Source organism: Sphaeramia orbicularis, chromosome 15 (genome assembly GCF_902148855.1).
Source record: "Sphaeramia orbicularis chromosome 15, fSphaOr1.1, whole genome shotgun sequence".
Taxonomy (NCBI): Eukaryota; Metazoa; Chordata; class Actinopteri; order Kurtiformes; family Apogonidae; genus Sphaeramia; species Sphaeramia orbicularis.
This window is the reverse complement of record NC_043971.1, coordinates 41501699-41573787: the sequence shown is the minus strand read 5'-3', so window position 1 is coordinate 41573787 and position 72089 is coordinate 41501699. Positions and strand designations below refer to the sequence as shown.

At 35.6% G+C, this 72089-nt stretch overlaps 2 protein-coding genes across 5 annotated transcripts; one reads left to right on the top strand and one right to left on the bottom strand.

Moving 5' to 3' along the window:
* Positions 1-24247: 24247 nt before the first annotated feature.
* Positions 24248-40686, bottom strand: chst3a (carbohydrate (chondroitin 6) sulfotransferase 3a). Its single transcript, XM_030155249.1, has 4 exons — positions 40299-40686; positions 37581-37742; positions 32663-33214; positions 24248-27521 (listed from the first exon to the last, which is right to left on the bottom strand). The coding sequence occupies exons 2-4, from the start codon at positions 37658-37660 to the stop codon at positions 26807-26809; spliced, it is 1347 nt and encodes a 448-aa protein (XP_030011109.1). The 5' UTR covers positions 37661-37742; positions 40299-40686; the 3' UTR covers positions 24248-26806.
* Positions 40687-50821: 10135 nt separating this feature from the next.
* On the top strand, positions 50822-71372 carry cdhr1a (cadherin-related family member 1a). Of its 4 annotated transcripts, none has more exons than XR_003937484.1 (18): positions 50822-51002; positions 51529-51624; positions 52920-53065; positions 53177-53227; positions 53311-53400; positions 53501-53587; positions 56260-56376; positions 56602-56745; positions 56941-57019; positions 57121-57221; positions 58404-58607; positions 61078-61230; positions 61353-61517; positions 62488-62555; positions 67829-68057; positions 68133-68390; positions 70203-70812; positions 70872-71372. XR_003937484.1 is itself a non-coding variant. In XM_030155901.1 (18 exons), the coding sequence occupies exons 1-17, from the start codon at positions 50942-50944 to the stop codon at positions 70758-70760; spliced, it is 2607 nt and encodes an 868-aa protein (XP_030011761.1). In that variant the 5' UTR covers positions 50822-50941; the 3' UTR covers positions 70761-70770; positions 70803-71372. The 4 variants fall into 4 exon arrangements, 3 of the variants coding, with proteins under 3 accessions (XP_030011761.1, XP_030011760.1, XP_030011762.1); XM_030155901.1 differs by having other exon boundaries at positions 70203-70770; positions 70803-71372; XM_030155900.1 differs by having other exon boundaries at positions 70203-71372.
* Positions 71373-72089: the final 717 nt, after the last annotated feature.

Below are 72089 nucleotides of genomic sequence, written 5' to 3'. Positions count from 1 at the left end.
TTTTATGAACTGGCTGTGAATAAAGTGTGCTTTGAGACGAAACAATGTTGCAAATATAAAATATAATGTTGACTGAAAAGAACAAAAGTAACACTGACCAGTGTTGATGTCCTGCCTTGTGTTTTTATCTGTTGTGTTCTCTCAATTTATCTACTCTTATGGCAACAATGTTTCTTTAGAGGAGAAGGGGATTTTTCATGGTGGCACCTCTTCTCAAAAAAAAAATCCCCTTTAATTTGCCAAAATATGTTTCTATATTTGTGAGGTAATGGCACAATGAATGTGAGAAGTACATTGTGCATTTAGTTTAATAAATTCTACATTAAAAACAGGTGCTTTTAAGCAACTCATTCCCATGTCATTTAATTATCAATAATCAGACATTAGATTAAATACTAATTAAACAAGATGTGCAAAACAAATATAACTGAGTGTGTAGGAGTAATGGAGAAAAGTCATCCATTACTGGAAAGGAGATTTAAATGAACCAAACACCGGTGCAAACAGAGTTAAGAATCAAAGAATCTGCTGGTGTTGTACGCTCGTACTCTCAGCCTGCTGGGATTAATGGATAACTCCAGTGAGAGACGCCTCTGTTCTTAGGCAAGACAAAATGACCACAGGCAGCCAAAGAATTTGGCGGTCAGTAACTGTAGCTGTTTTCCCATACATATATTATTATAGCAATAGCAGCGGTGGTGATTGAATTTCTGACCTTTTGTTGAAATGGGAAAGGGGAGGGGGGTGCATTTCAATTTTTGTTGTGTCATTCATGTCTTAAAATAACTACAGGGATGAAAGATCATGACTTGATTCAATTACAGTGCTGTGTAAAGGCTAAAGATTACTGTATTCTACATGGAACCTCGCTGGTACGTATCTGAGATAAATACAGATGCTGATTTCCTTCACTTTAAATTGATTGAAACAGGTTACAGTGAACACTCTATGCTTGCTATGTGGAGTCCATTCTGAGCTCTAGTTGATTGAACTGCAATATTTTGCAGCTGAAAAAATGAACTGACACATTCAATCCACAAATCAGCAAAAGCACAATGATAGTTACAGCCACTCCACTTTTCTTATCTATAAAATAAACACATTCTCAAGATGACAAACCTGATATTGGACTCTTCATACCACAGAATCCATCCAACACTCGAGAAACTAGAAACCACCAAACTACAGAAGTTTGGTGGCAGAACCTGGCCGGCTCTGCCAATCAATAGGAAAGTTCACATTAAAAACTGCTGACAGCTGTGGGAGAGATTTCCCACTTTCATCTAGCGCTGTCTGGCCCTCCAGCTAACCTCACCGTCACCCTCTCCCTTTGCAGACCTGCTCTCTTTATTAATCTTTGTCGCATCCCACAGCCTGATCCAGAGAACTGCCCTGCTACATTTTGCACTTATCACCAAACTTTTGGCTCATTTCTCTCTTTCTTTTCTTCTTTTATGAATTTCACTTGATAGCCTTGAACCGAGGCCCCCCCACTCCTGTGGAGGAGCCCACCCAGCAGCCCTGTCTCAACATATCAACCTGTTTGTTGAAAGAAGGAAAACAAGTGCTTCAAATGAAATGTGTGTGTATGTGTGCAGGAGAGATGTGGGATTTATTTTCATCAGAGCTTACCTTTTTTGTTCATCAAGTAAACATCAGATTTCAGAAAATTCATCAGCAAAATAAAGGATTTCAACCATATTCCTAAAATTAAATATCTCTGTATGAGAGTACAACATGTACTGTTTGATGATTTTTAGTTGGTGTATCTGTTGAACTTTGGTTCTTTGTTCCTCACTGTTGTATTCATGATCCTGAAAGCGACAGAGTCCCAGTCGAAGATGAGCTGCTGCCGCTGGTTAATGCAGGCCTCTGCTGCCCCTTAGGGGCAACAGAAAATAAAGGACGAGAAGAATCTTCTCAGCTCCACATGAAGGACGTGTCAAATGGGTGCAGTGCAATGAATGAATATCATGAATATTGTGACTAAATAAAAGTTGATATTCTTTTTATTGTTTTGAGTTGTTAGAAAGTTGACTCTTCTTCACTGAAAGTAGAAGCTGATGTGTAGATGTTGAGCTTTTCTGTTGGCTCGGATGTGTGATGTTTGGTGTGTGTGGTGTGGCAGGTCTAATCCCATTAGTGCTGCTGATCCTGGGCCTCAGGATGTGTTGTGTCTCTATCAAACCCCCTTTATGCTCTGTCTGTTCAACTCCAATCTGTTTTGTGGTGGTAAACAATCTTGTTTTCAGGTTGTACAAAAAAAAAAAAAAAACACTTCAGCAAATTCTGCTCCGGCTTGTTAACACAACAGTTTCCAATGCTTTTCAGTGGGAAAAAACTTTTTCTTGTAAGCCTTTATAAGGTTCCTTGAAGAGGGGATTTTATTAGTGTAGTGTATCTGTACAACTTCTCAAACAGCTTTCAGATAAGGTTAATATTTCTACTCTAAATTTTGCACAGCCAATACTGCCCCCTGGGCATTAAAAAGAGCTGGGTTTATATGTATATTTTTTCTCATCTTCTAAGTATTTTTCTCAAGTATTGCCTACCAGGAAAATGTAATGTCAATACAGCTGTAAAAGTGAGAACCTCATCAAATTTTATGAATTATATAATTTTTGTAATAACAAAGTAATAAAATTACAGAAATACTAATGTTTAATGCAATGGAATTTTAATTAGAATGAGTAAATGCAATGCTTTTTCCTGTTAATGTCTTAAAGTTTATATTAACCAGTTTCGTTTTCAAGTTTAAAACACACAAAATGAGTTGCAGCATGGTGCCACATTTAACCTGAAGAATGGAACGGATATGTTGCAGTGAAAGCAAAAAATAAAATGAGAGGATGATTAAAAGTTGCAAAAGAGCATATCAGATTTAGGTTTAAGTCTCTCACATGGATTGTCACAGCATGAACAAACACACCTTATTTACACTTAAGGTTGTGGGAGACAAGAAAAGTAGCAAATATAATATTTTTAAGTTGCCTGAGGTGAGAGTCACAATGTGGAAACTGAAAACCATTATCACTGCCTGATACTTGTAGTGAGAGCCGTGAGTAGCATCTGCAAACTATACTCAAATTATAGTCTGTATTCAGATTTCTGTAGGAAAGAGAGTATTATTAGTGATGGTTCTAACATCATCACTACAATATGTTATCCCACTTCAATGTCTGACTCCAAACTATCTGAAAAATATATTAACTTCAATCAAATACTTTTAATTTTGTGCCTAGTGGAGGCATTCTAATTAGACCTGATTTTATTCAAGCCCACACATGGCATGAAATGTTATTAAAACAACAAATTAAGGAGAAAAAAGAAAAAAAGAAAAATATAACAAATAAGAAAAAGGGGAAAAAAAGCTAGTAAAAGATCCATCTCCTCACGAACATGCAGTAGCAGTGGAGTAACCATAGTGACCATAGTGTTTTTGAGAGAACATTCTTTGTATCCAGGACCAATGTTGGACAAGACGTGAGACACTGGATGTTTATAGAAAACCAGGGACCTTTAGGGTCAGTGTTACACATTCAATGATAACATTTTTCACTGTGTATTTTGGACATGATCTGAGATCTTAGGTGTGTCCTGAATCAACATCCAACCAGGTGAGACGCAGTCCAAAAGAAAAGGTCTTTGTTTCAAAGTCTGAGGCCACAATAGAGTTATCTCCAGTGGAAAAAAGGATGTCTTGTCCAATTAAGATGAGGGATTAGGAAGTGGCGAAGCAGGAGTTCAGGTATCTCAAGGTGTAATTCATGAAGGAGGTTAAAACACATTAACCCCCAATTAGACGCTGTGACGACAGGGGAATGAATAAATGCACAGAGTCAAAGTGCATTTTTTTCTACTTCTTATCTGTTATATTAACATTTGTTGGTGAATGTTTCTGAAACACGTTGACATTGTCAATGTTTACATTTTCAGTGGTAATAGATTATGATACTAAAGGTACTGGACTGATGTTTACAGATGTTTACAGTTGCATTTGTGGTTGCATTTCCACTTCAGTTTCTTTAAAAGTAAATGTGACTAAATGCCTGGTCAAACGGAAGCGTACATAATGCCATTAGATCCCAAAGGTGTTAAGTTCCTTTTTGTGAATATTAGTAAATGCACTTAACCTTCAATCCACAGCTACAGACCCTTTGGGCTTGTTACCCAAGAAATATGTCTCCACTTTTCTCTCCCCCCTGAGGCTCCCCGAAAAGTTGTCAAAGAGACAATGTCGAAGGAAGTGAGAGATAAAGTTGCCTGGCTCTCTTTCTCTGCAGTGTTTATTTGCTGTGTCAAGGATTGAGAGATTACACTGTTTCTACGCAGTAAGAGAGGAATCTGGTCAAGCATTTCCTCAGGCTAAAAACATCACTTGAAAAGGCAAAGGAGGATTACTGACACCTGCATTAAGAAAGAAAATCCTGACTTGGGCCCATTTGCTGTGAGTAGGGAGTCATCATTAATCATTTATTTTAAGTGTGGAGACTGTAGGGGTTTATTTTTGGGACACTCTGGGAAGCTTAGTCCTTACTGTATTAGACTACCTGTCTTTTTCTCTGCGTTTACTTGTTGTATGTTGCTGCTGTTAACTGTGAAATTTCCCCACGGTGGAAAAAATAGTCATATCTAACTCCTTTTGTTTTTTGTTTTGTTTTGTTTTATTTACTGAATTTTCAAGATCTGTTATCCAAACAAGGTATTTTTATGTCTCTGCGGGATAGCCTTTGTTTTTTCCTGAATTTTATGATACCTTGAGTCAGAACAAACAATCAAAAAACATCTACATAACAAGTCAAAGTTTGTAATAAACCCAGCTCTATTAAGCTGATCTTCTCACATGAATTGTTAAAGGAGTGTCAGTCATGTGGGATATTTTCAGACATGTTATACGATTAGGAAAATAGAGACTTAATACATGTATGTCACCTTTAATCCGTTATTACCTGTCTTTTGTGTTCAGTCTACAGAAGCCCACTCACAGGCACTGGGGCTGGTAACACTAACCCGCATGCTGTCGACACTGTGATTGATCACCACCAGATAAACATCAGATCGGCAAGAGAACAGGACAGACATTGATCCCCAGAGGAAGAGAGGACTTGTCACACCAGCATACACAAACCTCTGTGAAACATCTGTCAAAATACCACAACGACAGAGAACTGTACCTCTGTGACTAACATGGGAACCCACAGACAGCTGTCAGCTGTTGTGGATGTCGGTTGATGACCAGAGAGTACAAATCTTTTCCATTAGTTAACACAAAAATCTCAACAGTGAAAACTTTACATTCCAAATAAAGCAACATATTCATCTGATTTACTTTAACCCACAGAGAATTACACAAACCATGGACCGTTATGATTTATATCCCATGTGATAGTGGAGATGAACATGCCCCGAGGCACACCAAACAACAGAAAAAGCTGGAACATTCCCAATCGTTCTTCTGGCCACCAAAAAGAATCCACAAACAGAGGGAAGAAATGTGTTTTTAAAAAATGTCAGTCCCAACCAGTCACATGAAGCTCTCACCTGGCTGGGCCTTGAATATGTTTTTCCTGTCATTAGCTACAGACCTCAAGCAACAGCTTAAGAACATGAAAAAAAAAAAAAAGAAAAGAAAATGAATGAGAAATGAATGGTCAGTCTGACAAAAGGGGGCCAGCCTTGCGTCGACAGGAAGAAAAGCATTAGCGGCCTTTAGGTGCACAGCGGCGGATTTCCGTGTGCTTCACTGTCAGTGTATTTTCCCCTTAATTAAAACAGTCACAAGTTTCATTGAGCGGTGAATCAAAGGGTGGCTACACCATAAAGCAGGCTCAACTCTGTAACCCTTAGTGTGTACGTGTGTGTGCGTATGTATGTCTGAATGTGTGTGTCGGAGTTAGACTCAAACACACACACACACAGGGACGGGGATGAAGGGGATTTAAGCTGTGCCCATTCCCATGGTCAGTCACTCAGAGCTGGTCATTACTGTCCTGCCCGGAGATGAAAACACAGTGATTAAGAGTTAGTCAAGAGGCAAACATGACCATTTCTAAGCTACCACCTTATAATCCTGTCCTCTCAAACACAGAAAAAAATTAAATCTTTAATATCAGCATTTCATTTTATTATCATCATAAACTGAAACACTGACTTTTAAATATTACTGGCAGGAGAATTGAGGTTTTAATATTAGGAACAGGAAGAAAAAAAAAAATTACATGGGTGGCAGAAGCACCACCCCTCGTCTAATGTCGTGACAACATTTACTGAAATTGTTTTGAAGTATGTTTAGTTATCTTCTGTGTGAATATATTAAATTTCGGGTCATGGGGTGACAGTTAAATGAGTGTGACTGAAACTGGGGAGAACATGGTGAAATATGGCCATGCTCTCATTGGAGGAATATAGATTCACGTAGGGCAGGGGTGTCAAACATAAGGCCCGCGGGCCAAAACTGGCCCCCCAAAGGCAAGGCAAGGCAGGTTTATTTATATAGACAATTCAAAGTGCTTTACATAAAACATTAAAAGCATTACAGCAGGAGCAATAAAATGTATAGGCATGAGAAAAACAAACAAAAAAATCAGATAAACAGATAAAACAGATCAACAGATAAAACAGACAAGCAGATAAACCAGATAAAAACTTTTAGTTTAAAAGGAACAGTGCAGCTCTGAACTGATGAATAAAAACTCTGTTCAAATGCAGCTGAGAACAAGTGGGTCTTTAACCTGGATTTAAATAAACTGAATAAACTGAATTATTTTAATGATAAAGGTACATTGTCAGTTTCTGATGCCTGTTATTAAATGTTTTGTGCCTTTGTAGATCCACTGTGATCTGTAAGTTATAATGCATGTGTAAATGATAAGATGTGGCATAATAATGTTAAAATCACACTTATTTTTCTTCAGAAATTTCAGGTAATTCATGGTTATTCACATTTTTTGTTTAAGGATAATTTGTAAATATAACTTTTTCATCCTGTAGTTTGCCTTTTTTGTACTAAAGCAAATAGAACAATTTGTAGTTGTCATTATTTATTCATTATTATTTCTAGTATTTTACTAGTGCCCCCCACTTGGGATCCGTTCAGGTTGTATGTGGCCCCTGAACTAAAGGGAGTTTGATGGCCTCGACCTAGGACATAATTTTTGCACTTTGTCATCAGTCAGAATTGTTGTTATTTTCTTGTCCTTACATAATTGTATTTGCTGGGTTGCAAAGTAGCCTTCAGTACAATACAGAGGCTTTCAGGACTCCACAGTGAGCATAAACCTGCTCCTGATGCCACAGGTAACAAAGTTTATTTGTGTTCAGCTCTGTTTCGTTGTCTCCATCTCTGGTTTTACACAGGGTCAGAGGTCAAACATCATTTGGTTATATTTGGCTGTTTAGTAGTGACTAGTTCAGTGTTTATAGGCTTTGCCATGTGGGATGTAAGAGTTGAAACCTGAAAGTTACAAGGTTTTATCTATAAACATCATAGCTCTACATAATTTTTTTCTTAACTCTTGTTCTCTACATTTTACAACACGCATCTGTACTTTCTACTACTTACATTTCCAAAACAGGTTTGTAATTTAATTTAACCTTTAAAGACCAAAAATTATTCTCGTTTCAACTTCAATTTTTTTCTGTGCATTTATCATTTTATATTACAATTAATAGTACCCTCTGCATTTTGCATTTATCAACAAAAATAAAGTATTTTCCTACATTTAATTCACCGATCATGTAAATGTTCATAAAAGTTCAGAGTAAATTCAAAGGTTATTACAACCTAAAACAGAGAAAACTGAAGAAAAAGTGACTTTACCAGCAAAATATCATTAAATGAACATAAAAATAAGCTTCTACAACCAGCGTCATTTGTCAAATTACATAGATTTTTCTGGTGAATTAACGTTGCAGAAGATGACAGTGTTTCCACATTCATTGTGGAGCCTCTAAACATCCAAAGGGGTCATATCTGATGACCATGAGAAGATGAGAAACTGCATTTTGCTTGTATTATTTATACATATTGATAAGATTAATTGTGCAGAAGTTGTTAAATGTTTTAGATCTGTACATGCCTTTGGTCGACAGTGGCTGTTTAGGTCTTTCAGAAGGTTTGAGACCAATATCAACCGACAATACTGATTCAAAACAATCCTATGGTATATAGAGTAGAACATATTATACTGTAAATGAAAAACATTCATTCATTCAGTCATTATCTGAACCCGCTTTATCCTTACAAGGGTCACGGGGGCTGCTTGGAGCCTATCCCAGCTACTTACGGGTGAAGATGAAAAACATTTCATCTTCAATATGATAATTAAAAGTTCATTCAATATGTTGCTGTTTCTTTGGGTTTTTTTTCTTTTACCACTTGTTTTTACAGTATCTGTACCTCTACTTGGGCCACTTCTGCTTGTAGCGTTTCTCTCAGTCCGATCTTACTTTAGTTTCACCCAAACAAAGCCTAACACTCTCAAACAAAGTGAACCAGAGCAGGCTTCTCCAGTGTCAAACCTCACCATCACTCAGAGGGAAAATACAGAGGGACAATAGCTGACCGAACCAAAGAAGGGAAACTACTTGCTCCACTTTGGCCTCTGTATGAGATCTCCTCTCTGAAGCTTTGTCATACTTTGACTCTGCATCAGGAGGATGACCCGATCCCTAACAACCTAATGACCCAACACTTTCCACACCATTTCATTCCCTTGACTGAAGAAGGCCAAACCTGCACCTACTATCGTCCACTCATCAATTATAAATCATCCAATGGTTGGACAATTAAAAATGCAACGTTATTTTTTGAGACAAACCCTTTGGGGTTTTGTTAGAGCAGGGTGGGATTCCCCTCTCGTGTTCTCCTCAGGGGGACAGTCAAAAAGAACCAAGGACATGAATTATGCACGGAGGACACATAATAGTAGATATTGCTAATCATAGCTCACGCAACTTGAGAAGCTAGTAGCAGCGGACTGATTGACAGAGGGGTGCAGAAAGGACAACTGAAGATAAGGTGACACTGATGCTAATAGAGTCTTCTACTGGGGTACACCCATCACCCAGGACAGCGGCAAACAGGAGAGCACTAGCATTACAGAGGAAAGACCGAGATCATATCACAATTTCTTTTGTTTGATTAGTCATCAATAATGTAATTATTTACCGAAGGCGGGCACAGTAGTTGGGTAAAAGCCAGTGTTTTGAAGGTACCGTCATAAAACTTGTATGAGGGTTGTGGTGGCGGCGGTGATGGGATTGTATTGTCTGACAAAGCTGACATTCCCAGAGTGAGTCCTCTCCTTAATCCTCAACTCTGGCACTTCAGATAGACCTTTCCTATGGGGCCTGGCATCTGGAAGACATTCAGCTGCACAATGTTACCTTTTGTTTTACGTCAGTCTAACATAACCTGGCTGCCTCTGTGAAGTTCACTGAGAGATTAAGGAGTGAATAGAAGGGCTTAGTATTACTTAGTGGATGGCACAATAATCATATGATATCAATTTCTGTTGAAGATATCAGTTCTGCAATATCGCTTACATGTTGTCTGCACTCTTTTCTCATGGTGCTTTACAGCGCTGATAAAAACATAATGCAAGGGATAACATTAAGTTTTAGATCTGACAAAACTCCAAATCTGGTCCAAAGTTATTGTAAGGTCTAGAGCAGGGGTGTCAAACCCATTTTCTTTCAGGTACACATTCAGTCCAATGTGATCTCAAGTGAAATAATAACATACAGAGTGGGGAAGCAAAATTTACAATATTTTGAGGCAGGGATTGAAAGACAGTGTATGACCAATTAGTTTATTGAAAGCCATGAGAATTTATTTGCCACAAGAAAATTGACATAATACAAAATATTTTTATTCTATGTGTCCTCCTTCTTTCTCAATAACTGCCTTCACACACTTCCTGAAACTTGCACAAGTGTTCCTCAAATATTCGGGTGACAACTTCTCCCATTCTTCTTTAATAGTATCTTCCAGACTTTCTGGTAATAGTTTTGCTCATAGTCATTCTCTTCTTTCCATTATAAACAGTCTTATGGACACTCCAACTATTTTTGAAATCTCCTTTGGTGTGACGAGTGCATTCAGCAAATCACACACTCTTTGACGTTTGCTTTCCTGATTACTCACATGGGCAAAAGTTTCTGAAAAGGTATGGTTAATAGTGTTAGGTATGATTATGACATCAATATATGTTTGGTTTCAAAACAATTGACGTAGTGCCTGCTGAGAAAAAACAACTAAATGTTCAGTGTAAATTTTGCTTCCCCACCGTGTAATAACCTATAAATAATGACAACTCAAATTTTTTTCTCCTTGTTTTAGTGCAAAAATAACATTAAATGATGAAAATATTTACATTAAGGCACTATCCTTTAAAAATAAAATGTGAATAACCTGGACAAATATGAACAACCTGAAATGTCTGAAGATAAAACTCCAAATCTGGTCCAAAGTTATTGTCAGGTCCAGACTAGGGGTACACATTCAGTCCACTGTGATGTCCAGTGGGCCGGACCAGCGAAAAAATAACATAATAACTTATATATAATGACAACTCCAAATGTTTCTCTTTATTTTAGTGCAATGATGTAACATTGTATTATGAAAATATTTACATTTACAAACTAACCAAACATAAAATATCTGAATATCCTGAAAAAACTGACATTTCTTAAGGAAAAATAAGTGCAATTTTAACAATATCATGTCTCAACTTATCATTTTTACATATGCATTTCAAATTGGATCTACAAAGGGAGAAAAAAATAGTAACAGGAATTATATTGTTGAACCTCAGCTTTTTTTTTAAAGAAATGTCAGTTTTTTCAGGAGATTCAGATATTTTTTGTTTGGTTAGTTTGTAAATGTAAGTATTTTCATAATTCAGTGTTACATTTTTGCACTAAAATAAGGAGAAACATTTGGAGTTGTCATTATGTATGGTCGGCTCACTGGAGATCACACTGGACTGAATGTGTACCTCAAAGAAAATAAGTTTGACACCCCTAGTCTAGACCTGACAATAACTTTGGACCAGATGTGGAGTTTTGTCTTCAGACATTTCAGGTTGTTCATATTTGTCCAGGTTATTCACATTTTATTGTTAAAGGATAGTGTCTTAATGTCAATATTTTCATAATTTAATGTTATTCTTTGCACTTAAACAAAGAGAAAAAATTGGAGTTGTCATCATTTATAGGTTATTATGTTATTATTTTACTTGAGATCACATTGGGCAAAATGTGGCCCAAGAACTAAAATGAGTTAAACACCCTTGGCTGATATCTTCAGTGTAATTTTTGCTCAGATTCATCCAGCGGGCCAGATTGGAACCTTTAATGGACCAGTTTTGGTCCACGGGCTGCATGTTTGACACCCCTAGTCTAGAGATTTATTTATTGAGTAGCTTTTATATTGAGAGAGCCAAATTTTGCAAACATTCCATATTATTCTTTATTAACTTTTTTGGGCATTCATAAGTAAACCTTAAATATCAAACAGAAATAACAAAATAGAATATTTCTTATATTTCTACTGGTGGTTTTAGTGGAAATAAAGTTCTATACGGACATAATCTACAACACATTTCTTTCTTCAGAATGAATTATCATTAATCCTCTTCTAAATGGCTATGGTACCTGCCGATCATTTTGTCATTCCAGTTTTTCCTAATGAATTTATACTAGGGTTGCGGGTTGCCAGATGAGCCCAGACAAAAGCACCCAAATCCATCTGCCTCATTTTAACAGATACAAATATTCAGTGAATTCACATTTTCCTGGAGAAGTCAGGGCACTCTGTCATTTCTGAAGGAGACAGACTCAGATTTCCTCTTGTACTGTGTCTCCTCCTTAGGTAAGATGATGTTCAGCCATTAATATAATACATAAGTCCAAACTAAAATTTATTATAACTATAAAAGTAGATGCCTGTGTTCTACTATATAACATAAAATGTTAAAATAGTGTGTTGAATACGATGAAAGCTGGATTGGAATATGGCATGAGTGTGAGAAAATGAGTTAGGATTTATTGTAGCTGTTTATTTTATTATTATTTTTTTTTCACAAATAAAAACACAATTTACAGTTTTTTACTGAAAACTAACTGGCGGCAAATAACCCTTTAAGCCCTAATAAGGCTTGCATGTGTGATAAAAGCAACAATTTGTACAAAAAGCATAAAGCTGGTGTTGTCTTTTTTGCATTAACTGTAACAGTTTTCTTTTCAGATGTCATTAATTCCATAACTAAGGGATATATTTTGCTATGATCATTGTTTCTTACTATAGTTTGTTCTTGGTCCTTGTGTGTTGACTGTAAGTAGGATGAGGGTTAATATACAAATGGATAAACTTATGAAGAATAACGTCTCTGAAAAAACATTCTGTTCATGTGAAGGGTTGGGTTGGGGACACAGAATATTTATTTTATTTCAAAACAATACTGTACAAATGAATATTGAATGTTTAATATATACACCAAAGCTCAATAATGATATTAAAAAAAAAAAAAGAACACGCACACAATATCTGCTTCTTGATAGTGCCATTATGAAAGCAGTACATAAACACAAACATGGATGAGGTGAGTTGTGCTATTTATCGTCAACCCTGTCTCTGTCACAATGATTGAGTGTGTGTCTGACAGGTGCTGTGATTTCCCTGACCCCATTGTATTCAAACAACACCGGCTCCTCACACAGGAAGAGCACAGGAAACAATGGTACAGGTGAGTCGGGAAGAATTTCCCCTCGAGGGGCTGCTACCCACCTGACAATGTAGTGTGTGTGTGACAGAAGTGAGGGCACGCTTGTATGCAAACATCAAAAAATATTTATTACAAAAACAAATTGATTTTGAAGTGTATGTTTTTTAAATGGCTGAGTTGTGTTGGTTTTATTATCAGTGCAAACAAATGCATTTTTTCCCCCACTATAGATGGTCCGCTTGTTCTACAGTGATGTAAAGAGGACAGTTCTTATCCATTCTTCAAACAATAAAAATGTTGTGTACATGTAAATCTAAGATAAAAACATTATGAATTTAGTAGTTTTAGTGTTTTTTTATTTAATGTGAACAAGTTGGTTGATTTACTGTGAATTGGCCTTAAAATCAGTCATAAAATGTCACATGAGTTTGATCAATATGTGACTTACCATCTGTTCACTCGACTTCTTTGGCACACTTAACCTTGATGTAGTAATAGAAACTGTTGACAAATACATCTTCTGTTTTCCTTTTGATTTTTTTATTAATATGATTTTATATTATATAAAATGTATAACCTTATAAGATCACACTCACTTTCTTATACATAGTTAGAAAGTTAGATTTAGTTTTACTGTAAATCAAATAAAATGGATCAAAATTATTAAAAAAAAAAAAAAAAAAAAACAATCGTAGCATGTGGTAAAATAATCTGACAGGATTTACAGTGAGGCCACATGGTTGCACCACATGATACTTCGAGTCTTTAACGAATTGTTTAATTTCAACAAACAGATTACATGTTGTTTCAGAAAATTCATAATTGGTACATGTATATGAATAAATCTTGAGTCTGTTTATGCATTTTCACTTTTTATTTAAGTAAAAAATATATATACATACAGTTGAACAGAATATTTAGGGATCATATCAGTCCTTCAAAGACGTGAGTGCACTCAAAGCACCACCTTCTTAACTTGAACTGTACATATTCTTCAGCCTCTTACTCAAACATAGCTTATTATATATGAAGATGTTCATATACTATTGTTGCTCTTGTGGACATTGTAACTTCTTACCCATCTTTGTTCAGGATTTAGACTGTACAATGATCCTCATGGGGGTTTGCTCTCTGTGTACCATCCTGGATTAACAATTTTGGGGACATGTGTGTTAAATTTGGTCTGTCTGTCTGTCATTATTTGCGGATTAGTGCTGGGCAGCACTCCCTTTGATGTGGACATCTTTCACACTTCCGGCCCATTGAGCTCCAGGGAGCAGTGAAGGGAGCAGAGAGGCCAACAATGGATCGAAAAGGAAAAGGCACACAGGCAGGAGCCATCTTCGGCTTTGTTTTGAGCTGCAGGAAAACTTCCTGTAATGAGGAAGATAAAACCAAGCAACAATTATCGCTGCACATATGAGCAATCACCTGCAAGACACAGTGCACATGCAAATGCACATGTGCCCGCATGTATACATATGCATTTTCCAATACATGCACACACAGACACACAAAAGAGGCAGTCTGTTTCTGATTATTTTGTGGGGTCTACTGCCCTCTTCAGGACACATGGAGTAAATGCAGCTCTCCCTAACCTGCTCTTCACCTGAGCTCCCTCCATGGATGACACAGGAAGATTAGCTCTAACCTGTTTCTGGTACAAGACTGTGTATGTATTGTGCACTGCCCATGATTAAAAAAAATACAAATAAATAAATACTTCACAGAGCCTGTATGTGTGTGCACAGTGGTAGCAAAAGCATACATATTTTTACTCTGATAGAAGTCCAGATATCTGTTTAAAAATAGTACAGGGTGGGGAAGCAAAATTTACAATGAACATTTAATTGTTTTTTCTCAGCAGGCACTACGTCAATTGTTTTGAAACCAAACATATATTGATGTCATAATCCTACCTAACACTATTATCCATACCTTTCAGAAACTTTTGCCCATATGAGTAATCAGGAAAGCAAACGTCAAAGAGTGTGTGATTTGCTGAATGCACTCGTCACACCAAAGTAGATTTCAAAAATAGTTGGAGTGTCCATAAAGACTGTTTATAATGTAAAGAAGAGAATGACTATGAGCAAAACTATTACCAGAAAGTCTGGAAGATACTATTAAAGAAGAATGGGAGAAGTTGTCACCCGAATATTTGAGGAACACTTGCGCAAGTTTCAGGAAGCGTGTGAAGACAGTTATTGAGAAAGAAGGAGGACACATAGAATAAAACATTTTCTATTATGTCAATTTTCTTGTGGCAAATAAATTCTCATGACTTTCAATAAACTAATTGGTCATACACTGTCTTTCAATCCCTGCCTCAAAATATTGTAAATTTTGCTTCCCCACCCTGTACTAGAAGGCATATTTATTCAGGTAAAAGTAAAAAAAAGTACAGACTGAAATATTCACAAAAAGCCAAAGTAAAATATAGCAGAAGGACATTTCTATGAGCTGTTTCTGTGCACTTTGTATTATATTTATGTGATGTGAAAACTATGCAACCAATTTTACCTCAAATAAAATGAGAAAACCACAGATACGATAATTAACCTAATAAGCATTAACATTGCTTTAGCATGCAAAATAAAGTGTTCAGTGTTAGTGACAGAACTCAAAACATATTTTTATTATTTTCTCCTTGTGTTGGTTTCCCTTTCTTATCCATTTTGTCTTGTTGCATGTGTGATATGGATGATGGAGTCCCCCTTTGTGCTGTACGGCCCATCTGCTGTCTCTTTGGGTTGATATTAGATGGTTGTAAGATGTGCAGTTACACAAACTGAAAACTCCCTTCAAATGCAATAAAACTACAATAATGGACCTGTTCCAAAAAGAAGCAGAAGAAAATACAGATTTTTTTTTAAAATAGTGAGTTAAAGCAAAAAGTTTTCAGAAAAATGAATAGTCAACTAAAGTCAGAAGTATTTGTACTTTGTTAATGCTCACCTCTGATTGGATGTTTCAGTCTCCTCATCAGTCCACACATACACACACATACTCAGTCAACGTATACTCACTCACCTTTACATCTCTCCCACGGATAAAAAAAAAAAAAAAAATCTCTGGGTTTTTTCATGCACATACTGAAAATCATCTGGATGGAAATATATCGTACCACACAAAACCGTAAAAACCCAAAACACTGGTCTCCTTTGACACCATGGGAGTCAGGAATGCTACATTCAAGCCAAATATAGGTTATTCTGTCACACATCTGTGGCCTAGCCTGTAACTGTCTGCAGTTTGTCTTCATTTCTATATCATTTGATCTTTGTTCTTGTAGTGTTTTCACCTTTTAACTTTGGTCAGATCATTTCAAACTGCTGCACTTATGTTATTTGTCAAATTTTAAGGTTTTATTTTATTAAGGAGTTTCTTATCGGAGGGATCCTGACATGCAGTTTCTCTCCTCTGTATGTGTTTTTTTTTTTTTTTTTTTTTCAATACTATTGCTCATGAAGTTGGAATAAAATATTTTTACTTCGCATGAAATGATTGCGACAATATGATTTATTTTTGATAGCTAATGTGGAACTGGGAATGTGGAAAAGAACAATGTTTCTGAAACCAAAATTATACCAACTTTATGTGCAACTGTGTATATAGGTGGAATAACAATCAATAAATGTGAAACTTGAAATAGCATGTGTTTATTTTGAAGTTATCCAGACAATGGTATCAATATTTAACACCAGTTCTACATTTGTGGCAGTTCCCAAATTAATTTTCCTCAACATTTTACTTCATCATCATTTATTACAATATTATCCTCTGTATTTTTCATTTTTTCAGTGACTATCATGTATTTTCTTGTATTTAATTTACTGATCATGTAGATGTTCATGGAAGCTCAGATTGAAGTTGAAGGTTATTATGCTAAAAGACAAAAAAAAGTGGAAAAAAGTGACTTTTTAAGCAAAGATATCAATAACTGAACACAAAAATAAGAATCTACAACCACTGTCATTTGTCAGACTCCATGGGTTTTACTATTGAATCAACGTTGTAGAACAGGGGTGTCAAACGGATTTTAGTTCAGGGGCCACTTTCAGCCCATTTCAATCTCAAACTATTAAAATCATAGCATAATAATCTAGAAATCATGACAACTCCAAGTTTTTCTCTTTGATTTAGTGCAATAAAAAATATTAAACTATGAAAATATTTACATTCACAAACTATCCTTTCACAAAAAAGCTGTGAATAACCCAAAAAAAATTAAATTTCTTCGGAAAAATAAGAGCAATTTTAATATTATGCCTCAATTTACCATTTGTACATAAGCATTACACACAATGTTACACAAACATTTGGTAACAGACAGAATATTATTAAAATTTGTAAATTTGGAATTTGGAACTAAAATAAGAATAATTTCTACAATAGGCTATTATGTGTAGCTTAACTTACAGATCGGACCTACAAATGCACAAAATATTTAGTAACAGCCAGAATATTATTGAAATGGCACTTAATTTTCAGGTTGCTCACATTTTAGTATTAAAGGGTTGTTATATTATTATTTTACTTCAGATCACATTTGGCTGAATGTGGCCCCTGAACTAAAATGACTTCAACACCCTTGACTGTTAATTTCTTTAGTATTATTTTTGCACTTTGTGAAATCATGCTGTGGGCCGGACTGGAACCTTTGGAGGGCAAACCCATGGGCCACATGCTTGACACCTGTGTTGTAGAGAATTTCGGTGTTTCCAAGTTCACTACGGTGCCTCTGAATGTCCAAATGGGTCATATCTGATATCCATGAATATATGACAAACTGTATTTTACACCAATTATTTACATGGGTTGACAGGATTAGTGGATCAGAAGTTATTACACATTTTAGATCAGTAGATGATTTTGGTTGTCAGTGGCTGTTTGGTTCTTTATGGGTTAAGACAGAAGAAAATACGAAGACTAAAGAAAATAATAGACAAGTCCTTAAAAATGCTATAAAGCTAAATAAAAAGTCTGTTTTGAGGATGTCAGATTTAAAGTGTAGATGTTTGTGTTAAACTGATGGGTAAAAGTAAAAGATTTTCAGAAAAAATACGTATTCAAATGAAGCACATACACCTGAAAACTCCAGGTACAGTACCAAAGTATTTGTACCTGGTTCCTTCCCACCTCTGCTGGTGCATGTCTGAGTGGAACCACCTTACAGAGAAAAACACAAGGCCCCTTTCAGGCCCAGAGACTCCAGAGGCATATGAGGGCACTCAGTGTTCCACCCCCAACCACAGGATTTATTTACCTTCCAGTAAGGGGCAGCCAGTAAGAGGAGATGAAGTGTGCATGGAGAAAGGTAGGGGAGCAGAGCATGTGTGTTTGCATGTATGAGTTTACTTGAGGGGTGGAGGGCTAAAACAGGGTGTAGCACGGTGACTGTGTGACACTGGATAGCCTAAGATAGAAAGTCAGGATCAGTAAGAGGAAGCCACACAGAAACAAAACCAAGCGAATCAGCATCAAGTGGACATGCACCTGAAAAACACACGTAATTTTCCTATTTCAGACACACTCATCAAGAAACCACACGTGTTTATGTTTCCAAAAGCAACCATCGACGATCAGAATCATCTACTGTAAGTCACTGAGGTGTGATAGAGGACGTTTGAGACGAGGAACATAGATGAGGGGCCAAAAGGGGGCTGTGTTTCCTGTTTCCTTAGCCCTCTCCCTTTCCTAACAGCACAAGCAGTGTCATTGAAACTGCACATGCATTCAAACCATCCCATGTGTGTCTGTTGGTACAGTAGTTTATGGCATGATCGTCTTTAATCCTGTGTCACCCTTAAAGCATGCAGCCCCAGACTGAAACTTTAAACTCTGTCTGTGTTACAAGTTGAGCACATGCAACTAGAGGACTGTGAGTGCGTAGGTGGGTTTGTGTGGATACTTTCAGTGGCAGATTGAAAAATAGTTGGGTTGTCGTAGCCTTTATAACAGCTTCAGTGCTCTTTAGCATCATCTATAAGTCTATGTAGGCTCTTTATCATCTAAGAAACAAATGATACCGACGTGGCTACTGCCAAATGATATTGAGGGAAAAAACAATCCTCCAGATGCTACTTTGGCAAAAGACGAAGTGATTTTCAGGAGACATTTACTGGTCACGGCTTAGAAATCCCAGAACTTATCCCCTCTGGTAGAGCTACAGTCCAGCTGTTTATCATCAGCACCATGTGAGTTCTTTAACAGTTAATCTGCAGTGACAAATCATGACACTTCTAACAAACAGAGACACTACAGCAGGGGTGTCAAACTCATTTTAGTTCAGGGGCCACATTCAGCTGAATTTGATCTGAAGTGGGCCGAACCAGTAAAATAATAACATGATGACATATAAATAATGTCAACTCCAAACTTTTTTCTATGTTTTAGAGCGGGAAAAAAAGTAAATTTACATGATGAAAAGGTTTATATGTACAAACTATCCTTTCAAAAGATGTGAATAACATGAACAAACTGAAAAAAATAAGTGTAATTTTAACAATATTATTCCTCAGTTTATCATTTACACATGTACATCATAACTTACAGATCACAGTGGATCTGCAAATACCCACAAAATATTTAGTAACAGGCAGAATATTGTTAAAATTGTACTTATTTCTCTTAAGAAATTTCAGGTTGTTTATTTTTGTTCAGGTTATTCACATTTTTTTGTGAAATTATGCTTTGTTTTAGTGCAAATACATGAAAATATTTACATTTACAAAGAGAAAAATTTGGAGTTGTCTTTATTTTATATGTTATTATGATAGTATTTTACTGGTCCTGCCCACTTGAGATTGAATTGGTCTGAATGTGGAACCTGAACTAAAAAGATTGTTATTATCAGTGTAATTTTTGCATCCCACAAATTCATCCCAAGGGCCAGACTGGACCCTCTGGTGGGCCAGATTTGGCCCCCGGGCCACATGTTTGACACCTGTGCACTACAGTATGTTACCACTAAAACCACTAGTGTTTGTAGTCTCTCTCTCTTTCTCTCTCTCTCTCTCTCATCACATACATAGAACAAGTCTGGGACAAAATCTCAGAAGAACGATGCCCTGTCCTGCTGGCATGAGCTTTTTCCAAAACAGCAAAGAACAAAGACAATTGCTAATAAATGATTAAAGGAGAGGGTTTTTTTAGCATGAAAGTTTAATTATCATTATTATTTGTCCATAAAAGAAACCAAACAAGTGTGAACGGAGGAAAAATGGAGGTTCACATAGAAGAAACCAACATCTCTAGGATGAATAATCCACTGTTAAACGACTTCAATTTCTTTATTTATGATAAAAATGAATTTGTCCGTTTTGCTGGAAGCTCCATCTTTTGGTTTGGATTTTCTCCAGAACTCTGTCACTCTTGCTTACATTTGTCTTTTTTCTTGTCTTTCTTAATGTTCATTACTCTATTCCCACCTTTTTGTTTGGATGTTTTTTTTTCCTGTCCTTCCTTTGGTTGCTAGGGCTGTTATTATTATGTAATGACAGTATCATTCAATAAGTTCATCATTTTGATGCAGAATTTGCTGTGAGAAGACATTTATCTGGATTGTGACTGTAAAAGGAATGTATGATGTTTTTGTTGAGGGGCCTTTTAGGAGCTCCTGAGCCTCTTAAAGCTTCATCCAAATACGGTATAAGGTGGTGGTCTTCACTCTCAAGAAGAAAACACAAGCTTTCTCTTATGGTTTGTACAGGCTGTGATCCATCTGAGATAATCTAAATGTTTCTACATTCTCAACAAATCAGTGGTTGTTTCTTTGTCTTTTCAAATCCTATAAGTAGAGACAGTAGGAAGAATTTACTTATTTCTTTATGTATGAATTATATATCCTTTACTCTTCAGATCAATCAGTGTCTTTGCTTTTATTTATGTGTGTGGGTTTCAGTGGTGCATATGGCCAACATTATTATTATTATTATTATTATTATTATTATTATTATTATTATTATTATTATTATTATTATTATCTCATAAAAGTAATGTAAATGTTTTGAAGGAGAGTGGAGAATTTGCTTGAATTTAATACTATAAAAATCTAAAAAAAAAAAAAAAAAAAAAAGAAAGAAAGAAAGAAAGAAAGAAAAGAAAAAAAAAGGCATTAAAAAATCTGATAATTTTTTATTTATCCATTCATTCATTAATTTAACATCCTTAAAAATGCAGTTGGAATGAAACTTACAATCATAGAAAGACCTTTTTGCCAAAGTAACATCAGTGTGTTATGTGTTTAAATGTTGTGGAAACATCTGTTCAAGTGAAGTTTTATGAAAATACATTTAATACTGTTCAACTGAGAAAAAGATAGATAGAATATTTTCTCTCCTTACTCTATACCTTTAATTTTTTTCTACTTTTTAAACTCCAAGGATAGTTGAAGACAACAGAAATGATGTGTTGAACATGAGAGAAATGACAAATTGAATGGTTATTTCAGGCATTTTTTAGGTAAAGAGTTCACTGGTTGTCTGAGGCTTTGTCAAAGGACAAAATGACAAGTCAGCTAACCTGCCTCACTTATTTTGATGAAAATTTGATATTCAATGTAATATAATAATGTGCAATTCTGTATATGAGGGAGAGTGAAAAAGTTCTCAGACAAGCGCTTTGTCACTGAGATGAAACTTTGATCTACCAGTTTAACCCAGGGAGCAAAACTCCATCAAAAAAAAAAAAAAAAGTGTCATCAATGAGGAGCAGCTGAGCCTGTGAAATTCAAGGCAGCGAGGTCTGTAAAATACACAAATAAATAAAATAAAGTTTTTATTTCATTTGTCTGAGAACTTTTTTACTCTCCCTCACATATTATAAGCTGGTCAGTTGGTTATAACCGTCTCAAGTCATTTGTTCACTTTTGTTTACATTTAACCTGTAATCAAAGCTTGTGAAAAACTCCAAATTAACCCTTAGAAGCAAAAGTGGATCAAAATGACCTGGTGAGGTTCCTTTATTTCAACATCTTTGTAATGAAAAGTTGTTATTTCATATTCCAGGTATTCCTCAAAAACATATTTTTGATATCATGCCATTTAAATTTGTAACCTACTTTTTATAGATTTTTAGGAAATTGTACTTTTTGTATTACTACCCCAAGCTTCAATAAGTGGGTCAAAAATTCATTTTCAATGGGATTTCATCTGAACCTTATACACTCACTCACTCACTCACTCACTCACACTGTAAGCCTGGACTTTGTATTTACTACAATGTACTTAAATGATTTATGTTTTATTCCATTACTATAAAATGTTAAGTATATTCTACTAATTTGTAGACATAGTCGAAAGTACGAAAAAGTTTGAGTTGAATGGATTTAAATCACCAAGTTGTAGTCATGACCACACCTTTTTATCTCTGCATTGCATTATGGGTATTGGGCATGTTGTTGAAAATGTGTTCTTTTTCTGTGCAGGGGTTCAGCGGGACTGTGGTGTTAGTGTTAATTTGGACTTAATGTGTGTATGGCAATGTTTATTGGCCTTTATTGTATTTTTGTAGAGCTGCACCATGAGTCAGAGCCATGGGACGAACAATGACTTTACTGTTCATCTTTTATTGTTGTTAAACAATATCGATTTTAATATCTTGCTAAATTAGAAATAAATCTTACACTGACAAAGTGCCATAAGCTAACAATCTGCTCAGCTCCCTACTTTGCTATATCATATTGGCTCTGATGATTTTACAAAACCGTTTATAATGCAAAAGATTTTAATTTAAATAAACTTGGGATCGCATCCAATGTACTGATGATGTTAATTCTAATGATTATACAAAGCATTTAACATTACAACAAATTTGAAGTTAAATTAACTTGGCATTTAGTGTGTTGTACTTAAAATAGCAATTCCATTCTAATCAAGCATTTAAGTTTAATACACTCAAGTTTTCATTACTCATTACTCACATTTTTTAAGACGAGTTGCCTCAGATTTTTTAAGTAAACTTAACTTATCCGGTCTTACAGTGCACTCACTCACAATGTTTTAAATAAAAAATGAAAATAAAAAATAATTCAAACAAGAAATTATTCTTTTGTGGACCAAAATATTATACATGATTACTATTAACATGACAAAATGACAGAAATGCCTTTAAAATAGTTCGATTTTAACACTGGTCATTACTGACCCACTTTTGGAAGCGTGTAGGGTCTAGTCACTTGTGCATCTAAGGGTTAAAAAAGGCTAATTTGTAAGTGTTGATGTGTCTACCAGCAGAAAATAAACTTTTAACACGAGTTTCTTTAACATTTCCTTTGTATTTACTAATGTTGTTCCATGCAAAACTCTTCAGTCTTGCTGCTGTGCGTAGTCAGCAGATCCACACATTACTGTAGTGTGTGTTAAACTGCACACACTTGTAAAAGACTCCATAAAACAACAGGAACTGCTCATCAAGACTAAACCCAACAGCACCATAGGTGGTCAAAGTGGACAGAGGATAACCTACTGTGAGCGGTCGGGACTGGGTTTTTCACTGGTTTATCATTATGACTTTTCCTATTTCATAGTTTGGAAACATCTGTTATGGTGCTGTGGGAATATTCAGCATCAGGGAAATTATCTGGGTGAAAATAAGCTTTGCCAACAGCTGTGAACTCTAAAGTGCTTTCTTTCAGCTGGGGCGTGAAACAGACTGAGGACTTGAATGGGCTCCCTGTTTCTGCCTGCATTCTCTCCAAGTATTTTCCCACTCAGTCTTTTGGGGATCCCTAGCAACAGTATGCATTAGAACATGTAGTTAGACTGAGAGAATGCACCAGTGTAAACAAGCTCCACTTTTATCCACATTTTATCCATGTTATCCTTAGTCATCAAACTAAAAAACAACACACAGATAAGCAAAGCATTTTTTTTTTTTTTTTTTGCTGTGTAATGCAATGGAGGGATGAAAAGGAAAAGATACTTACCTTTCTTTTCATTTGCTATTGAGCTACATGTGCACATATTCCGGTTTGTAACTTCATCACCTCACATAAAGCAAATGGTTCACAGTAGAATTATATTTCATGAATAACCGATATCCCAAAAGATGAACTGAACACACAATATCAGGCCTATCTCATAACATAATGAGAAAAACAGAAACACATCTACTTTGCTCTTCTATTTCCTGCAGCATGTCAGGGTTACTTAATGGGATTTTCATGTTTACCACTGAAAAAGCAAATAGTACAAGTGAATATGGTTGTTATACTGTAGCTTCATGTTACAACCACTCTCACTAAACAAGAATCCATAAAGAAATCCATAAATACACTTTATTTCAGAACTACATCATTTAAACTCTATGAAGAAGAGTCATGGTTTATACATAATATGTGGATGTCTTCATCTGCACGGCTGGCAAAATAACAGAAAGAGAAGAGGTTTTACTAGTGAAAACAAAAGTTGCTTTTGTGACTTCCAACACCCTGTAAAACCCTCACCACTGTTGTATGTGGACCACTTTTATGAGTTGTTACTCCACTTAAATTACTCACACTGTCTTTTAAGATGGCTGGTAAATCGTCAGCTTTAATGAATCTCAGAAACAAGTTTTCACAACAGAAAACAACATGGAAACAACTACAGAAATTCCTAACACCATGTCTTTAACATAAGCTACAATATTTTTCAGTCATCCATCTGTATGCTTAGTGTGTTGCGTTCCCTTACAATTTATACTTTGCAATGAGCTGAACTTCTGACCTCAAAATCATGTTGCAAAAAACTGCAGAAAATAGACGTTATAGCCAGGCTGTGCAGGTTCTCATGGAGCAAAAGATACTCATTCTATACACAAACACCAGTTCAATATGTTTAATGTGAAAGATTTGCGTATTGTTAGCCTCATAGCATAGCAGTTTTCAGATCATAGCCAATGTTACAAAATGAAGCAGCAGTGTTAAGAGAGTAAAATTACGAAGATCTCACAAAAATATAACTATTATGCTATGAAGCTAACGATATGCTTATGCGCTCGCGTGAAGTTTGTGTTGACATCTGTATTACATTGAGAGTTTGTTATTTGTTTAACATTAGATGCCTGCATTTCTAAGCTAATGGTGACTAATGTTGCTCAGTCTCGCAGCTGTAAAAGCTGAAGAAAGGCAGTAAAGACCCTGGGAGTGAGTGCTAGTTTTTTTTTTTTTTTTTTTCAGAATAAAACAAGTCATCGACATAGAGATTAGCAGACAGGCTGTTATCGACAGATTCCAACACAAACTAACCACAATCACAAAAACAAGCATACGCAAACCTTCCTCACTAAACTGTTCATATACAATATCATATAAAGACATTCTGACTTTAGGTTTCTGTATTGAGTTGAAATGTACCTATATACTAAGCATAGTATTTGACTGTATGATTTCTGCTTACTTATGTAACTAAGTCTCGATGACCCAAGGCATGTCCGTTGTAATGTATTCATATTTATGTTCTCAACAGTAAGGCAGTGAAAGACCACTACTATGTACCTCTAACACATATCCCTTCCATAGCGGCATACCAGCCTTGGCAGCCCCTCCGCCAAGCTGCACACAATGCTGCTATTGAACTAGATTCACAGTGCCTACCTTCATATACCATCAAGATGAGTACAGGGTTTCACTTAAAGTTATGTCAACACTGTAGGCTTTATGTTAGAATATACAGCTTATACTATATATGTATAAACTGTATAAGCTGTATGAGGTGTGTGCACAGTGATCCCAATGGTAGAAAACATCCTGGGATTTGTTAATATTTCTCTATCTGTATAAATATATTTGTATATTGTTTCTATTTGGTTTGACATTATCTAAGAAGACACTTGTTCTGAAAGAAAAATGTTCAATTATGACTTCACCTGCTAATTTAAGGCAGTCTGTCAACAGGTTTAAGCAGTTTAGTGCCTGAGAAGCTGTTTACGTAGAAAAACTAATGGTGTACTTTACATTAGGAAAGCAACACTGGGATGGCACTGCTACTGGATTTTTATTGGAAAAAAATCAACACTTTAACACATGTGCATTGTAAACACGTTAAATATTTCAGGAATGTAACTAACTCTCCATCTTGGTCCATGCCTCAGTACATATAGACATAAATATATCTTAAATATATCCTCTGTTAACCTCTTCTCTGTGATATACTGTATATTGCGTTTCATTTGAATTACATAAAAATAAAATGGTTTTATATTGCATATAGGTGAAGCTCATATTAAGTTATGATAAGGTTGTGAAGATACGATTAAGATGACACAAGTTACATTTTTTACATTCACTTCTTCACCTGAGGCAAATATGGCTAATGTGTAAAACCCATTAAAGCAATTCACTTCTAATATCATGGGAATCTATTAAGTGCATAGCTACTGATATGTAACAGGTTGAACTACACAGACATTAAAGGGTAATTCCTGCTTTTTCTTTTTAAAGTCAGATAATGTAGAAGGCAAACCACACAAGATACACACCACTAGACCGCTACTATTATCTTGATTTTCTCCAAATATGTTTTAACTCTCAAATACCAATGCTGCAATGATCCAGAATTATTAACATGCTGCGTACAGTCCATGTTATTACGGATGAATATGAAATTAAAATCCAAATTGTAAGAATTCAGAGTTAAAACATCTAAGACCATATTCATATCAAGAGATACACCGTCATTTCACACACAACAAAACATATACACGTTCCTTTCAATGGTACTCCGAGCGTAGTTTCTCCCTGAAAATCTAAATATAAGCAGCTACCCTCAGACTGTCTTCATATTCCTTTATAATAAGCTCTTATGTGGCAGGGTTGACATCTATGCTTATTTCAATTACATGAAAACACAGCATGATATAAAGCTTCAGTACCAGACTTTTTGTTAATATAGTTTCCAAATAAATACGTTTCTATATCAAGTGTCTTGTTACAATGAGGCACATTGTTGGTGAATATGAGTACTGTATGGCCTTTTATCAGTGAGAAATACTTCCCTTGTAGTATTGTGGCACAATTAGCTACTTTTTTCCTTTTAATCTGTGCAGTCACAACTTCTCCTGTTTCGATCCATCATGTGCAGTGTGTTGCAGATTCACAGTGAGTTTCTTTGTAAATGAAACAGTTTCTCCTCAAGCAAACTGATGGACTTATTGATCAGTGTTTTTTCATCATTGACAAATCTGTAGCCAAACAGCTTCATGGTGGGTCCACACACCCTCTGTACTACCTGAGCCAGTGTAAAGGGAATGCTAAATCTCCATTTCTCTGCCTGTTCTGATGAGTTCTTCTGCGTGGAGTAAATCCCGCTTGCGCCCTGTGTGGTCTGGGTGTTCCTCAGAATCCATTCTCTCGCTTGTGGACTGAATGGTATACCTGTGAACCTGTACATCTCCTCTGCCTTCTGCATGGGGTAACGTGCAATATCCTCGTAACGCACCAACATGTAACGACGCCTCAGCCAGTGAGGTCGGCTCAGTCCCACCTCCGCGGACATCCTGATGTGGTCGCAGTTTCCTTTTAGCCTTTTCACCTCCTCGTCGTCCTCGGGCACCTGGCCGTCCTGCGCCCAGGTCTTCCACGTCTGGTACTTGGATGAGAAAGCTACCATTCGGGATGCTAAGATGGCCCGCGGATCTCGAACAAGCTGGATAATTCTCACATCCAAACGAGGATCCTCGACCAGGGGCTGCAACGTGTCCAGCTGGCGCACACGGACAGTCTTAATGGCATGGTGTTGCTTAGAAAGACAAGATTGTGATGCAAGGGTCAAGTTGAGCGGTCCGCAGCGTCGTGTCTTACAGTGATACCTGAGCAGAGAGGGGCACAGATTTTGCAGTTAATACACCATATGCCAGTGGTTCCCAACCTTTTTTGGCTTGTGACAACATTTTAATATCACAAATTTCTGCCGACCCCAGACATTTTTTGCTAAAATTAATTTGCTTTTGATCATGTAATAGTTTGCTATACTATGTTGCAAATAAACATTAATTTTAGATGACTTTTAGTCTATATAATGTATATTAATATGGACGGAGGCAGAAAAGCCAGGTGGAGATTACTGCACAAAGTGGGAATTTTATTTTCCTTGGTCAGAATATGTAAAGTCAGTCCAGCTTGTATTTACAAGGTTTACAATTAATACTGAACAAACAATAACTCAAACTATGAATTATGAAAGAGCTGCAGCATCTGAAACCGACCACAATGAGCATTTGAAAGATAAACAGTACCACAGTGCTTCAGTTTCAGCTTCACAGTTTGTCATGTCTTTTATGGATTGTGATTGTCTCTCTCAACTCACTACATATTTTTTATTGCTAAGTTTTTACTATTTTTATCAATTACTAGAAATTTTAGGCGACCCCATTTGAATTTCAGGTGACCCCACATGGGGTCCCGACCCCAAGGCTGAAAAACACTGCACTACGATGTTATTTTTTATTGATCAGTCTATGTATTATTTGCTGTTTTAAAGCTGTTAAGTTACTGTAGTGAAGCTGATAGTAGTCTAAAAAACTGTTTATTTTTGCCTTTTCAAAATTGAAATTACGCATTATTTTTATCAATTACTAGAAATTTCAGGCGACCCCATTTGAATTCCAGGCGACCCCACGTGGGGTCCCGACCCCAAGGTTTAAAAACACTGCCAAATGCAATTAACAGAAGTGGAACATGAGAATTGTTATTTTGGTACCTTATGGCCATTAAAGGTGCCCTGCCACACAAAACTCGTTTTTACTTTTATTTTTTTTTAAATATGTCAGGTCCATGCGTGTTTGTGTTATGTAGTGAATGTGAAAATGAACCACTACCTCCTCTGTCTGCTATTGCCACTGAAAAGAAATAAGCGGAGAAATCAGGCAAATTACAGGGTGTCCCATAAGTCTCCATACATAGGAGACATAATACATATGGTTCTAACATGTATTTCTTTATATTTCTTCTTTATAGATCTTCAGCAGTGGAGGACACGCGTTGAAATGTGTTCCCGACAAAATGGCAGTCATATAAAGCATATTATATAAATAAAAATGGTTTATGTCAAGAAACGTTTATTTTTCCTATGTATGGAGACTTATGGGACACCCTGTAGAAAAGCTGGTCAGTGTGACGTGTTGCCTGAGCTCATTAGTATTCATGAGCTCTTCCAGGTGACAGAATCCACAGAATTTGTCTGTCTTAGTCACAGTTTTCGTATACAGCAAGGATGGCTGAAGGTCAACGTTCTTGTGCGCTATGCTCGAACAGAACTTCAACAATGCACATGTTTCCCAAGAACCCAGAGTTGAAGATCAAATGGCTTCAGTTTATTTTTGGAACAATGCCACAACACAATAATTCAAAATTAACTCTCTGTTTCTCACATTTTGAAGAGGATGATTTCATCAACTTTGGTGAGTTCAGCAGAGGCTTCGCAGTAAAGTTGCTGTTGAAGCCTGGAGTAGTACCATTGCAGCAGTCTACTGAAAAGCCAGGCTTTCATTGGCTAGCTCTTAGTCAATCAGAGTTAAGCAGATTAGCCTGTTGAATATTCATGAGTACTGGCGCAAATCAAGGTGAGTCTTCCATAGGGCTGTGCAATTAATCGAAATTCAATTACGATTTCGATTATTACACGCAACGATAACAAAAATTATGTAATCGAGAAAAAACAATTATTAATTTTGAGTCGTTTTAATTCATGAGCACGCAAGCTCCCATGAGCTGCTCTGCCCCGCCCCCCTCTAAGCTACTGCTGCCAGCTAGCCGGCAGGTCCACCCTAAGAGGAAAGTTGTACCTAGCGGTCTGGAAAAATAGCAGGAGAATCACAGCATAAGTGCTTGGTAAACAAAAAGGCAAGTCAAATTCAATTGTATGGAATCACTTTGGGTTTGATGAAGAGCAAAAACCCATCACGTGCAAAAAGTGTTTCGTAGTTGTGTCCGCACCGACCAGTAACACAGCAAACCTTTTGAACCATCTAAAGTTTAACCACCGCGACCTTTATCATAATCTTATGAAAAACTAAAACTCATAAAAAAAAACTCCGTCTACAACTTCGTCTGCAATGCAATCTTCAGTCTCCGAATCTCTTTACGCTGCAACTCCCGTATTAACCTAACTGAAACCTCACGGCACGCCACTGAATTTACTATGTTTCATACTACATTGAACATACTTGAATTTATAATTTGCACTTTACGTGAGTTTTTTTATTATTGCTACAGTTCTATGGCAGGTCTATAGCAGTTTAATTACAGTGCACTATTTGTTTACAAAAGGAAACATACTTGAATTTACAGTACACTTATTTGCATTCAAAGATTTTTTTGTTTCGTACAAAAGTGAACATACTTTGTTTTAATGGTTAAAAGCTTTATTTATATTTAAAGAGTATATCTTATATTGTTTTGCAAGAAAAAAAAAAACAACTTTAAGGTTAACAAATAATCTTTTTTAATAATCGTGATTTCAATTATTACTAAAATAATCGTGATTTTTTTTTTTTTTCTATAATCGAGCAGCCCTAGTCTTCCAGCAGATTTTATATACCACATTAGAATGGCTTGAAACTTGGTAACAAAGGCATTTTTTACCACAAAAAATGTTACAAAGTCCATGGTAGAACTTCAGATATTACCACAAAAGTAATGAAATACGTGTGGCAGGGCACCTTTAAAGCTTCAGTAGGAAAAATCTTTCAGCATCATTGGGTAAAAAAATTCAATAATAACATTTCAGCATTTTGCAGTTGAAATGGTCTGAGAGCAAACTAGACTGCTGCGTCTCCTTGAGTCTGTTTTCTGGCTTTCAATAATCTAGACCAGAGGTGTCAAAATCATTGTAGTTTAGGGGCCACATACAGCCAACTTTGATTTCAAGTGGGCCAGAGCCAGTAAAATAATAGCATAATAACCTATAAATAGTGAGAATTTCCTCTGTGTTTAAGTGTAAAAAAAAAAGGAAAAATAAATTATGATATTGTTTACATTTACAAACTATTCTTTACCTAAATGTGAAAAACCTGAAATTTCTTAAGAAAAAATAAGTGCAATATTCTGCCTCAACTTGTCATTTCTAAGTGTGCATTTTATGTAGATCACAGTGGATCTACAAAGGCACAAAGCACTTAGTAACGGGCACAATATTGTTGGAATTTTGGAGTTTGGAACTAAAATGGGTTTGACACACTTGACTATTAATATCCTCAGTGTTATCCTGCAGGCCAGATTGGAACCTTTGGTGGGCAGGTTTTGGCTCACAGGCCATATGTTTGGCAGCCATGTTTGGCAGCCATGATCTGGACCATGACAGAAGGCCTTTTCAGTAGGACTGGAAAAAAAAACAGGTGACTGGCAGCTGTAATGACCAATCGCTTTCAGTCGTATCTATCACAAAAGCACCACAGAAGCTCTCATATATCCATGATATTTTGACTTGACCTTTCTTTTGTGACATGAAATTGCCTTGTCTCAACTACCAAGAGCTGCAGGTGGAATGAGTGATCTGGTATTTTCTTTTGCTGATCTCAAACTACTAGAGATTTAAAGCAGCTATATGGAGTATTTCAACTCCAAAAGCTCAAAGATGACTTAAAGAATCAACAGACTATTTAGAATAAAGAGCTCTACTATCATGTCAAAGCTGTAAATGCATTTTATCGCAGATGTGAACTGAACTGTGACATCATTAGGAATGTACATGACCACTACAGGGAGTAGAGAGTCAATCTGCTCATCTGCCATGCTGATGACCACTAACACGAAGGCCAAAATAAGGATGAAATCTGGTAAGGAAATAACTATAAGAATCAAAGAAAGTGATAAAAAAAAATTAAATAAAAATAGGTGCATTCCAATTGTTTTCACCAGTGGACAAGGCTCTAAATTAAGAGTCTGATGCTGAAATAACTGTTTCTTCTGCGTGGGTGAGTTTAGTTTATGAGGCGTATGAAGGTATAAAGGTATTAAGTGATGTTATAATTTTTTTTACCATATTTTGATCCACAGTTCAGACTAAACTGTGACAGTTCTGACCTTCCAAACCGAACCTTAGTGCAGCTACTGACAACACAAACTGTACAGAAAACCAAGGTGATTTGTAGTTTTACTGTGGCTGTTTAGCTGTGGCTGGGAATTATAAGACAGTTATTTTGTTTTAAGGTGAAAACTTGATGATTCCATAATGCAGATATTTGTGAACAATGAGCTTCACACTTTATTCAGAGTGTGATATAGCATTCTGGTTCACGACTTCCCCCTGCTGTTGATGATTATTTTTGAGCTGTAAACTAAATGATACGACAGTGAAATGATTAAGTACAATGAAATACATTGGTATTAATACTAACATTCTTATCAAACTTCATGGGTTGGAACACACATATTATCCTGAAACTCACAAAGCCAATTCTGACATAGTCAACCATTTGAAACGCTACATAATGAAATTTAGATTAAAACTGAATGTTAACGCCCTCTAATGACTGTGAGTCTGTGAAACCATGTTTATTTTCTATAAATAACTGAAGCCAATACATCCGTCTCTTCAAAGTCACCAGACTCCTTTGACAAAACCAGTACTTTACATCACAGAACACAGTTGACACTGGTCTAAGTCATTTGCTTGTTGGCGTTACTTCGGATTCAACAAACAAACAGTCAAACAGTGACAAAAACAGGTAATATTACTGTTGAGTGTTTGAGAGTCAAACACTTCAGTGCTTCAGTTCCTCAACAGAAAATATAATTAATATTCTGGTACAGATTTTTGTATAGGGGGTCTTTTTCATTAGGTTAAAATAATCCTTTCAAACTAATCCTTTCAGACTTTCAGGCTCCTCAAGATTCTGAGTCGCTCTCAATTTCTCTCTGGCCTGAACCCTTCGCCCACTTTTTAGCACTTTTCCAAATCATGGGTGGAGTTGGACCCGGAGCTGGGGGTGCAGTTGCATTTTAAACATACCTCTCAAAAACATCTTTGATCACAGGAGTGCAGACAGGTTCTTCACACAGTGAAAGGCTTGACTCTCTGCGGAAAAGGGCCGGGGTGACGTGGTCCCGAGGTGAGGGAGAGATGAACTTCTCAAGAGGAGAGAAATCGCAGAGAAACAGGCCCTGGAGTACATCCCGATAAATTCCTGCCAACACTGTCCCATTGTTGGACTCGGTGGCCGTGGTCAGCATGCGCTCCACATGCCACAGAGGCTCAAACAGGTAGAACATGTTTCCACCGTGCTGGTTGAAAAATTCCCCCACAAAAGAGGAGCCTGTTCTTGTGGTGGCCAACAGTAATATATGCTTACGGCCGCCGCTGAAGCTGTACGTGCCCAAATCGTCGAGTTCATCCTCCTCCTGCTCCTCAGAGAAACTTGAGTAATTCCCTTTTGTGTCAGTGAGTTTGGAAAGCAGCATTTTTAACACGTTCAGGGAGCCATTTTCTGTGGAGTTGCTGTAATCCAGCGGAGTTTGTGGAGTCTGCTGTGGATTCTGCCTCTGGATCAGCTTATCAGAGACCCTAAGGAGATACAGAAGCAAGATTAACTAAAATATATAACATTTCATAACAGCAGCAGCAGCATAAACAACATTAATAGACAATAGAATAGAATAGAATAGAATAGAATCTGACTGATTTGCACTACAACAATATATATTTAAACATATATTTTTAATAGCCCAGATCCCTGTACATATCCACTCACTGTATAAAAACTCCAATTTGCACTTTCTGAGCAAATTACAATATAAAACCCACTGTAAATAATATATACATACACATATATTCTAATAGACCGGATCCCTGTACACATCCACTCACTGTATAAAACTCCACTTTGCACTCTGTATGTATTACAATATAAATCCCATCCCATTGTTGTCCTTGTCTCTAGTCGAATGTTTGTCTATATTAGGTCTATGTTCAAGTGTGATTGGGTTCATGTTGTTTTGGGTTCATGTTGAAACATGTGAGCAAAGAAAAAACTGAAGCCAAATTCCTTGTATGTGTTCACGTACTTGGCCAATAAAGCTGATTCTGATTCTGAGAATAGAATAGAATAGAATAGAATAGAATAGAATAGAATAGAATAGAATAGAATAGATCTTTATTGTCACTGTCACAGAAACAATGAAAATCAGTGTAGTATCTCTGTTCTGTTACGCATCAAAAACACTGAGTGCAAAAAGACTGTATAAAAATATCACAAAAAATACTGTAAATGTAGGAATGTGCAAAAAGCAACAGGATAAAACATTAGATGTACATATGCTACTAAAGTACTACAAAAAGTACTGAAATATACAAAAGCTAACTCTATACTACAGATAAGAAATGTGTACAACAGATAAGGAAATATACAAGCAATACAAAATACACAAAATACAACCATCAGTTTGATAGACAGCATGAAGACTGGACTATGCAAGGATTCATCAGGTTTGTGAAAAAGTGGTCCAGAAGTATTTGACGACATTTTCACACATGGTTGGCTTCCACAGAGTCCAGACCTCACTCTGACTGCATTTGACTGATGCTGTCACAAAGATGTCAAATACCCTTAAAAAAAAATCATTACAAAGCACTTAAAAATATAAGTTTGATGACATTACTAGAAAATATTAAGTATAGTCAACTCATTGGTAGATATAGTCAAATGTGTGAATAAATTTAAGTTAAATGGATTTCAATTAATAAGTTTTAGTTATGACCACACCTCTTTTTCTTTTGATTACATAAATTGTCACCTGCCCATGCATGTTCTGGACATGCCAGTGTCAGTGGTTTCGGTCAAAGAGTAGCTGCTATAGGAGTTTCGGTGTTTATCGTACAAGATACAACCCAAAAAGTTGTAAGCTGCTGTCAGCTATTGACAACTGTTTGTTTTAAGTGTGAGAGGACTGTTTTGTTTTATTGTCCAAAATCTTGTTTTCTTTCATTGTCCACCAGTTCCATTGACCTGTTCCACAGACATTTCTCTTATCTAGGTGTCCACTAGCTGATTTGGTACTTTTCTCAGTGGGGGAGACTGTAAGCCTGGATAAGTTGAGTTTACTTAAAAAACTTGAGAGAAGTGGTTGTCTTAACCCATAAAGACCCAGTGCTACTTTTGTGGCTGTTCTCAAATGAATTTTTCTGTAACCTTTTAACCTTTTTTTAAGTGATTTTAACCTTTTTTAAGTGATTTAGCACCATTTATTATAGTATTATCTTCTGTATTTTGCATTCTTTTCAGTGAAAATCAGGTGTTTTTCTATATTTGATTTACTGACCATGTAGAGGTTCATTAAAACTCACAGTAAGTTTAGAGGTTATTAAATCAGAAACCGAAAAACTGAAGACAAAGGGATTTTTTTGAGCAAAGGTACCAATAACTGAATGTAAAAACAGGTGTGTCATTGTGTGTCATTGATCCAACTCCATGGGTTTTACTGGTGAATCAATACTGTAGAAGATGATAGTGCTTCCACATTCACTACAGAGCCTCTGAACGTCCACATGGGTCAGCTCTGATTACCATGAAAAGATGAACAACTGTATTTTATACCACTTATTTACATGGATTGATAGGATTAATGGATCAACAGGTATTAAAAAAGTTTAGATGAGTAGATGATTTTGGTTGCCAGTGGCTGTTTGGGTCTTTATGAGTTAAAAAAAAAAAAAGTAATGATTAATGAACTTTTCTAGTGCATTTAACTTAAAATCTTAGTTAAATGTAAGTTAAATGTACTTTAAAAAAAAGTTCATTAATCATTACTTAATTTTTTTTAACTCATAAAGACCCAAACAACCAACCAGGCAACCACTTTTCTCAATTTTTTAAGTAAACTCAACTTATCTGGGCTTACAGGTGACTCTCCTGCTTCCCTTTGTGTCAGTCTTATGTTATTTTTTAACCCTCATTTAACCAGGAAAAAACTCATTGAGATTAAAAATCTCTTTTGCAAGAGTATCCTGGCCAAGACAGCAACAGCAGCAGCAGAAGTTACAGACAATAGAGATTTCATCCATACATCCATACTAAAAATGTACATTAAACACATAAAAAAACTCAGTTCTAAGACCATACATATAAAACACCATCAATAATTTAGAAGGTACTAAAAGTATACAACAATGTTCTTTAAAAGCATATCAAAGTAGAACCCAATTCAGTCAATTATAAAAACATCTATATCTATATGTCCTTTTCCCATTATTCAAAATGACTTTGAATGTATTTACACAGACCAGCTCCTTTGTTTTTATCTCCTTCTGTAAGTTGTTCCAGGCAAAGGGAGCAGAACATTTAAAAGCTTTCTTTCCCAGTTCTATGACTTTTGGAACATGTAGAGATAACAGATCCTGGGACTGTATACAGATGACTAAAGATGAAGTGAATGTGTATGGCCGGTGTCGTTATTATGTTTATTAATTATCTGTTAAATTAATTAATAAAAGTTCATGTGAACACATACAAGAGATATTACACAGGTTTGACAAGTAATCTGAGTCTACTGAGTCTACATCCACATTTATGTACTGTTAGTTTTTTATTTATAGCTGCAATGTTTACTTAAGTTTTTGCCTTGTTTGATATGATGTCTTCAAGCAGAAGTTTATCATAATGTCTGAATAATTTTGTTTATGATTTGTAATGCAGTACACTTTAGACCACTGTTAAATATTTCTATGATTCTTCTGATTCTATTATATGAACTAACATGGATTAGAGTTAATACCATGCATGAAAAGGGATTTTAAGATTGTGACCATTTTGTTAAAAGTTCAATATGGAAGATTCACATGTGCTCATGTGTGTATGTGATGTATGGTGATGCAAATGGGTTGTACTGGGAGGTAATTGGTTTGTGACACCAGCTGACTGCATTTCTGAGCAAACAGTAGCTGTAGATGAACAGAAGAAAACCAATGACAAAATGAGCATAAGGATTTTTGTGTAAAATCCAACACTAGTCCTCTATAAACAAATCAGGGTATTATGGTTGATATCATGGACGTAGGCAACAGAAATAGAAACAGCTGTTAGCTTGAAATGGAGACAGCTAACATGAAAATGATATGCTCCCACTACAAAACAGACTCCAACACAAGCCAAACCTGACAAATTTGAGCTTTAAGGTAACTATTCCTTTCACAAAATTACACAATTCCATGCAATGTTGCAGCCAAATATACAGGACTGTCTGACGACACAGTTGGAAATATAATGAAAACTGATTATTAAATTATTTAATTAAATTAAATGTTCCATTGTTATGATGAAAAGGTTCCATATACACTAAGTGGAGATCTTGCTCTTAACACCCACTCCTACCACTTGTTTTTAATGTAATCTCAACAGGTTCAATCATGGACAGTGTTACTGCACACATCTATTTCTAGATCTATGCTACTTGTCTATTTTTACATTTCAAAAGCAGGAAGAAAGTCAGTTCATTTAATAGATAGATAGATAAATAGACCGACTGACCGACCGACCGACCGACCGACAGACAGACAGACAGACAGACAGACAGACAGACAGACAGATAGATAGATAGATAGATAGATAGATAGATAGATAGATAGACAGACAGACAGACAGACAGACAGACAGACAGACAGACAGACAGACAGACAGACAGACAGACAGACAGATAGATAGATAGATAGATAGATAGATAGATAGATAGATAGATAGATAGATAGATAGATAGATAGGCTTTATTACAGACTCATGGTCCATATTAAAAAGCAAACAGATAAATACAAACACAATAACAAAAAAGGAAATAGTAAATAAGAGTAATAAATAATAAATAATAAGTCTAAGAGAAAGACAAAACATTAGACACTGAGGTCTGCCATGAAGTCATGTTCAACAGGTTTATTCTCTTACCTTGACAGGATGTTGCTTTCCTTTTCAATGATGACCAGGGCCACAATACAAATGAAGACGATTGCATATTTGGTCCTCATTCTTAAGTCCTGGCTTGGTTCTGGATGTCTATACAGTTTTTATAATCGTCATAGCTTGTTATGCAGTGGATGGAGCTTCATTCTGCAATAACAGACAGAAATCATTTTAATTGCTTTTCACCATTAGATCCACACATCTTTGGTATAGAGGGAAATATCTTCACAGATATCAGACTGACCATTTGTACATGTATGTCTGAGAATGTAGCATTTTGTGACTTATCCTGATTTTTAATCAAGAATAACTGTGGAACTGCCATATGCCTGATATTACATATAAAGTATTTACTACTTGGATTCAGTTTTGTAAAGACATGAAAACATTTTCATTTGACTCATTCAATCTATCTTTGGTAATAGATATTGTTTTAGTACTGTGTTTTTCAGAACTGATTACATTTCATTTGATCAGTATTATTGTTTATGAGTACAAAGCTAATGACAATTAATTTGTTCCAGTGCAACACACTTCACCTGAACATTCCCCTCATACTATAAACATGTTGGAACGATGTTAACACTATTCTAAGAAGGTTGGTTCTTAGTGATTTTCAGTTTAACTACTTTGATTGATCTTCATTAATTCTAAAAAAAAAAACCCAAAAAACTATAATTATCAGCAGAACTTGACTCTGATTGTGACCAGAAGATACAGTTGGGTTTCTCAGAGGCTATTACTGACTTCTAGAAAAAGTAATGCCTCAAAAAATAAAAACAAATGCACCCCCTATAGTTGCTTTGATATTCACTTGCAAATTTCTTTAATAATTGCTTTGAGCTTGATGTTCTGTGGTTAATGTTAACAATTTTATTCAATGGTTAACATTGTGCACAAAACTCACATCTTTAAAAATGCAGTATCTGATACCAATTTTGATGTCAAAGCCACATGATGTTAAATCCTCAGGTATTTGGGATTTCACATAGGCTACTGTAGCTTGCGAAAAGACAGAATAAACGGAAGGAAAAAAAGAAAAGTCAATGACAACAGGAGTGTTTTTGTTTCTCTCCCACATGACTTCATCTCAGCTCTTAATCAGGATGGTGGTTCGCTCTTGTCATTTACCACGAGGCCTGTGACGATGTAGTACAGCCTCATACAGTAAATTTATATGTGAATTTTCATGATACATGAATGGCAATGACGCAGTATGAAGTATCAACTATTAAGACACAAGTCTCAACGTGTGGACTGTCAACTGATATTTTTGTTGTTTTTTTTTGTTTTTTTCTTCAGTGATGCTTATCATTATTTGGCAGGGCATGTCAGAGCTTGGTGATACTGAAACAAAAAACTTGCATCACTGATCCGAGTATCAGAACAAAAAGTATTTTGTGTCGTGTTTCAATGTAATCACAAATTTTGAGCCATGCCAGCTACCCATTAAAATGTCTTGGTGAAATTTTCATTTTAAATTAGATGCAATTTAATTTTGATAATGTCTGTTATTTTAACTGGAAAAATAAATGTAGATTACCCCACACACACACACACACACACACACACACACACACACACACACACACACACACACACAAACAACATTTGGATCTGTCAAGAGATTGAATAATTCCTACAAAGCATATCATTAAAGGAAAAGACACAGTTTTCAAGCCGTCGAGGAGTGATTGTGTGCTCTGTAAGTAAATATCACCCAATTATCTAAGCTTAATACGCCATAGCCGTCAAACTGTCAGACTGAAGCACTTGAGCTGAGCACTTTTACATATTCAAGAGTCACTGAAGCGTTTGGCAAATCTGACTATCTGCTCAAGCAGAAACACACATCACTCTGTTTATCATCTCACTACAAATTACATTAATGGCTGCCTTCAAAGCCTTGATGCAATATCTCAGGGAGAGATGCTGAAAGCTAAATTCCCACTGAAAGCTTTGCTGTTCATTCAGGGGTGTGAGTGTAAACAATTAACCGTTATGAGCGAATACTGAAAACCATAAAAAATGTAAAGGTGTCATCTATCATTTCCATGTGATTGACTGATTTGAGTTCTCATGTTTTATTATTGCAATTTAGAGATAAGGAGAAAGTAACCCAGGTTGTGTATGTGTGGTGTGTGGCTACATGTCTAAGTGTGTCTAAGTGTGTGTAAGTGTGTGTGTGCGTGTGGTTCCCATTTATAGCAGTGATTTAGGGGGATGGGGGTGTTCAATAGGAGCATTTCAGACATCTCCTCCATTCATCCAGTATGAACACACACTAATGAGCAGTTCTGCATTATTCATCTTAGATGGGAGCATGATGCCTTCATATGTTCAAGATGTGATGTGTTAAAAAAAATAAAAAATAAATAAATAAATAAAAATGGTTATATGATCAACTCAGATCTTTAACAGCTTATTGATTCTTGTGCAATGTTGACACGGTTACATAGCCTCCATATTTCCCCCATTTCTACCTGCATCATCAGGGGGAAACACACACATCCGGACGCAAATGTCTCACACTGCTAATAGTGTTACACTTTAGGTTTTACATCCTGATCATTTTAATGTGTGTATCTGCAGGAGGTTTTCATGCTCTTACCGCGCGTCGGTGTCACTGACGGTATTTTTTTTTTTTTTTTAACCATTTAAGTCACATCCTGCCCGACAAATATGATGGAGCTTCACAGGTACCTTTAGCTGGTCTCTCTCGGCAATCGAGTAAAAAGGACCCGTCCTCGGTGCTGTGAGAAACCGTAATGTCCCTCGTAGCATCTTGCTGCATTGTGTCGGACAAGGACACACTGGTTCATTGTATGGTCGGACGCGGGTTCCTTTCCTCTGAAACATGAATGAGAGGCAGCGCCGAGGCACGAGCGTCCTGGACAAACATCGACTTTACACAGCAACGCGCGCGGCACACGTAAAAAAAATAACCTTGGCTATTTTTTTTTTTTTTTTTTAATTTGGTGCAGATTTGACTCCGGTTGAACTCGGTTTCACATGAGGGGGTTGGTGATGCAGCTGGACATCCGAATGATTTCTTGGAAATAAGTGAAGTCCTAAACCGACATCTTTTAAAAAGTTTTTCTCCAAGTTTTTTTTTTTTTTTTTTTTTTTTTTTTTCTAAGGACTACAACCCAGCGCAAAGACTTTCAGCGGACTGTGGCCACGCTTCACTTCTCCCCACATACACACTCTCTCTCTCCCCCTCTCTCTCTCTTTCTCCTTGCTTGGGACATCCTGTGTAGGCGAGGTCACGTGATCCCAAAACGCCCTGCAATTTTGTGCACAGACCCCCCAGTTAGAGGAAGTACCTCTAGAACGAAGCATGACACAAAAATACACTTTAACCCTTTCATGCATGAATTATGAGAACCTTAGTCGATATATTTTTCTTCAGTGATTTTATTCCTCTGTAGGCATAAAAAAAAAAAAAAAATGCAATTGAGCTTCTTTTTATGAACTTACTTTTTTATTTATATATATTTTTTAATTTAAATATTTTTTATTGAAAATAATGGCACAACAAAGACAAACTCAACAATTCAAGTAGTACAAATCTGACAGAAAAATATAATAGTCACTGTCCTGTCACAAAAACAAACAAACAAACAAAAAAAAAACCTGAATTCAGAGTTACACTTAGCATTTTCTCTTTTTTTTTTTTTTTTTTTTTTTTGAACAAGGTGTACAAGAACCAAACCCACAATCAAAATAAGACAAAGAATAGATTAAAAAAAAAACAAAACAAAACCCTGAAAACCAAAAGTAAAATCACATATGTACACGAAAGAAAATTCTGTAGTAAAACGGATATGTGTTCATTTATTTATTCATTTTCTGAACCTGCAGTTGGGATAGGCTCCATGCAAAGAATATATATATATATATATATATATATATATATATATATATATATATATATATATATATATATATATATATATATGTATATATATATATATATACATATAAATACCAAAAAACAAAAACCAAACAAAACAAAACTCACTTTTCATGGAGTTCCAAAAATGTCCATTAAGCTGGACACCATGCGTTTAATTTTTGAAGCAAAAAAACACATATTTAAAACCATCATCAGAAAGTGTGAAAACTAGGAAATAAAAACATTTTTAATGCTGCTAATGCTCACATTTTAACATACTCTAATTCTAGTTATTACTCACTTCATGGAGATATGAAAAAAAAAAAAACTTTTGTTTCAGAAACTGTTAATTACAGTCTAATAACAGTTAGCAATTGATCTAAAATAAAACATGTTACTGCAGATCAGGTTTGTCAAGAACAGTAAAGTTACAGTAATGGTATGAATTGCAGTGTTTGGGATGATGCATAAGTGTCCACTGTGTTGGCTGATGTGAAATTAAAACAACAAAACCCATGAAAATACAAGAGAAAAGCTGGAGAATAGCTGTCCACTGTAGTGACCACTATGCATGAAAAGGTTAAAAAAAAACAACTTACTTTTCCAGCTTTTTCAGAATTTTAATACATGAAGAAATATGTTTGTCAATTTACACCACATTTTATAACTTCATATAAATTAAGACAGTTACATGGTCTTGGGAAAAGGTTTTGGGAATGACACAAATTGATTCTTTAATTAAATGTGATTTATTTGTTAAGAGAAGTCTTTGAAACCTATATAATGCTTCTGATTGCTTTTCAGTGTACCCCAGAAACACATAGAAATAAATTATTTTTAAAAAAAAAAAGCTTAAATTGAAATTTGACTGATCTGCCATTTAGTGCAATTTGGTTATCTAGCTGAGAACAAAAAAAATGGCAGTTTCACAAGTTGACTCTTAGCATAGATGTGATGTATTTACATTTATAGACCGCCAAGGGGAAATTCTCTTTTTTTCATCAGCTCAGTAAACAGAAAGAAAGAAAGAAAGAAAGAAAGAAAGAAAGAAAGAAAGAAAGAAAGAAAGAAAGAAAGAAAGAAAGAAAATGGGCATTCCATCCATGAACCATCAGACTGAGGGGTTGTGGACTATGGGGGGCATGGAGGATCTTCTATACATCTGACTTCTGTATCTTAATGAGGTTCATCGCCATCGACTTCAGCTGTTCTTCTGGTTTGTCAGATTAAGACAGAAAATAGAGAAAAGAAGATACTTTATTCATCACTTTGGGGGAAATTCAAGGGGTCAGCAGCTCACATAAAATCCACAATCACAACAATACAGCACGTTTGTACATACATATATATATATATATAAGTTATAGTATAGTAAAATAAAATCAAATAAAACATCTGTATATGAAGAGATGATATTTTCCAAGATGCTCTTCATTTTACTTCATAATCATCTCACCACCACAGGCCCAGATAATAGCAATAAGTGTACCTCAGAAACATGTGGGAAAAATCTAAAATAACTAAAGCAGCAAAGCTTCTGAAAGCAAGATTTGGAACAGAAAAATAGACTTCAGTGGTGATCATGTGACATGGTTGATAGATTCTTAAAATCTATCAAATTTCCTTTAGGTAAGATTGTTTACTACTACTACTACTACTACTACTACTACTACTACTACTACGCTACTTCTAGTGTACAGTACAGGTTAGAAATAAATTAACCTTCTACCTCATTTCCTGTACATTCTCCCCTTCCCTTAGATTTACAGGGTGAAGGGTGATTGATACTGAGAAGAAAGAAAAACTTGAAAAAAAAACCTTCAGAAAGACCCAGATGGACTGACCTCCCATAACATGTTTTCATTATTTAATATATTGTACATTTGCTTTATGTGGGCTGAACAGTGACCTGCATCTGTCTGTCCTCTAAAAAACTCAACATGTTGTATTTGAATTAGTGCTGTCAAACGATTAAACATTTTAATCAGATTAATCACAGGGTTGCTGTAGATTAATTTCAATGAATCACAATTAAATATAATTCATTTTTAATATACAGGGTGGGGAAGCAAAATTTACAATATTTTGAGGCAGGGATTGAAAGACAGTGTATGACCAATTAGTTTATTGAAAGTCATGAGAATTTATTTGCCACAAGAAAAGTTACATAATAGAAAATGTTTTTATTCTATGTGTCCTCCTTCTTTCTCAATAACTGCCTTCACACGCTTCCTGAAACTTGTGCAAGTGTTCCTCAAATATTGGGGTGACAACTTCTCCCATTCTTCTTTAATAGTATCTTCCAGACTTTCTCGTAATAGTTTTGCTCATAGTCATTCTCTTCTTTACATTATAAACAGTCTTTATGGACACTCCAACTATTTTTGAAATCTCCTTTGGTGTGACGAGTGCATTCAGCAAATCACACACTCTTTGTCGTTTGCTTTCCTGATTACTAATATGGGCAAAAGTTTCTGAAAAGGTATGGATAATAGTGTTAGGTATGATTATGACATCAATATATGTTTGGTTTCAAAACAATTGATGTAGTGCCTGCTGAGAAAAAACAACTAAATGTTCATTGTAAATTTTGCTTCCCCACCCTGTATATTAATCAATATTTGGCCTCTTGCAAAATGAAACACAATAGACTCAAGAAAGAAGGGAATATATATGCACTTAACATGCTTATTAAACACCTTCAACAGTTTCAACAAAACAACTTGAAACAACTAATCTGTCTTGGGTTTTTTTTTGTCCTCATATTTCCATCCAGAGGGCCATTGTGCTGTTTAGTGTCTTCCATCTTTATGGGTTGGTTCTGCTGCCTGTCACTACCAGATCAACTGCCCTTTTGCACATGTGCGACGGTAACTCTACTTGGACAAACTGCTCGAAATGTGTTGCCAGAGACATTCAGAGTCATTCTGTGCTGCAGATGGGTTAATTGTGTTAAAATTTTTAATCAGGTTAATCATGATAATGGATTAATCCGCATTAATGCGTTAATTTTGACAGCCATAATTTTGATAAGTATGTAGGTTTCAGTTGGGTTCTATAGATCCTCCAATGAAGCATTTTGAGCAAAAACACTATGTGGTGATTTTTTTTGCATCAACTTGTGACATACCAATAGGAATGTATTTATTTATGAAAAGGAAAATATAAAATTAGGGTACCAGTCATGAAGTACAATCAAGTACTTATTTTCAGATCTGCTTTGTCCTTCAGCCTAATACAACCTAATCAAATGAGTCCAAACTCCAATAGGGATCATAAGTCTTCTTCAAGTTTTGTGTCTTTTATTTGCAGGAGAAACATTTAAATTATGCATGTGGTACCAGTGATTTATATTAATTAGTGTGTATACTGATACATACGCTGAGCACATTTGAGACATTTTCCACACATTCAACGCGTATTGACACATCATTAACACACATTTAGAAGATTCAGAAATGCTCACACCATGACACTAGCATGACATTAGCTTTTGCTGAGATACAGATTAACTTTATTAACTCCTCGAGTGAAAATCAATGTCCATCAGCAAAAGAAAAAAAAAAAAAAAAAAAAAAAGCAAAACAGAATATTCAATCATTCTTCAGTTTAGTTTCAGTGTGATGCGATGGGGATGAAGGATCTTCTGTACTGCACTTCAGCTGCTTCTCCGATTGTTTCAAGGGTTAGGTGAAGATCATCCTCTCCACCACATGACCACTAAAAGATAAGGGGCCCACTTTTATATATGGTTAATATATCCATTATATTTTATGTGTCCTAAGGAATGTGTTCTATTTCTTATGTGCGGCAAATTGTTGTACTGATGCATGTTTCACGATAAATTTCAGTTTTCATTGTAAATGTTTATTAAGCAGCAATTACAGCTGCAGAAAAAAAAAAAAAATTAGACCATTAAAAGTCATCAAAAACAGCGGTTATGCCAATGGTTCCCAACCTTTTTTGGCTCATGACCCCAGTTCAACATCACAAATTTCTGGCAATCCCAGACATTCAAAATGTAGACTTTTTTTTTTGCTAAAATTAATTGTTTTTGATCATGCAAATTAATTTTAGACGACATTTAGTCTATATAATGTATATTATTATGGATGGAGGCAGAAAAGCCAGGTGTAGATTACTGCACAAAGTGAGAATTTTATTTTCCTTGGTCCCAATATGTACAGTCAGTCCAGTTTGTATTTACAAGGCTGACAATTAATACTGAACAAACAAGAACTCAAACCATGAATTATGAAAGAGCTGCAGCATCTGAAACCGACCACAATGAACATTTGAAAGATAAACAGAACCACAGTGCTTCAGTTTCAGCTTCACAGTTTGTCATATCTTTTATGGATTGTGATTGTCTCTGTCAACTCACCATATGTTTTTATCAGTAAGTTGTTGTTGTTGTTTTTTGTATCAATTACTAGAAATTACAGGCGACCCCATTTGAATTCCAGGTGACCCCACGTGTTTTTGTCAGTACAATGCCATGGATACCGATGTAAGAACTGAAGTGATTTTGGTTATTATCAAGAAAACATGGAAAATGTCTAGATATCAGCTCTGAAATTAAACTCTTGTGAGCCATTTTTGTTGTTATCAATATATTTTTCCAAACAAATGTACCTTTAGTTGTACCAGGCATTAAAATGAACAAGAAATTGAAGAAAACAAGGGGTGAACTAATGTTTTTTTTCCATGACTGTATATGTGCAATAACTGAGTACCATTTAATTTAGCATCATACTTCACCTCCTGTCTTTTACCATTTGGTGGCAGCAGAGCAACAGAATTAGAGACCAGAAAGCTGCTGACAAACAGAGAACAGGTTTTGTGAGTAGCATGTTCATGACTTCACAGTAATCCATAAAGACACACACTTTAATCCCAAAATGCATTTATTATAACTTCTACTGAATGTGAAAGATACCTTAGATTCAGTGATTCCCATGTTAAAGCCTGTGCTGATTTACATCTTTTATTTGGAAGGTTATTTAACATTTTGTTGCACTAAACTGGAAACAGTATATTTTTATTGTTCTACAGATAGGTGGTTGATTTAAGTAGAGTCAGGCTGTATCATGAAGTTTCTCGGATTGTAGTTAAAATCTAATCAATAAAACTTGAATAAGCTTCCTCATGAAAACACTTCAACAACAGTCATCAGTGATCAGTCATTTAAGTCCATGGTTCCTGCAGGACTTCTTTTAATTTCTCAGTTTATTGCATCATTTATGTGTGTTTTTTACAATTTGCTCTGGTAGCACTCTGAGGTTTATGAAATGAAAAGGCTGTTAACCTACAGTATACTCTACATGGAGAGATTAAAAAGACTGACCTAGTTTTAGAGTGGACCAGGACTAAAAGCGAACCTCTGCCCCTGGCAAACTGCACTAGAGATTATCAATAATAATCCAAAATGGTAAAGCTGAATTGAGTATCTTGAGACCAGGTGCTCTGACAGACATGATCCTGCAGCGACACAAGTATCTTAGGCCACATATTATTGAATGTTTCCCTTTCTATTTTTGGCCCAGAGAAGCTTGTTTTTCCGAGTATATGCTGGAATAGCTTTTTTCATAGTATTTCATAAAGCAGGTAAAAAAAAATAAATAAAAAAAAAATCTAATTCTATAACAAGGTTTTATTTATCTTAGTAAAAACATCTGCAATAATACAGAATTTTATATACAGGATATGAATAAGATGATATAAACAACACACTCCAGGGTATACGTGTGCTTTTCTGTAATCCAAAATGTTCTTCGGGTCTTAGGACTTAACTGTTTTTGGCAGTCTTTGAATTTACATGACTTTTTCATGGACTCTCACGTTCCAGGAGCTTGAGCCAAACTAATTCAGCTTTCTGTGAGAGTGTCACTTCTTGATAAATAGTCAAAAACGTGCTGTAAACGTCAGCCACATAATGTCTGACAAACAGAGATGGTGCAAGGGAAAACATGTTCTCCTTATCATCACATGCAATTTGATTTAAGAGATTTTTTTGTTGATGCAATTTTGCAATTATTAGTATTAAGTGGCCAGAAAGTGTTTCTGCTTTATTTAGTTTATGTTTTGTATGTTTAGCTTTCCTTATGCCACAAAAAAGGCAGTGTTCATTTTTCTTCATCATAAAATATGTGATCTATATTACAAATAAATGACTAGGATAGAATAGAATAGAATAGAATAGAATAGGTCTTTACTGTCACTGTTACAAGAACAGTGAAAGTCAGTGTAGTAGCTCTGTTTCTGTTTACCAGTAGATTCTCAAAGTTCAAAAAGAAAGTCTGTACATAAAATGATATAATAATTATACTGAAAATACTGACAATTTACACGATTACGAAGAAATACTGAAATATACGAAAGGCCAACTCTGTACCCCAGATAGAAGAAATATAGAACATTTAAACGATGTATACCAGGTGAAATTTAAAAAGGGGCCTGAGTTACGAGTGTTGCACTGAGAAAAGTTTAAGAATTTTAAATAAAAGCAATATGAACCTGTACCCTCTTACAACAAATGTGAAGAAAATTTGTGCAAATCACATGTGAACACATTATAGTTTACATGTTCTGAGTCAGCATTGAATAAATTGTACTGGCATGGTTTCAGGTTGTTGTTGTTTTTTTGACACAGTGTGTGTAGTTAAAGATAGAACATAATGTGTTAATGTTACATATGTTCACACATTTTGTGTTAACTGTCTTTACATAGTTAACACCACACTTGCCCCAAATCTGACCCACTGACAGGTAAGAAAAAATAGCACATTTTACATCCGTTTTAACACATTGTCTCCAAGTGTGAACAGTTCAGCTGTTGAGGAGCAAAAGACAGAGGTGATGTGTCAGTGTGTTAGACCTCATGTGTGCTACATTAAAAGCAGATTCATCATATAAAATATTATTCTTTATGTTTTATCCACTGAACCTTGTTTGTGTACATGTTGGCTCTAAATCCCTTAAATTCAATCTCTTTCATAAATGACTCTGCTGTCCATCTGATCAAGACCAGACATGATATTCTGCAGTGATGTCAGGGTCTGAATTACACTGAGTTCAGGGTATACAGAGCCTATTGTGTATTAATGAAGATAATCCAAATCAAACAGTGCACATGCAGCTGGAGTGATGAGCTTGTCCTTGAAATTTCCCCGTGGGCATCCTCGCAGCTCTGTGTCCGACACGAACAGAAAAGTCAGCATGTGCCGGGGTGATTGAAGGCACACGATTAGAACCAAGAAGCTGACTACAGATGAGCAGTGAGCTTTATCCATATGATTTTTTTTCTGCAGCTGTAGACACAAAGACTCTTGTGCACATAAGCTTCGGTTGCATGTTTTTATGGCGTATGATACAAATCCGCACATTCTGTAAAGTCCAGTAACTCCATTCACTTTGACACATGATTACAATGAAGGTCAGTTTTGTGAACCTGACATTGCATGTCATCTATAACATGGATGTTGATGTGACAACATTGTGTGCACTAATTGTGCTTTATATTTCTGTCTGATGGACCCTATGTGACCACAGACAGTCACTGTGCATTACAAGATGAGAAGGGATTAGAGCACAGTGGGTTAATCTTTCAGCCTGCCATCTGCCAATGCCATGAGAATTAAACCTGAAGCCACTGCCGTGACACAAAAAGTCACTCGACAGGTGATCTTTAACACTGAACACTGTCTATATTTAATGACACCTGTGCTAAACGTTCTCATATTCTGCATATAAGGCATTACACGCTTGTTCTCTTTTGTGTCCGTGCGTATTCCCTATAAAGACAGTTTCACTATGGTTAAAGTTAAATAAATGAAATGACACTGTTCTCTTTTTGATGTTCTTGGCCCTTTTTCCTGCTTGTGACTGACAAAAGTGCATACATCAACCTCTGCCTCACAGATTAAAAAGTACATTTCATTTTAACGTTAGAGAATGGGCTTTAAAAGGTTTATTCATATGTGTAAATCCTCTTGCATGAAACATGCCTTAATAGTGCTACAGCTCTAAGACTGTTCTATTGTTTGAAAATAGTACTTAGTGTGTCAATGTGAGAGAATGACATTTATATACAGTATTTTTTAAATTATAAGTGTACCCTTTCTCTGTGAAGCACTAAAAAGTGCTATGTTTAGAAATGCTACACATGCATTGAGGTAAAAGCCTTAAATGTCATAATTTTAGTTTGAATGCTATGTAAAAAGTAACATAAAAATCAAAAATGAAGATATAACAGACAGATGAGACAGGGGTGAGGGTTTCAGAGGATGCTGAGTTAATATCATCCAACAATTGTTTACACCCCGGTTGTAAATAAGATTATTATACAAGAAGATTAGCCAGCTTTGGTGCCCAAAATACTATTGAAAAGTGTAATATAATTAAAGAGGCTTTTAATTACAGTGATTTCAGACACACATGATGTAGCTGACAAGAAAAACAATGCAAATTAAATCTCTTTTTCATCAGAAGTCATGCTTGTCATCAGTAATCGTGACCTAACTGTGCAGTAATGGAAGAAACTGACCCCATGTACGTCACTACAGTCAGTACTTTCACTTTTTTCGCATAGACCTCATCAGATCATTCACTGCTTACATCCACATCATCATTTGTACTGGCAGATTTGTTTAATTGAGTAAATAGGAGAGTTTTATGTTTTTTTTTTCCTCCTAATGCAACAGATGTTTGTTGAGTGCATAGCAGATGGCATTATAGGCAATGTGGGTGAAACACTGACCACTGGACTCTTTGTCTTTTTAATCCCTCTATTTGTCCACAATAGTTAGAAATGGCATTTAACATACATATTTTTTATTTACTTATTTATTATGACAGCACGACACAGCAGAGACACATGACATGATACAATTTATATTTGTTACAGTCCATCATGAAAACAATAGTAAAATGTTGCAAATTGCTTGAATTAAATTATATTTTTAGGCTCCTACACTATCAGTCCTAAATCCTTTAAGACATTTTAATAAAAAAATAATGTGTTACGTGGAAGTTAACATTATAATATGTTACAATCAGGCTGTGAAATTACTTAAAACACCTATAATATGACAGCTGTGAACTCAAAAGGACTACTTTGTAACTATCAGATCAACGAATCCAGTCCATGAATAAATATTATTATTAGCAAGTTGCTCTTATTCTCTGCGAAAGCATCTAAATTAAATATATTTGGATATACCTGTAAGGTTGCAGAGGAGCCTAGTAGCATCACCCCCTGTGGATTGGTTACAGAGTCGGTGCAGGGGCCCAGGAGTGTCTCTTAAGATGTGTCATTGGATTAGCATGTAAGCATCTGCTTCGACCTTCTTCATCTCCCATAAACACTTTGGAAAGCTGTCTCTCATGTACGGGACTCTCTCTCACGGAGCCCTCTTCATGGTGCGATTTCACGACTTCATTCTTTAGGATGAAGAATGTAAAGATCTTACAATTGTCACTGCTTTTTGTTTGTGTGCACGCCTGCTTGGGTAAGTTTTCACTTGTTGATTCTCTGTTTTGGTTGTTGCTGTGACAGAGACCTAAATGGTAGTCAGATGTATTTATGATCCTCGTTGTGGATGATTTAAAATCTGTCACGTTGTTTTTGACAGTTACTCTGTTTTTACTGCATTCATACCTATTCTAACTTGTCTGTTTCCTCATATGCAGTATAGTCAGTTTTACATTTAATCCCCTCTGCTACTGATCATGCCATTTGTTTACAAAAGTTATTTCCACCAATGTAAAAAAGAAGAGCTATATTAAAATAAAAGTCAATATTTTAATTTAGATGAGTGAGACATTACACACAACCTGTAAAAGAGCTAATATCTATGTATAGAAATGTATTTTTGGACACTGACGCAACTCACCTTTAATCCCATTCAAAGAAACTGACAAACAAGCAGGGGGGCGTTACACACAGTCCAGGCAGTCAAGGGGAATTACATAAAACCCATGACCACATTGAGAACCTTAGTTATGTATTAATTTTGGCCTGATGTTTCTCCTCAGCACGTGCAGACTTTGCTCCCTATTTCTACGACAATGGGCCCTACAGCCAAAATGGGAACCTGGCTCTGTTTAGCCTCTCTGAGGACACACCTGTTGGTGAGCTGCACCACTGACACACACACCATCTAGTTCAGACGTCTAATAGTTTGGCACAACAAATGATGACAACAAAACAGCATGTTGTAGTCGCCAACATCTGCAAGACCAAGATGTCAAATAGTCTTAGATAGATGACCAGATGTTGTGTGGCAGGTACATACTTATGCTAACGTGCTCATCTGCTGGTGCCACCTGTTGATGTGAGGGACATTTAGCTGGCTGTGGTTGTGGTGCAGATGTCCCACTATACCTTCCAACAGTCCGGGTGCAAATATGCTGCTTTGTGTGTCTCAATCTGGTCTGTTTCAAATCACAGATCTGCATGTTTGCCTGACACTGAACGTCAAACTCCTATATTTTATATGGACACACATACACCGTGAGCCTGGAATTTGTATTTACTAAAATTCTTTAATTACAATGTACTTAAATTATGTAAGTTTTATGACATTACAATAAAATGTTCAGTATATTCTACTAATTTGTAGACATAGTTGAAAGTACAAAAAAGTTTAAGTTGAATGGCTTTAGATCACTAAGTTTTAGTCATGACCACACCTTTTTATCTCTGCATTGCATTGTGGGTATTGGGCATGTTGTTGAAAATGTGTTATTTTTTTATGTGCAGGGGTTCAGCGGGATTGTGGTGTTAGTGTTAATTTGGATTTAATGTGTGTATGGCAGTGTTTATTGGCCTTTTTGTGTTTGTCTTTGTATTTTTTTGGAGCTGCACCATGAATGAGAGCCATAGGCCGAACAATCGATTTACTGTTCATCTGTAATTGTTCAAGCGTAATGGAAATTGATATGCTTTGACAAGTTAAAAGCATTTTCTGTACTGGCAAATTAAATTAAACTATCTTCCTGCCCAACTTTCATCTATGCTACAATATATTAAGTTGAAAAATTAGACAAATTCATTTATATTGCAAAAGATTTTAATTTAAATCAAATTGAAATCTAATAAAATGAACTGATGATATTAAGTCTAATGATTATACAAAGCAACTGACATTTCAACAGATTTTAAGTTAAATGAACTTGGCATTCAGTGTGTTGTACTTAAAATAGCAATTCCATTCAAATCAAGCATTTAAGTTTAATACACTCAAGTTTTCATTACTCATTACTTGCATTTTTTAGGCAACGAGTTACCTCAGATTTTTTAAGTAAACTCAATTTATCCGGTCTTACAATATACATTGAATCTTGCTCTAACAGCCTAAATCCATTCTTCTTTTCAAATATCTGAATTGAACCTGATGTGATTTCATTGTAACGTCTCTGTTCAGGTACACAGATCTATCAGCTCAATGGTACAGACCCCGAGGGCCACGAGGTGAGGTACGGCCTCTCCTTTGACCCAGGGTCCAAGGAATATTTCAGAGTCGACCCGATATCTGGAAACATCACATTGATTGAAAAGCTTGACCGAGAGGTATACTTCAGATTTGATCAATATAACAAATTAATGTTCCAAACGTACAGCAATAATTCTATTTTTATTTCTAACTACCTACATGTTGCATTTTTATTTCCACCTCAACAGAAACAAGACTCTATTGATGTTCTCGTCAGTATCACAGATGGAATAAGCAAGGTATCTACTGTGAAATTAACCTACCCTTCAGATGAATCAAAGTTTTCTGTGGAGATTTAAGGTGTGTTTATTTTTCTTTTCAGGTTGTGGAAAGAGTCACAATATTTGTTATGGATGCAAATGATGAGAAACCTGAATTTCAGAACATGCCTGCAATCATAGATGTGCTGGAGGTAAGGCAAAATGAAGAACACAGTGAAAAGTACATTCTGATTTTTGTGATATCTCATTTTAATTCTTTTGTTTTTTGTTTTTTGTTTATATATATGTTAGACAACACCTCCTGGAAGCAGCATTTATAAAGTTGAGGCAGTGGACAGAGACACAGGTTCTGGCGGCTCCATCACCTACTACCTTCAGGTAACACAAGATGGACTTATGGATTCCGACATCCACTTATGACATCTGTAACATGTGTTGTGTAACTTACATATATTCATAGAAACATTATAACAACAACATGAAACATTTAGAACTGCCTTAGGGTTGGGATGCAAAATGGGTTCCACAGCTGTTTTTACTGGGTCACCAGTTTGCTGAATAAACTACATGACAGTAAAAGGACACGCTTGATCCTTTTCCTGATTGAAATACAAGAGTATTTGGTGGAAGATTTCATAAACAAGAAAAAAAATTGCTTCACAAGATGAAGAGAATGTAAAAAAAAAAAAAAGAAAAAGACAAAAACAACTTAAGAGCCAAAAATGATGTGAAGTATAGAACTAAAAAAAAAAAAACTGTACAAGATGTAATGAGTGGACAATATTGTAAAAAAAAAAAAAAAAAAATGTAGCAAGATGAAAACAACCTAAGAGATGTAACAGACAAAAACAAAGGAAAAAACATAGGATGAACATAATGTAAAAGATGCAAAAAGACAAAAAAAAAAATGCTTTACAAAACACAACACAAAAATGACATGAAAGACAAAAGAAAGTGCAACAAAATTAAAATGACTGAATGAATGAAACAATGCAAAAGCCACAATATGGCATGACCTAAAAGACATAACAAGATGAAAACAATGCAAAAAAGAGACTTTGTGGAAGTTAACATGTGAATTATTTGTTTTATCTGTATCGGACTATTAGTTAACCCTTTCGTGCATAGTGGTCACTACAGTGGACAGTTACTCTACAGCTGTTCTCTTGTATATTCATGGATTTTGTTGTTTTAGTTTAATATCAGCTGACACAATACACTGCAATTGATAATATCACTGTAACTTGGCTGTTCTTGATAAACCAAATCAACATGTTTGAGTGTAAATCAATTCCTTGTTATTGTTATTGTTATTAGACTGTAATTAACAACAAATTTTATTTATTTATTTTTTTGGCATATTATCTCCATGAAGTGACTAGTATTGGAGTTCATAACAAACAAAAAGTTAAGGATATTTCTTTTTTTTTTTTTTTTTTTGTCTTTTTTTTGGTCATTTTTGCCATTTGTAAATAAAACTATGTCTGGTCATTAAAAAATGTGTTTCAATTCAATTCACACACAAAAAAGTAAAAAGCGTTTTGCAAAAATCCCAACTGAAAAAAATAGCCCCCAGAATTTTAAATATCCATAACTTTTTGTTTGTAGTGTATATTAGAATGTGAGAAAACATCAAATTAGCAACATTTAATGTCTTCATTTCATACTTTTCACACAGTATATCAGTAAATACACATTTCGTTACATTAAAAATTAAACACACATTTTTGCAACTCCATGAAAAATAGCTACATAAAAAAAATAATAATCTCATTGTTTTTAACCCATAAAGACCCAAACAGCCACCGATGACCAAAAAAACTACTGATGTAAAATGTTTAATAACTTCTGATCCACTAATCCTACCAATCCATGTAAATAATTGTTGTAAAATACAGTTCATCATCTTTTCATGGTCATCAGATATGACCCATTTGGACGTTCAGAGGCTTCGTAGTGAACACAGAAACACCATCATCTTCTACAACACTGATTCACCGATAAAACCCATGGATTTGGATCAATGACAGTGGATGGAGACACTTATTTTATTTTCCGTTAATGTTATATTTTTCTGACAAAGTCACTTTTTCTTCAGTTTTCTTTGTTTTTGATATAATAACCCTCAACTTTAATCTGAGCTTTTATGAACATCGACATAATTAGTAAATTAAATATCGGAAAATACTTGATGTACACTGAAAAAAAGGGACAATACAGAGGACAATGTCATAATAAATGGCAATAAATCACTTAAGAAAAGTTACCTATAGAGAAAAAAATATTTTGGATCTGCCACCAAAGTAGCACTGGGTCTTTATGGGTTAAATGCCTAAAAAGGAATAAAAAAAAATCTTGATTAATATTCTTATAATTCGTGCATGAAAGGGTTAATGATGGTGTGTTGCCGCTTATAGTTAATGTTATTTGTGAGTGTTATTGTTGATATTATTTTGCTCTGTGTTTATCAAAATGGATTTGATTCAATAGTGTTTGGATGTTGGAATAGTCAGTAAATATGTAAACAATATGGCTGTTCATGACATTTTTCTAATATGATATATTCATGGTCATTTGATAGTATGCTGGTGCGTTTGTCTGCGTATGCTGAGGAGGATGGGGATTTAATAACAATTACATTTGTGTCAGGTACCGGAGGCTTAGAGGGCTGCTTTGGCAGGGGTTGGCAGGAAATGTTAGTTTGCACTTTGGGCTATTAGGACCATAGAACAGCTGGCCTGGAGCGACTGTGACGACTCACATCTGGACTCAACAGCTTTCACCTGCCTGTCCTGTCCTTGACCATATGGGTTCTTTGCATCCAGATGGACAAAAGGGATGTATGTTATGCGGGATGTGGCCTAATTCAAATGCTTGTTGAGTGTCTTTTTCTGCAGCCATCTGACCATTTTTCATGAGATCTCACGTGAGTGGTGGTTGTAAGTGTGGTTCAGGGGCTTTAGTGGCAGGCTTTTACTTATGCGACCTCATTTGTGTGTTTGTTTGTGTTTATTAAACCCACGGTTTTCATCTCTGTTCTCTCGTTACAGAATCCACCGTTCAGTTTGTTCACCATTGACAGACATAGTGGCATCCTTCGTATCAGATCTGGGGAAATGTTGGATTATGAGAAAACCAAGACACATTTTGTTACTGTAATAGCCAAGGTAAAAACAAAACAAAAATGAAGTTAATGAACAAATATGATCAGATAAATAATTAGTCAGTGAACACTCTCCTAATAAATAGACATTGAATGCGTATTTAACTTATGTTCAGCTAGTAAAGTGAGTAAAACATTGCTTTTCTTTATATTAGTGGCTATTTTATTAGCAGATTAGGAGATTTGCTAGTTTGTGTATTTAAAATAGACATGACTTTTGTTTTTAAAGGATAGTGGTGGTAATTTTAATGGAAAGGAGCAGTTTCTGTCATCTTCTGCCACAATGACAATCAATGTGATCGACGCTCAAGACACTCCACCAGTTTTCGTTGGGACACCATACTTTGGATATGTTTATGAAGTGTCAATGCCTGTGAGTATGAACTAAACATGTATCTGCTGAACTTTTACATCTTATGTCATTCTATTAATCAGCAAATATGCAATTAGTCATTTCTTTGTCCTTTATCAGGTATTTTTTCTCATTTTTATTTTTATACCTCCAGTTAAGCGTGTCTGACATTACAAGTGATTTACCAACAAAAACTCTGTTCTAATCTTTGCCCAGGGATCTGAAATATTTGCTGTTGTTGCCAAAGATGGTGATGCTGGTAATCCAAATCCGATCACTTACTCATTTGATGAAGGTAAGCATTTTTATTGGAAAGAAAATAGAAGAAGAATATATGAGAGTGTGAATCCTGGAAGTTCTGGAGTTCTCCTAAATGTGTGACGTTTGCATCTGCAGATGAAGACGGTGTGTTCAGCATTAATAAAACCAGCGGTTGTATCAGGCTTGTGAAACATCCAGTTTTCCTGAAGAGAGAGATCTACAACCTTAAAGTCAGGGTAAGATGCACAACATAAAGTTACTGTGTTTTTAATCAACTTTATTCACCTGATTTTATTTACAAGTAATAGTAATTAATGATCTCTAAACTTTAAAATAATAAGTCAATCTGATGACATTTGACCTAACATATGAAGAAAAACATGTCAAGGAGTGAGAACCACATTATAAGTGAAATTAAATATATAGAAAATGAAAACTCTTTATGAGCTCCTTCCTCTGCGAAAATGACACAAATTAGTTCATCTTAGAGGCATTCTTCATCAAAACACAATTGACTTAATATTGAATAGACTGAACCATTTGGCAGCAAAAGAACATAAACTCTATTATAAACAAAATTAATATACTTATAGTTATATTTTTAGTATCATGAAGGCATCTATAACATTTTTCAGTCATCCGTCTGGCCAAAATGTTAAATGCATGAGCAAGATAATATTCAGAACACCAATCTGGTTTAAAGATTTTTTATGGGATATTATATTCTATTGAATGGATTGCAGTTTCCAGTTTTTCATGTTAAAATTGGAGTGAAATATCTGAACCAGAAAGGCATGTCTGTCTTATAAGTGGTCATATATTGTTTATTTTGTATGTTGTCATATAGGTGTGTACATAGGCTAAGTGTAAAAAGTCTAATTAAACTAAGATGATTCAACCCAAAAGTTTGTCTTTAAGGCTTATTTTGGGTCTGTGCCAGTGCTTTTCAACCTTGAGGTCGGGACCCCATGTAGGGTCGCCTGGAATTCAAATGAGGGTCGCCTGAAATTTCTAGTTATTGATAAAAATAAAAAACTTTAAAAAATTACTAATAAAAAAACATATGGTGACTTGAGAGAGACAATACATAAAACGCATGATGAACTGAAGGTGAAACTGAAGCACTGTGGTATTGTTTATCTTTCAAATCCATAATAATATACATTATATAGCCTAAATGTGTCTAAAATTGATGTTTATTTGCAACATAGTATAGAAAACTATTACATGATCAAAAAAAAAAAAAAATTTTAGTGAAAAAAATTCTCAAATTAGAATGTCTGGGGTCACCAGAAATTTGCGATGCTATAATGGGGTCACAAGCCAAAAAAGTTTGGGAACCGCTGGCCTATGCATTTGATACTATAATTATGGAAATATAAAAAGTTGCTTGTAAAGTCTTTTATCTTTTTTCTCAGGCATCAGAAGTCAGCCCTGAAGGCACACTCATGGACTACACGGTGACCAGTGTGGTCATCCGGGTGGTGGATCTGAACAATAATCCTCCCACCTTTTACGGCGAGAACGGCCCTCAGAACATATTCGAGCTCACCATGTACGAACACCCACCAGAGGGAGAGATCCTCAGGGGGCTGAAAATCACAGTCAACGACTCTGACCAAGTGAGATAACACTCAAAACATTTCCACTGATATTTACCGAACTGCTGTCACCTTTTACCTCAAACATTACTGCCTTTAAACGCAGCCATCCTGGAGACAAGAACACTAGTTTACTATTATGCAACAACACTCATTTTCAGGCATAATGTGAAACTGATTCAATCAACATTCCCAGTGCTGTAACATTTTGTTCAAGCTTCTGTGTGCCTTTCCCTCTGTGAAATGACATTAAGCCTGCCATTATCACCCGCAATCCTTTTGAAATTGCATAAATAGGCTGTGACAGTAAGCCTGCACAAATTAAAAGGTGCTCCTTATTTGCCATTTGCCAGCTTATGCAAGTCTCTGTTCTTCCAGCTCCTTGTATGAACACATTAAATGACTGATTTTAACCTAATGTGTTCTTTAATACTGTTACAACATCAGGTCATGGTATCGTGTTTTTCTGCTGCAACTGATACCCTATTGATTTCCCTCTTGACCTTTGTTACATATATATTAATAAAAAGCTTTGTAGTTGATTGAATGGAATAGGGATTAAACTGTATGTACTCAGCAATTTTAACAAAGGTAAATTAGTATGAATGTAAAGCACTATAAATAGTTTTGTGCCGTCCTGTATTATATTAGTGACACGTCCAAGGCATACCCTGCTGTCATCTACAGCACTCATGAGGACTCAGTGATTCACAACAATGGATGGATGGTTTAGATCAGGGGTGTCAAACTTATTTCAGTTCAGGGGCCACATTTTTTTTTTTTTTAGTTGTTTCAGTCACTGATTTTTTTGTTTGTTTGTTTGTTTGTTTGTTTGTTTTTCAACTTTATTGAAAATACAGGGTGTATAAAACAAAACAAAACAAAACAAAACTATACTTTCTGAAAAATTACCCCCAGTTCCGCATTTGATAATTTTTGGAATTTTCTTTTATGGACATTGGTAGGTAGGGGATTGGTGGATATTTGTCCAAATTTACAGGTCCAGGGTTAACCCAAACCCTAACCCTAACTTGGCCTGTCCTCAGTGACATTTTCAGGCCTAAACAAGTTGAATTAACTTTGAAAGGTAGGAACAGCTGCCATGGGTAAAGAAATGAAATTGACATGGTGGCCAAAGTGTTAATGCTGTAACCTGGCAATTTTGTGGAAAACAAGATGGATGCCCATTGTTCCCTCCCATGACCTTTGATTGGATTTAAATCCCACCGCTACTTCACGAAAACCAGTTTTAACTTGGATTGCACAATTTGCCCCTGCTCACTCATGCGTGAAAACCTGAGTCTTTAAATTTGGACAAATATCCACCAATCCCCTACCTACCGACGTCCATAAAAGAAAATTCCAAAAATTATCAAATGCGGAATTGGGGGTAATTTTTCAAAATGTATAGTTTTTTTTTAATATACCCTATATATAGGTATACAAGACATAGAAATTTTGAACAAACATCAAGATGTCAAGAGGAAAAAGCATCTAAACAAATAAATTAAAATAATGTAAAGACTTAGATACACAAAGAAGAATAGACAAATAATAATAATAAAAACTTAAAATATACAGATCTAAGAAAAATAAATAAATAACTACATCAGAGAATAAGTTAAGTTCAGTCCATTTTAAAGAATTCTTTATAAATTGCCAGGGTGTTAGTGTTTTGGTTTTTTTTTGTTAAAGATAAATTCCATTGATTTAATATGTTTTTCAAATACCATCAGAAAGACTTTAAAATTTGGGTGTGTTTTGGTATATTTATTTTTGTGTATATGAAATTTTCCAAATAAAATGATGAGATTAGTTCAGGTGCCACATTCATCCCAATATCATGTCAAGTGGGGGGGACCAGTAAAATAAAATTAAAAAAAAAACAACCATGTAAAACATAACATAAACTCCATTTTTACACCGTCATTTTAGTGTACAAAAGTAAAATTACATTACATTATTATTCAAATATTCATATTCATAAACACTTGAGAAAAAATTAGTGAAAGTTTTTACAATATTGTATCTCAGATTCTCATTTCCATGTGCATTACAACTTCCAGATCACAGTGGATCTACAAATATATGAAACATTTAGTAACATGCAGAATATTGATAAAATTACACTTTGCTCATATTTGTTCAGGCCAGTCACATTTTTTGTTAAAGGATAGTTTTTAGATGTAAATATTTTCACTTAATTTCGCTATTTTACACTAAAACAAAGAGAAAAAATTGTCAGTATTTGTAGGTTATTATGATCATATTTTCCTGGTCTGACCCACTTGAAATTAAATTGGTCTGAATGTGGAACCTGAAATTAAATGATTGTAAATATCTTCAGTGTAATTTTTACATTTCATAAATTCATCCCATAGGCTGGATTGGACCCTTAGGTGGCCTCCTTTGGCCCATGAGCTGTATGTTTGACACCCGTGGTTTAGATCATATTATTGTACATATAACAGTCTTTTTCTTCACTTAACAGGGTGCTAATGCAAAATTTAACCTAAGACTGATTGGACCAGGGAGGATGCTACGTGTTGTTCCTCAGACTGTCCTCAATGAGGCCCAGGTCACCATCTTAGTTGAAGATTCTGCTGCTATGGACTATGAGAAAAACCACTTCCTCACATACAAGGTTGGATGAATTAACTGTTTCATATCTTTTTGTCTTCGGACCGAGAAACTGCAACATCACATTTCACTGAAAACCCACAAATGCACATGTTTTTATTCATTTATTTCTTTGTCCTGCATTAGTTACTTGCTGTTGAGATTGATACACCAGAGCGATTCAGTGCCACAGCAGACATCGTCATTCATCTCCTCGACACCAACGACAATGCTCCTAAATTCGCCTTGGATTACTACATTGCCAGAATTCCCGAAAACTCACCTGGTGGCTCCAATGTTGTGACAGTAACGGTGAGTGCACATCCACGTCTAAAAATACATGCATCACCAATGTACGTCACTGTGGGCTAAAGAGGAATTCTGATTTGAACAAAATACCCATGAGAGCCATTAATTCCCTAAATGTAGACTTTTTAGGGGGAGGTGGGGTGGGATAATATGTGTAAAACATGTAGATAAAAGCTAGGCGAGGTAAGCTGCCAGATGGCTATCACTTTCATTTTGTTGTGTAACACCAGAATCCCAGATTTCTGTCTTTTTTTTTTTCTGTAATGCTTTGAAGCGCATGCAGCTGCCGCACAAAAACATGCATGAAAATAGCACTGAAATGTTGTAGGGATTTTCAATTAATTCACAGATGCAGAGATATATTGTGACATCTTTAATGTGTTTTTTTTTTTTTTTTTTTATCATTTGCCCTTTGGTTTATCAGTCCTGCAGAGGCACAAGCACAGATACAGGGAGGCTCACTCATAAATCCTGGTGTTGCGTGAACACTGCAGGGGCTCGTTGCCTTGATCCCAGGCAATTTCAATCAGATAAAAGAACAGCCGACAAGTGACCTTGGACACACGGAGACGGTGAACAGGCATCCCTGCAGTGACAGACAGATTAGCTGATACCATGATGATGATGATGATGATAATGATGATGGTCCCTGTGACATCAAAATATCAGCCTTTTTATAACTGACCACTGTAACATCAGGTTCCAATATAGAATAGATGTTTTCAGTCATTATAACAGGCAATCCTGCTTTTGCTTATTCGGTTTAGGGAACAAAAATCCAACCTTATCATATTATATGTTTATTAAACTGTTGAGTATAAATGAGAAAAAGACAATCTTGTTTTTGTTTTTTGTTTTTTTTGCTTTGTTTTGGTTTTTTGTACACTATATTGAAGTAGATTATGCTAACACTTGTGAAAGCTTTACAATGCACTGAAGAGCTAAAATGGTCTTTTTTATTCTTTTTTTTTAGGCAACAGATCCAGATTCAGGACCTTGGGGTGAAGTAAAGTATTCCATCTACGGATCAGGGGCTGATTTGTGAGTATAAGAGTGCAAAACTAGCTTTTTTTTTTTTTTTTTTTTTTACTTTATTTTTACTTGTTTGATTTCTGTACAATACAAAACAAACATAAGGGACATTTGGGATGCACTGACCATAAGAAACCTTTGTGATTAACAATTGGTTTTAGTAATGTGCTGCTGAAATGAAAATTGTCCATTTCTTCCATTTATCATGACACTGCTCTTCTTGAGTCATCAATCTATGAGTCAGAATCTCCATCTCAAATATTCCACTGACAATTTATCTACAGTCATTAGTTGTAGGAGGTTCTAATCTGCACCATTTTTTGTAATAGCCTTTTTACAGGCTGCTAGTAGTACTTTAAACAAATACCTATTAATTTTTCTTACATTAGTACCAATAATACATCCGAAATACATCAACAAGCATGTTTTAGGGATTGCATAACCCAATATCTTAACAATTGCTGAATATACATTATTCCAAAATGATATAAGTTTAGGACATAACCAGCAAAACTAGCTTTATTTTGTCCAAGAGTATAGAAAGCAGTAGACAATATTTTTTGTCATAGGGGTTACTCGTAACTCCTCGCAACAGTGATTCTTATAATATACTACTCTTACTTAATATTATATACAGGGTGTCCCATAAGTCTCCATATATAGGAGACATAATACATATGGTTCTAACATGTATTTCTTTATATTTCTTCTTTATAGTTCTTCAGCAGTGGAGGACACGCATTGAAATGTGTTCCCGACAAAATGGCAGTCATATAGAGCATATTATATAAATAAAAATGGTTTATGTCAAGAAACGTTTATTTTTTCCTATGTATGGAGACTTATGGGACACCCTGTACAATGCTAATTCTATGGTGCATATTCAGTTTCAGTATAGTATATCAAAACCTAATTCTCTTTTCAAAGTGCTCACATTTCCATGTCTCTATGTCAGTGATCTTCAACTGTCCTCCAAGGTCTCCCATCTGGCATACAAAATGTCAGTAAATTAGAAAATAAGAGGGTTTACAGTGTTTAAAAATGTCTATAGGATTGAAACAACAGGAAAAAAAAAAAAAATTGAGATGGAAATAATTTTATTACGACTGCTTTCCCCAAATATAATACATACAATAAATCACTCCACCTGCTGCATCTAAAGACACTGAAAAATCCTACAAATCCCTGAAACAACATGATGCAGGAGTCCAGTCTGCCTCTGTGTCATATACTGCATGTAGTATCCTGTATATGCTTTTGCACAGGAGAATATTTCTGGTTTGCTGAAAGTATCTAGTTACCATTATGTCTGCTCATGCTGACATAAGCTAATAAAACATCTAAATATTTAATAATAATATGCGAAGTATACCTATAATTTTTTAAAGACCCCTACAGTGTTTCCTTGTAAAAAACTCTTAGTATGGTACAAAAGCGTTTTTACTGTATTATGTTGATTCTTCAGGGCTTATGTCATGTATATTATAGATCTACCAAAACAAATCACTCAGCATTATTTTCTTGATCCTTATGCTGCTCATAAAAATGTCAGATTTACACAAAACATATTAAATGACCAAGAAATATGAGCAGACCAAGGTTCTATTAGTGTGTATCCTACTGCAGTTTGCAACTATACACATCTGCCTGCAGTTGTTATTTTCTTCTACATTTTTTTCTTGGATTTCCTGGCTTTTCTCTCAGTCTTCATTTTTATTAGGATTCCAATAGATGTCTAACCTCTGAGAGAAAAGGTTCTCTGGACACTGTGTTCTCTCTTACCCTCACAGTTAAACCAAATACATTCTCTTTTATGCCAATAGATACAGCTCACAATGAATTCCTTAACTGTTCACACTTTACTCTTGTAACCATCAGCTATTTATTTCAATCATAACCCATATAGACCCAACGCTACTTTTATGACAGTTCCCAAATGTCTATTTTAACTTTTCTTAAACAATTTATCACCCTTTATTCTAATATTATCCTCTGTATTTTGCTTTATTTCTGTGAAAATCATGTATTTTACTATTTAGATGATCATAAACACCTCAAATTAAAGTTGAAGGTTATATCGAAAACAAAGAAAACTGAAGAAAAAAATGACTTTTTCAGCAGAATATATCATGAACTGAACATAAAACAAGTGTCTCCATCCACTGTCATTGATCCAACTGATAGAAAAATTCTGTGATACATGCTGAGACAAAAGACAGAGTCACTGGATTCTCGAATCAGAAGATTTTACTTGCAAGGAATCAAGTACATACAGCGAGATGCAGCAGTTGACTGACTAACAACAGGAAGTTTAAGATCTTATGAAAGAACATGAATATTACAACCATTGGTCCAAGTCTCCAAACATAATGACGTTGATCAAGTTCACCATTGGCTTAGGTATTCAAAACACGGTGATGCATGGGTTCAGTGACCACATTTGTACTCTTCTCCCACCTACACTATGGCCTGATCTCCTCAAGGGCAGCAGGCTGCTCTGGTCCCAAACTGGATGGAAAACAAGCAGATAGTAAAGAAATGGTAGACATATCCTGAGTGGATATGTCTGGACATTCTTACAGAATATGTCATCATAACCCATCCATGACTCATGCTCTGGACACCTGGTGTTTACAGAATATAGTCTAATATTATATTTTTCTAACACCAACTCCATGGGTTTTACTGGTGAGTCAGTGTTGTAGAAGATGACAGTGTTTCCACAGTAACAACAGAGCCTCTGAATGTCCAAATGGGTCAAATCTGATGACCATGAAAAGATGACAAACTGCATTTTACACCAATTATTTACATGTATTGATAGGATTAGTGGATGAACAGGTATTAAGCATTTTAGATCAGTAGATGGTTTTGGTCTTTATGGGTTAAAATTATTTTTGTAATGTAAAAAACACAACTTTTCTAGGTCATACAGCAGAAAAGTTGTAAAAGTCTTTAAAGAGGCATTAAATGTCATAGGGATTTACCAGACAGACAAACAACCTACTTTCTACGAAAAAAGGTTAAGGGGTGGAGTTTTTTTAGGACTTCTCAGTACGGATTCAGGGTTATGTTAGGCTGATGCGTGATGTCACTTGGCCTTGAAGAGAAGGACTTCCACAATAAACAGAGCAGAGAGATTTGCTATATTTGTAGATTAGTGCTTAGATTGGTTTGGTCAAACCATTTGTAAGTATGTCGCTTCAGATTATCCTGAAATGCCCCTGGAAACTTTTACATTTGGTGTTAAGTGCTGCAGAATTAAATGTAATGGTAATGTAGCATTCTGTCTTCCCTGGTACTTTTAATGCTGACACTTCAGAGTCCACAGGTAATGTCGGTCCAATCTTTTGCTGCTCTGTCTTTGTTAATCTCCTAATAGGATTTGATGGATGAAAATAGACTGTTGTTTGCTTCTAAATACCTCGCACTGTTAAAAGTCACACAAGAAACAAGTGTTTGTGAGACAGTCTTATTCCACTCTCACTCTATATGTGATCTGTTCTAGTATATTTATAACAATGTTTCACTGTGTCAGAGCTACTATTATTAAACTGTAGCTTGAAGATGTTCTATACAGTTAACTCTCAAATGCAAAAGGTTATAGACACTGGTTACACTCTTCAGGATCTTTAAGTCACTAATACTTCAAAGTCATGTAATGTACATTTGATGACGTTTTATTATGTCTCATGTCAGTATAACTTGAATTCTCACAAGTATCTAGACCACAAAGAACACTCCTCTAGAAAAACACAGCCAAACCTCAAAGTATGTTAGATTCATGCTAGTAACATTTTTGACACTGGTTCACAAACATCCTTCAGTACTTTCATTTTTCACAGAATTATTTGGTCACAGATTTGAAATTGACTAAATATTTGCATAGCTGTTAACATGTTGTTTAAAAAAATCATGAAACTTACATTATTACAATATTTAACATTTATTTTATTGTTTGTTGTTGGTTTTCTGTCCACAATGTCTTGTTAACTACCACTAATAATAAAAAAATAAATAAATAAATAAATAAATAAATAAATCCACCTTAAGCATCACTCAAAGAATACAGTTATGTACAAATAAAATTAGATTTCTGCTATTTCATTAGGTTATATTTAATTTTAAGTTGACTGCTGCATCATCATGTTTAAGAATATTCAAAAGTGGAAAAACAAAAAAACATTTATTTTGTACTTTAATCACAGAATATTGATAGATGATGTCATTATGCATGGCTAAAATTAATTCATTCTTAAAAATTTAAATAACAGACATTGTCTTACAAGGCAGTACAGCATACAGTACCTCTCTAAATTAGGCCAGTACCAGTTTCAACTAAAACTTGAAACTTATAATTAGTATGTCCGACAAGGCTGTGTACTATCACTTTTCAATGTATACCCTGAGAACAACTTCAGAAACATCAGTGACCTCAGAAAGAGTCACCACTCAGAAAGTCATCTGGAGAATTAACACTAGACTGTGCCTGTTTAAGAGTATCCAAATAAAAAAGCAAATCTTTTGACCATATTGCCAGACAGAACAACCTACAAAGAGTGATACTTGATGGTTGGATGGAACAGGAAGACCAATAATGATATGGGTTAACAATGTCGGCCATCGAGGCAATAAGAAGATCAAGAGACTGAAGTAGCTGGAGGACTGTGGCATTCAATGCCATCATTTTGAGGATGGAATACCATAGAGACCAGTTTTATGTTCAGCCCTTTACTGTCCTGCTTGTGTTGGAAACTGACATTATTGTCAAGAGACATTAAATGAAAAGAGGTACTCAATTCCAGTGTTGGGACCACTCAGGTTTAGGCTTTTAGTCATTGAAAACGTTAGAAAATAATGTCTCAATAGGAGTGGGTTTATGTTCTTTAACCTCCTAAGACCCAGCTATGGGTTTTCTCTACACATTTGTGGACAAGATTTTCACAGCTTTAAACAAAAAAAAGAAAACTGTCCACCACAAAGGACATTCCATATAAATTTTAAAGACTGCATCTGAAAAAACTGTTGCATCATGATGCTTCCAATATAGGCACTTATTTAATAAAAAACAGAAAAAGCTTGTACTTTACTGACATTTCCTGGGTCTTAGGAGGTTAAGCCTCCGGGGAAAATGATTAGTTTTTACTGTTTGTTACAGAGGATGTGAGTGTTTGGGTATTACATCACAGTCACATATGATCCAAGTAAAAAGTACAATTTAAGAATGTGCAAAAACATGGTTTTATTTGGTAAAATATCTAAAAGGTTGCCACCATTTGCAGGTTTCTGATCCAGCCTACATCTGGCATCATTTACACCCAACCATGGGCCAGCCTGGATGCAGAGGTGAGGTCCAAGTATAACTTCTATGTGAAGGCAGAAGACTCAGAGGGAAAGTACAGCCTGGCTGAAGTCTTTGTGACCGTATTGGATCTGAATGACCACCCACCTGCATTCAATGACAATTTCCTTGAGAAGACCATGGTGATTGGAGCCCCAGTGAAAATAGAGGTACGCTGAACTCATGATTTAATGGGTCAGATAACATTAAGAATAAAAAATCATAAACACTGCATTTATCCGCAGGCTGTAGATGACGACGCAGAAATACCCAACAATGTTATTGAGTATGCCATCATGAAAGCCGAACCAAACATCAATATCTTTGACATTAACGCTGACACCGGGGAGATCATACTCAAGTCATACATCAAGTCCATGGCCATTATTCAGAACATCACCAAGCAGAGAGACACCACGTGGTCACTGGTGGTTCAGGCCAGAGACCGAGGCCAGCCCTCCTTCAGCACCACGGCAGTCGTCAAGATCGACATTACTGAAGCCGTAAGTTTAACCGAACATGTGACAAGTTAAAGGTTCAAAGTAGGAGATGTGCACGGAGTTGATCATTTGTTGATGTCAGCAAAATCAAGTCTCAGTGTATTTCTCCTGCTTCTCTGCAGCTGCAACATTATGCAACATTAGCTACTATTAGCTCAGCAATGGAGTTAGCTAACTTAAAAAAAAATTAGTCTCATAAATCAAACCTCTAACTGTCCATTAAAGGCAAAGTGAAGAGAAAAACCTTTAGTTAGATGTAAAGTTCATGTTACTCTTAGCAATATACACCCACTGTTTGGCTAGCTAATGGTAACCGCTAACATGACTATGTCGCTATGCTAAAAAAAATAGTAATTTTTTTCAACATTACATTTATTTATTTAATACCTACTGAAACTACAGTGTGTAAAGGCTACATTCTGCCTCTTAAATCAGTTAGTAAGCTGCACATTTCTAATTATATAAATTATATATCCTAAATTTACATAGCATTTAAATATTATATTAAACATGGAAAAAATGGCATTGGAAGCTTTAATTCAGGTTTTTAAAGTTAGGCTTTTATATGTTTGACAGATTTATAAAGACATTTCATGTGAATGAATAAAAAATATTTTCTGCTTTTTAATTTTTCATTTTCTCAAGAAAATTTTATAGAAATAAAAATAAATATTTATGTATAATTTAATTACATTTTCTATTTTTTCTATATTTCCAAATGGAAAAAAAAAAAAGAAGTTAAATGTTATTGGACATTGACAGAAATGAGTTTAAAACTCTAACAATAAATCTTTTTACTCCATTTTCTGAGAATCAGTCATTACTTTTTTTTTTCCATCTGTTACTTGCAATGAAATCACAAATATAATACTTCAATAAATAATTAGAGAGGAAGCCTTCAACTTACACTTCATGTGATACAGAACATGAAGATACTGTCTTTACAACAGCTTGTATGACATCTCAGTAATGTTACCTTCACTCATTTATTTGTTCAAGTAGAAGTTGTGTAAGTGACCTGGCTCTCACTTACATTCACTTGTCATGTTTTCAGGTCAAATCCAGATTTTTCTCATACTTCTTGGGCCTAAGGAAGCGTCCGGGGGCTGTGTTTGGGATTTGTGTGACTGTTGTCACCTTCGCCGTTTCTCTGACAATCATCATTTCAACACTTATATACTGGAACTCTGTGAAAAAGTCCCGTATCCAGTCTCAGGGCAAGATCAGAAAGATTACAAGGAGGTCTATGTCATAAATGTAGCCCGCCTGGAGATCATCAGCACAGCACTACTGGTGTTTTGACTCTGTGATACTTAGAATTTCTAGCATTTACTTTCAAAGAATTTTGTATGAATCTAAAGTTGTGTCTGTAAAAGAGTACATGAGCACAATGTGAAGTTTCTTCTGAACATTTCCCATTCTTCTGTTTTCAGTGAATTGATGTAGTTCTTAGACTATGATAGAACAACCACAACAAGCTACCAGAATATGGAAATTAGCCAAAATTACATAGTTTTATGTTTAAATTCCTAAATGCAATGCTGAATGGTCTCAGCAAAGGGTTTTTCTGTCAACCTCTCTGATCTTGTCTTGAGAAATGCAGTTTAAAAATATTATTTTGTCTTTTAATTGGCTAAAAATCCACCTGATGAGTTTGTTACACTGACAGAAAGTAAAATGTGCAGATTTTTTTTTAGTTTGTTTTGCTCTTACATCTCTCTGGCCAAATGAAACACATGCAGTACATACAGTGGATTGTGTGACAGTTCTGATTTCACTCCCATGGATGTGAATTCTCCTTGTGCTCTTTTACAGACCCAACTCAATGGGGGGCCTTTGGCGTCATTTATAATGCAGAGTAGAAACAAGCCTTTGCAAATCCTAGGCATACTCGCTGGTGTCATTTGTCTCATGGTCATAGTCACAGTCATCATCTCCACTGCAACGTTCATGCGCAACAAAAAGTCCAACCGGATCCTGCCCAACCGCCGTGTCAGGAGGAGGAAGCAGCAACAATCCTGGCTCAAAAGCCCCTTCAGGAGTTCAGAAAACTCTGGGGATAAATTCAAAGTTACAGAGGAGGTGCAGGAGCCAGAGCCGGAGGCCGTCATGGACAACATCAACTACAACAACAATGTCAGCAATGTTGTGCGACAGTCGCCCCCGCCTCCACCGCCCTGTGCCCCCTTTTTGCCACCTCCTCTGCCTACCTACGTGCCCAGAGATAGACAGTGGGCAGTACCCACCATATCAGCGACAGTGGCCCCCAAACCCAGAAAGAAACCAGTGATGACCAGACAGGACACTGTGAACAAAGCACTGGTGTCAGAGCTCAAACTGAGACTGGAGCAGAAGAGGTTAAATCATCAATAGTGCTGTGTGCGTGTATGTGTGTGTGTGTGTGTGTATGTGTAGGTGTGTGTGTGTGTGTGCGTGTGTGTGTGTGCGTGTATGTGTGTGTGTGTGTGTGTGTGGCTGTGAGACAATCTGTGTATTTTCAGTCTAATGTATCCGCCCTATCTTTCATGTACTTCACCTTTCAGTTCATTGCCATTCAGTATGTTTTCCTGTGTCACTTTGTAAACATAAATCTGTTCAAACTACTGTATTTGTTGACAAAGTGGAGGCTTAAAGTTCTTCGCCCTCAGATCCCTTGTCGGGAAGCCATTCAGATTTTCAACCAGAGAGACAGTTTATTTGGAATCAAACCAAGCTTCTTACAAGAGATTTCATGACACTTGAACTGACTAAAGAGATCAGCCAGAGGAAAGGGAACCAAAGTGGAGGAGCTATAATCCATCTGCGCAGGTGTAAAGAACTGTTTAGAGCCTTGGGTTACGGCAGTCACGACATGTCTCTGCATTCCAATTGTTTACTGTCCATGATGGGAAACCTGCTTCATCAGACGTGTCTTTCTGAAGCAGATGCTGTTAAAACACCTGTACGTCTTTTATAACTAATAAAAGAGCAATGTTTGTTATTTCATTTAATGGTATTATATGAATATGTGAATGGATCTGCTAACAACAGTAAGTATGTGACTTAAAAAAGCAGATTTTAGCCTTTAAACTCTCATTCAGCCAGTGAGACATCATCTAAAAATGTCTGCACTCTCTGTATTTGAACTATCCAAGTTTATCACTTGCGTAACAAATGCTTTAAGATAGAAGGTCATCACCTCCCTAAAGAGCCTTCAGACATACACTGTACTGCCCCCTCCTGGAGATGGAGGAGAAGCTGCTCATGCATGTACAGGTATGAGGACTATTATGCAGACGTGAGATCACTGAGGCCACATTCTTAAATATGCATAATATTTACAAGAACATCCTTGAGTTTGAATAAAGCAAGGGTGTCAAACTCATTTTCTTTCAGGTTCCACACTCAGCCTAATGTGATCTCCAGTGGGCCGGACCAGTAAAATAACAACATAATAACCTAGAAATAAAGACAACTCCAATTTTTTCCCCCCTTTGTTTTAGTGCAAAAATGTAACATTTAGTTATGAAAATATTTTAATTTATAAACTATACAAACAAAAAGAGATGTGAATAACTTGAAAAAAGTTACATTTCTTTAAGAAATTATGCCTCAATTTATCATTTCTACATTAGCATTACATAGCGAATCTACAAAGGCACAAAACATTTAGTAACTGGTATTATTTTGTTAAAATATCATTTAATTTTCTTCAGACATTTT

Bases quoted from the DNA above. Each gene is read 5' to 3' on its own strand.
- cdhr1a (XM_030155901.1), top strand. From the start codon at position 50,942: ATGAAGAATGTAAAGATCTTACAATTGTCACTGCTTTTTGTTTGTGTG. The intron at 53,401-53,500 runs GTAAGGCAAAAT...TATATATGTTAG, and splicing joins CAATCATAGATGTGCTGGAG to ACAACACCTCCTGGAAGCAG. The intron at 68,058-68,132 runs GTACGCTGAACT...ATTTATCCGCAG, and splicing joins GAGCCCCAGTGAAAATAGAG to GCTGTAGATGACGACGCAGA.
- chst3a (XM_030155249.1), bottom strand. From the start codon at position 37,660: ATGAGGACCAAATATGCAATCGTCTTCATTTGTATTGTGGCCCTGGTC. The intron at 33,215-37,580 runs GTAAGAGAATAA...GTATCTCCTTAG, and splicing joins GAAAGCAACATCCTGTCAAG to GGTCTCTGATAAGCTGATCC. The intron at 27,522-32,662 runs GTATGTTTAAAA...CTCTCTGCTCAG, and splicing joins ATCAAAGATGTTTTTGAGAG to GTATCACTGTAAGACACGAC.